Source organism: Oncorhynchus clarkii, chromosome 29 (assembly GCF_045791955.1).
Source record: "Oncorhynchus clarkii lewisi isolate Uvic-CL-2024 chromosome 29, UVic_Ocla_1.0, whole genome shotgun sequence".
Classification (NCBI taxonomy): Eukaryota; Metazoa; Chordata; class Actinopteri; order Salmoniformes; family Salmonidae; genus Oncorhynchus; species Oncorhynchus clarkii.
The window spans coordinates 4,836,191-4,895,043 of NC_092175.1; the positions used below are offsets into that span (position 1 = coordinate 4,836,191).

At 43.8% G+C, this 58,853-nt stretch overlaps 1 protein-coding gene across 2 annotated transcripts; it reads left to right on the plus strand.

The window, feature by feature from the left end:
- The first annotated feature begins 470 nt into the window (after positions 1–470).
- LOC139387980 (zinc finger FYVE domain-containing protein 16-like) lies at positions 471–45,126 on the plus strand. 2 transcript variants are annotated; one of them, XM_071134431.1, is made up of 16 exons: positions 471–641; positions 10,779–10,894; positions 11,116–13,232; positions 16,507–16,603; positions 28,598–28,774; positions 29,423–29,562; positions 29,879–30,233; positions 30,517–30,672; positions 35,294–35,518; positions 36,684–36,766; positions 37,298–37,402; positions 39,792–39,942; positions 40,487–40,730; positions 40,832–40,937; positions 41,150–41,326; positions 41,576–45,126. In XM_071134431.1, the coding sequence occupies exons 2-16, from the start codon at positions 10,825–10,827 to the stop codon at positions 41,732–41,734; spliced, it is 4,362 nt and encodes a 1,453-aa protein (XP_070990532.1). In that variant the 5' UTR covers positions 471–641; positions 10,779–10,824; the 3' UTR covers positions 41,735–45,126. The 2 variants fall into 2 exon arrangements, with proteins under 2 accessions (XP_070990532.1, XP_070990533.1); XM_071134432.1 differs by having other exon boundaries at positions 29,459–29,562.
- Positions 45,127–58,853: the final 13,727 nt, after the last annotated feature.

Below are 58,853 nucleotides of genomic sequence, written 5' to 3' on the forward strand. Positions count from 1 at the left end.
GTGGCTTATGGTAGAGAAATGAACATTAAATTATCTTGCAACAGCTCTGGTGGATATTCCTGCCGTCAGCATTCCAATTGCACGCTCCCTCAACTTGAGACATCTGTGGCATTGTGTTGTGTGACAAAACTGCACATTTTAGAGTGGCCTTTTGTCCCAAGCACAAAGTGCACCTGTGTAATGACCATGCTGTTTAATCAGCTTCTTGATATGCCACACCTGCCAGGTTGATGGATTATCTTGGCAAAGGACAAATGTACACTAACAGGGATGTAAACAAATATGTGCACAACATTTGAGACAAATAAGCTTTTTGTGTTTACGGGACATTTCTGGGATATTTTATTTCAGCTCATGAAATCACTTTATATTTTTGCTGGGTGTATATTGATCAAATAAGTTATTACATTTTTTGTTGACCAAATTCAACACTCTCATTGACCTCCATGCAAAAACTCTTCACTTCGTGGGCAGATTTTGGGCGGAGTAAAACCTCTCGCCTCTTCCTCTCTGGCTTTAACAACTTCAGTGGAATAACAAAAGGACAAAGAGGATACGATCTAGATTCTAGACAAACCTTCTTTATAACCAGAAGAATCGTTAAACAGTTGGAAGGGCGAAGACAGAATTATGAATCTTCCGGTAATGACAAAGAAAATTGTTTGTTGACCTGTGAATAATCATTGGCTAGCTAGCTAAACGTAGCAAGCTAACTTAGCTAGCTATTAGCTAAAATAATGTCATCTGGCTGCTCTCCACGTTTTATGATATTCACGGATGATGCAGAATGTGATGACTTGTTAGTACTTCTCGAGAACCCAAGGCGATATATCCATCGTACAGCCGGTCCCATTACCGCTTAGTATTGAATGGGCTAACTTGATAACAGACAAGCCGTTGGTGTATCTGGTGATATGTGTCAGCTAATAATGGTAATGTCAGCAGCCAGGAATTCGTCGAACAGTCTATGCTTACTAGCTCATTTGTGACGATTAGCCTTCTGTAACTAGTGGTTAGGACTAGCTAGCTAACGTTAGCACTAGCTAGCTAACGTTAGCTCGTTACTGTTAGTTAGCTAACGTTAGCCAACGTTAATTAGCTACTAGCTAGACTGCTAGCTAGCTAGTAAACAACTGGAAGTTTAATTATTTGAGGTATTTTCATGAAGAAAAAACATGTTTTAGGCTTAGTTAAAGAGAAACACGTAAATTCTGGTCTTTATTTTGACGGTTCGTTGCAAAAGTGATATATTTTGGTATTTTAGTAGTAGTAAATCGAACTCTTTTTGGCCCTAGCGGTTCAACTCTTAACATTGACTCTAACAAGGGAGGGGTTCGATTGTTGGTGCTTTCAAGAAAACTGGGAACTCGGAAGAAAAAAAACACATGTAAAATCAGGTCGGAAAGTCTGATGTTTTAGAAAGAGTCCCAGTTTCCGACTTGGAATTCCGAGTCAGGTGACCGTGAAAAAAGGATTATTCTCAATTCGTGATCGTTTTTTTCCGAGTTCCCAGTGGTCTTGAACGCAGCATCTGGAATCTCGTTTCGGTCTTTGAGTGTCAGAAAGATACTTCACATAACACTATCTGAGGCGTTAAATAAGCTTGTTGATACACCAACAGCTTGTCTGTTATTTGACGTATCTGGTGATGTGTCAGCTAATAATGGTAATGTCAGCAGCCAGGAATTCGTCAACCCTGTTGCCCAAAGCTAACGTTCGTTATGTGAAGCTAGCCAGAATAAGGATAAGGCACAATAGTGGCGTTTGCGGTTTGCCTTCAAAATAAAAGTACCCATTTGAAAGTGATGCTGAAGGTTACAAATGGTGGAATCATGCCATATTTAGACTAGATCATGTTGGTTTTTGTTGTTTTTTTACCCCCTTTTCTCCCCAATTTCGTGGTATCCAATTGTTAGTAGCTACTATCTTGTCTCATCACTACAACTCCCGTACGGACTCGGGAGAGACGAAGGTTGAAAGTCATGCGTCCTCCGATACACAACCCAACCAAGCCGCACTACTTCTTAACACAGCGCGCATCCAACCCGGAAGCCAGCCGCACCAATGTGTCGGAGGAAACACCGTGCACCTGGCAACCTTGGTTAGCGTGCACTGCGCCCGGCCCGCCACAGGAGTCACTGGTGCGTGATGAGACAAGGCTATCCCTTCCGACCAAGCCCTCCCTAACCCGGACGACACTAGGCCAATTGTGCGTCACCCCACGGAGTCTCTGGTGGCGCTGCAGTACAGCGCCCTTAACCACTGCGCCACCCGGGAGGCCCTTAGACTAGATAATGTTAAACAAGGTTGGAATGTGAAGCAATGAAATGGGGTATCAGTCCACTCGGTGACACCCACAGAACACAACTGTGAAGAGTTTACGCCAATATTAGCGTTGTAGTTCTTACCGCGGGACTGTGAAATCACCTCCCCAGTCAGCCTATTGTGTGTATTGACATTCATATTGCACTGCACATCTTTACCTCAAGATTGGGGATCAATACCCAATATATTTTTGCCCAACGTCCTCCTCAGAGTTATCAGACTCCAAAACATCCACACAGTATTGTTTTTCCTCGTGAATAGTGTTCAATACACATAAGTTGGCAAATGTGGCTCAATTCAGTTGTTTCAGAGTCCCGCAATAAGAGCTACGATGCTAATGTTCTCTTGGTGTCATTGAATAGACTGATATGTCATTGATCCACAATTCATAGGTAAGGCTGTACAGTGAAATAAGTATGCCCCCAATGCAATTCTAAAGTATAATACATCCAGTGTGATTAATAACAGATTTTTGTCATTTACAAATTATTGTATTTTGTTGATTTTTATATAACATTCCAACCTCGTTTAGCATTATCTATTCAATTATGGCGTACTTCTACTATTTGTATTCATTTGCATCACTGTCAATTACACTTTTATTTTGAAGGCTAACCACAAAGTCCACTATTATGCTAATCCTTATTGTGGCCTGCTTCACATAGATGGGTTCGACCCCCGACATTAATCAAATACGAATTGTCTTATAAATTAGGGTTATTTTAGATGATGACACCTAGCTATATAGTTAGCTAGGTAACTATAGCTACTGAAACAGATTATGTCGTTTTGCTGTGTTTTTGGGGAAGAACATTGTTTGCATCCATCAGCTAGCTAGCTTTTTTTATGACCAGCACTGTAGATGCGCGAGACAACTTTACCAGCATCATAGCATACGTATGGATGAATCGTTATGACATGGAATATGAGCGATAGTCTAATCATTGTGTAATAACTACGTAAAAATGTTATATACGCGTTAAATTATTATGTGAACTACAGTCATATTCAGGCCCTGATTGGTCAGCAAGCTTATTTGACGTGTATATTTTTTGACATGCAAAGACCCAAACGGCGTTCCATAGTTGGCCAATGACCACCTGAAAATAACACTATCTGACGCGTTAAATAAGCTTGTTGACCAATGACAATAATTTTATTACGTAGTTATTACACATTGGTTACACTTTAACTCGTATTTCATGTCACAGCGACTAACGATACCTATGCTTCAAATCATATTTTATTTGTCACATGCGCCGAATACAACAGGTGTAGTAGACCTTACCGTGAAACGCTTACTTACAAACCCTTAACCAACAATGCAGTTCAAGAAATAGAGTTAAGGAAATATTTAGAAAATAAAGTAAAACATTATAAAAAATAAACACAATAAATAACAATAACGAGGCTATATACACGGGGTACCAGTACCGAGTCAATGTTCGGGGGTACAAGGTCATTTGTGCATGTGTGAAGTGACTGCATAGATCATAGACAGCGCATGGCTGCAGTGAGAAAACAAATGGGGGGTGGTGGTGTCAATGTAAATAGTCTGGTTGGCCATTTCATTATTTATTCAGCAGTATTATGACTTGGGGGTAGAAGCTGCCGTGCGGTAGCAGAGAGCACAGTCTATGACTTGGGTGACTGGAGTCTTTGATATATTATTGGGCCTTCCTCTGACACCGCCTAGTATATAAGTCCTGGATGGCAGGAAGCTTGGCCCCAGTGATGTACTGTGTCGTTCGCACTACCCTCTGTAGTGCCTTACGGATAAGATGCAGAGCAGTTGCCATACCAGGCGGTGATGCAAACGGTCAGGATGCTCTCGATGGTGCAGCTGTAGAACTTTTTGAGGATCTGGGGACCCATGCCAAATCTTTTCAGTCTCCTGAGGGGGAAAAGGTTTTGTTGTGCCCTCTTCACAACTTTCTTATTGTGTTTGGACCATGATAGTTCATTAGTGATGTTGACACATATGAACTTGAATCTCTCAACTCGCTCTACTACAGCCCTGGTTTGCTGTTAATGGGGGACTGTTCGACCTGTCTTTTCCTGTAGTCCACAATCAGCTCCTTTGTCTTGCTCACATTGAGGGAGAGGTTGTTGTTGTTCTGGCACCACACTGCCAGGTCTCTGATCTCCCTATAGGCTGTCTCGTCATTTTCAGTGATCAGGCCTACAATTGTTGTGTTGTAAGCAAACTTAATGATGGTGTTGGAGTTGTGTTTGGCCACGCAGTCGTGGGTAAACAGGGTATACAGGACGGGACTGAGCACGCAACCCTGAGGAGCCCCTGTGTTGAGGTTCAGCGTGGAAGATGTGTTGTTGCCTACCCTTACCACCTGGGGGCAACCCTTCAGGAAGTCCAGGATCCAGTTGCAGAGGGAGGTGTTTAGACCCGGGGTCCTTAGCTTAGTGATGAGCTTTGTGGGCAGTATGGTGTTGAACGCTGAGCTGTAGTCAATGAACAGCATTCTCACATAGGTGGTCCTTTTGTCCAGGTGGGAAAGGGCAGTGTGGAGTGCGATTAAGATTGCGTCATCTGTTGGGGCGGTATGCGAATTGCAGTGGGTCTAGGGTTTCTGGGATAATGATGTTGATGTGCGCCATGTCCAGCCTTTCAAAGCACTTCATGGCTACTCATGTGAGTGCTACGGCGCGGTAATCATTTAGGCAGGTTACTTTGGCTTCCTTGGGCACAGGGACTATGATGGTCTGCTTGAAACATGTTGGTATTACAGACTTGGTCAGGGAGAAGTTGAAAATGTCAGCGTGATCACACAGTCGCCCGGAACAGCTGTTGCTCTCATGCATGCATGCATTTAGCTCGTCTGCTAGGCTCGCGTCACTGGGCAGCTCGCGGCTGGGTTTCCCTTTGTCGTCCGTGATAGTTTGCAAGCCCTGCCACATCCGGCGAGTGTCAGAGCCGGTGTAGTAGGATTCAATCTTAATCCTGTATGGGTGCTTTGCCTGTTTGATGGTTTGTCTGAGGGCATAGCGGGATTTCTTATATGCGTCCGGATTAGTGTCCCGCTCCTTGAAACCGGCAGTTCTAGCCTTTAGCTTGAAGTAGATGTTGCCTGTAATCCATGGCTTCTGGTTGGGAAATGTACGTACGGTCACTGTGGGGACGATGTCGTCGATGCACTTATTGATGAAGCTGGCGATTGAGGTGGTATACTCCTCAATGCCATTGGATGAATCCCTGAACATATTCCAGTCTGTGCTAGCAAAAGTCCTGTAGCATCCGCATCAACTGACCACTTTCGTATTGAGCGAGTCACTGGTATTTCCTGCTTTCATTTTTACTTGTCAGCAGGAATTATTTCCCAAATGGGGTGCGAGGGAGAGCTTTGTATGCGTCTCAGTATGTGGAGTAAAGGTGGTCTAGATGTTTTAAAAAAAATCTCCCCTGGTTGCACGTGGCATGCTTATAGAAATGAAGTAAAACGGGTTTTGTTTGCCTGCATTAACGTCCCCGGCCACAAGGAGCGCCGCTTCTGGATGAGCATTTTCTTGTTTGCTTGCAGCTCGTTGAGTGGGGTCTAGGTGCCAGCTCGTTGAGTGGGGTCTAGGTGCCAGCTCGTTGAGTGGGGTCTTAGTGCCAGCATCGGTTTGTGGTGGTAAATAGATGGCTACGAATAATCTAGATGAGAACTCTCTTGGTAGATCGTGTTATCTACAGCTTATCATGAGGTACTCTACCTCAGGCGAGCAATACCTCAAGACTTCTTTAATATTAGACATTGTGCACCAGCTGTTATTGACAAATAGACAGTCGGAGCTTTAGAAAGAGGCCCGAGTTCCCAACTTGGAATTCTGAGTTGGAAGATATTTCAACAAAAAAAATTCCAGTCGGAGTTAGTTTTCTTTTGTCAAGAGTGCACAGTTGTCTTGAAGTCGGAGATTTCCTAGTTTCCAGGTGTTTTTAACATGGAATTGGGCACATTCAAAGTGCTGTGCTTTTACCTAAAGAAAAGAAACATGTCGGCTTTGAGAATTATAGCTAGCTATATCATCGTAACGAGAAATAGATGACTTTGGTGGTCACGTCAACTTGTTGTATTATTTTTCTAGCTGCTATGATTGATTGCGAAGTCTGCGAAAACAGTTGGCTTGTAGCTCAATGGTTGTGAGTTGGGGCTGCCACATGGGGCAGATCTACAGCACCATTCAAAAGTTTAGACACACCTACTCATTCCAGGGTTTTTAATTGTTTTTGTAGAATAATAGTGAAGACATCAAAACTATGAAATAACATATGTAAAATGTTGTAAACAAATCAAAATATATTTGAGATTCTTCATAGTAGCCACCTTTGCCTTGATGATGGCTTTGCACACTCTTGGCATTCTCTCAACCAGAATCATGAGTCACCTGGAATGCATTTCATATAACAGGTGTACTTTGTTTAAAGTTAATTTGTGGAATTTCTTTCATATTCCCTGTTATGGCAAGAACAGCTCAAACAAGCAAAAAGAAACAACATAATTACTTTAAGACATGAAGGTCAGTCAATCTGGAAAATGTCAAGAACTTTGAACGTTTCTTCAAGTGCAGTCACAAAAACCATCAAGCGCTATGACGAAACTGGCTCTCAGAAGGACCGCCACAGGAAAGGAAGACCCAGAGTTACATCTGCTGCACAGGATAAGTTCATTAGAGTTACCATCCTCAGAAATTGCAGCCAAAATAAATGCTTCAGAGTTCAAGTAACAGACACATCTCAACATCAATTAAAATAAAATAATTGTTAAACCTTTATTTAACTAGGTAAGTCAGTTAACTGTTCAGAGGGGACTGCGTGAATCAGGCCTTCATGGTGGTTGGACTATCATTTTGTTTTTCAACAGGTCAATGACCCAAAACACACCTCCAGGCTGTGTAAGGGCTATTTGACCAAGAAGGAGAGTGATGGACTGCTGCATCAGATGACCTGGCCACCACAGTCAACCTAATTGAGATGGTTTGGGATGAGTTGGAACACAGAATGAAGGAAAAGCAGCCAACAAGTGCTCAGCGTATGTGGGAAGTCCTTCAAGACAGTTGGAAAAGCATTACAGGTGAAGCTGGTTGAGGGAATGCCAAGAGTGTGGAAAGCTGTCATCAAGGCAAAGGGTGGCTATTTTGAAGAATATCAAATATATTTTTATTTAACACTGTTTTTGGTTACAAAAGTATTACATGTTATTTCATAGTTCTGATGTCTTAGTAAAAATAAAGAAACCATTGAATGAGTAGGTTTGCCAAAAATGTGACTGGTAACTATATTATTTTCCCAAATCCTTTTATTTAGAATAGAGTGGGGCAAAAAAGTATTTAGTCAGCCACCAATTGTGCAAGTTCTCCCACTTGAAAAGATGAGAGGCCTGTAATTTTCATCATAGGTACACTTCAACCATGACAGACAAAATGAGAAAAATATCCAGAAAATCACATTGTAGGATTTTTAATGAATTGGTGACCCCCTTCACCTTGACAGGCCTGCTCAATGTAATTGAGAAACACAATGTGTGCGCCATTGTAGGATCCAAGTAATGGACTATGTCCTCCCACATCATCTTCTGAAATAGCTGCGCACATGGAGATGTTTCCCCCCACCTTGTCCAGGCATTTGGACGGTCGCCCATTGGCCGATGAGGTTCTGCCCACAGCGCCAGGTTTTGGCCTGCTTCATCAACAAAGATCTGCTTATGATGTCACACAGCATCATCAAGCACCATATAAAAAAAATATATTTTGGTTAGTTATTTTTACAGTCTAGTTCCAAAATGATATTGTGAAGTAGCATGTGCATCAAGTAGTAACAGTAATACAGTATATAGTGCTACACCTGAACATAGCCTGCCCGCAGTTTTCACCTGGTCGTTGTTTCTCTCAAGGCACCAGGTAAATGTGTTTTAGATACCTGGTGGCTCTTCGAAAGGCAGGCAATTGTTGTTAGGCTGATGGTCGCCACATTGGCAAAGGTGTTGTCATTCTCCTCAATGGCCTGCTTTATTTTTCACAACTGTATGTCATTCCTGGCCCTCACCATTTTCACCACTGCCCTCTCCTGCTGGTCGGTCAGCACACTGCCATGGCTACCCCCATGGGGCGGCAGGGTAGCCTAGTGGTTAGAGTGTTGGACTAGTAACCAGAAGGTTGCAAGTTCAAACCCCCGAGCTGACAAGGTACAAATCCGGCCCCTGTTCCTAGGCCGTCATTGAAAATAAGAATTTGTTCTTAACTGACTTGCCTAGTTAAATAAAGGTTAAAGCAAAAAAATTTTTAAATGGGGTCTAATGTAAATTCTGAGGGTAGAACAGAGTATACTGTCAATAGATCATACAGTACGAATACTGTAACATGTTTTGTGAATTTACATGCATTACAAAATATGCCATGGTAAAGCATAATGCATATCCTGCAGACTAACCTTTTTTTTGGGGGGGGGGGCAAAAAAATGTTTTAGTGATCAAATTGCTCTTTTCAGATTGCAGTGAACTAATCTGGCAGGTCCTGCGAACGACGATGGCCCAAAATTCATTAGACACAACAGTTCCCTGCTTCCTTCTCTCTGATGTCCACCTCTTTGACAGGGCTCATGCACACCTCTTTGATAAGGCACATGCCCACCTCTCTGACGGGCACCTTGTCCACGAGCTCTTTGATTTCTTCCTTGCTGTCTATCCTGCTCCATGTTGAAAGAAATTGTGTTCACAATTTTTATATGGTGACCAATTGTGGTAACCATTTTCTGAAATCAATTAGCAATAACCAGTGGTCATTATGTATCACACATGTCATTTAGATGTTTATATGTTACAAATACACTATTCATGTAGTTCTCTAAATCCATATATAGTGGACAAACCAGTTTAAAAGATATGGTTTACCAAACGGTTAAGTGATTAACCATTAAGCGCAGTTGAATTAAGTGATGGTCAAATATATTTTAAACAATTGAGAAGAGAATCAAATAAGTATTGCGAGCCTTGTACTGTGAAAGGCAATTACTTTATATGAAAGTTATTTCTAGATGAAACACGGATTAGGTTTGGTGAAAAAGCTACTGTGTGATTTTGGGTGTTGTACTTTGTTGTGAAAAAACTGCCTTTTTGATGATCTGTTTTGAGTTTTGTACTAAGTTGTGAAATTGTACCACATACTTGGGAAAATAGTACTTGGGAAAATAGTACTTTGGTGCTACTTGGGGGATTTGAATTTACACCTCAAGTGGCAGTAGATAGATGTCAGGAACTCGGCGCCTCACCACTGTGATCTAACTGTTCAGAAGTGTATATGTTTGCGATGCACATAATTGTATTTTCAGAGTGTGCCAGTTGATTTCTGGTAAGTATGCTTTAGTGAGAAAGTGTCGGGATCAGGTACAACTACGTTTACCCACACCAAATGAATATGCATGAGCAATTCTCCCCACCCACAACTTCTCACCTGGATGTATTTATTTAGTTAATTTGAAGGAAATTGGGTTTGAGATTTACCCTTTAATCCTAATTGAACAAATACATAGCTAATGTTATCCATTCCACTTCTAGTTATAGCCTAGTGCTAGCTAACTAGTATTAGACTTAACATTGCCTTGATGAGGAAATATTAGTCAGCATGGATGCTAGCTAATAGCTGATCATACGTCAACCTGGTCTCATAGACAAGATGTAACATATTAAAGTTAAATCCAGGACACTGGATTTAATGGTTACATAAGACAGCTGGTTAAAGGTAGTGGTTGGTCCGGGTGAGTACAACAGGAACGTCTTGCAAGTTCGAATCTCTTCACCGACAACTTTTGCATTTTAGCTAATTAGCAACTACTTAGCATGTTGGCTAACCCTTCCCCTAACCTTAACCCTTTAGCCTAACTCCTAACCCTACCTGCTAGCCCAACTAGTCAAATTTGTCACGACCGGCATAAGTTAGGTCCATAGCTAGATGACCAGATTTATTTTATTGTTTTATTAGCCCAGCTGCTAATACTGGCTCCTGGCAAGCTAGCTACCTAGCTGGGCCTGTTGTGTAGTCTTTAACCAATGCAAGGTGAGTTCAGGTCAGACAGGTGGAGTCTCACAATATAAATTGTGATGCCAGTTGACATGTCATAATAAAGTCATTACACTGAAACTGGAGAAATTCTCTCTTGTAGATATTTTGATTAGATTACCCCACAGACATTGAGAGCAGGGGTCAGAGTCTGAAGTACACAATCAGCTGGAGAACGTTTGAGGTGCTCTGCTGACTGTTTGGTCAACAATTGATATGTTATTAATTTTTCAACTTGTCTGGGGACTGTGGATGAAAGCTTAGCTTCTTCATAGCCAAGAACTACAGCATTTTAACACTGATGTGGAAACTGAAATTTCGATCAAAATGCATTCATCCTGTCCTGTCCATAAGACCAATAGATAAAGATAACAGATGATAATACTTCCCGTTTCTCTTCTCCGGGAGGTGAAGGCGTGAGTGGAGCCGGTCTCCCACGGACAGCCCAGCATGGACAGCTTCTTTAAGGCTGCTGTGTGCGACCTGGACAAGCTGCTGGATGATTTTGAGCTCAATACAGGTTAGACCCGGGTTACTACTGTCTGAAAAAAATGTATTCGGTAGCATGTTTTTCATTTCTGTATGTTGAGGGAAGGTCGGAGGGGTGTAGTGTTACGTGAAAATAAATATGTATATTTTTTTAAATGTGAAACTTGTGGTGTAATTTATTTGACAACTTGTCGCTCACTTGTTTTGCTAACAACAGAACTGATTAACGGATACTTTTCCCTTCTCCACAAGATGAGCATGAGTGCAGATCAGTCTCCCTGTCGCCTCCCTCATATCCCGGCCACTCTCTGGGCGCCCAGGGTTTCCTTCCGGAACCCTCCAAAGTTCCAGTTCCACACTCTCTCCCTGACCTCAACTCCCTGCACTACGGCTCTGCTTCCAGCTCCCCCGACCATCCTAGCCCCAGTTCTGTGGAGTGTGAGACCAAGGCCCGGCCCCTCACTGGGGTGGACCTGCTCTCCTCTGTAGACGGCCGGGGGTCAGCTAAGAGTTCTGCACCGCCCTGCCCAGACCGGGCCCTGAAGCCTGTGTGTGATCTGGTCAGTGATACAGGCTCAGCCCACCTCCTCCAGGCCAACAGCCACACCGCCTTCAGTAAGCTGGATGTGGCAGAGAGCCGGCTGGAGGAGGAGCTTCTGGTGGACTTCACCAGCCCCGTGGTGGCTTTGCCTAGGGAAGCCTCAGCAGGCCTGGGTCTGGGTCCCGGACAAGGGAGTACTGAGGGGAGGGAGGCTCTTGGCGGGGGAGGGGAGGTGCTGCTGGGGCTGGACTCTGGTGGTTATGCTGCCTCTCTCAGTCTGCTCGATGTGATTTTGCCAGCTGCTGTGGAGAGAGCCTGTGAGCCCACAAATCCCCCCTCGCTGAGAAACTCTGAGTCTGGAGAGACGGAGGGAGAGGAGGCGGGCATAGAGGTGTCACTTATCAACTGTCAACTGGAGAACTCACCTGACCACCAGGACCAGCCTGTAGTCCTGCCCGTTGCCATGGACACCAAGACAGAGGACACTCCCACGTGTGATATCGCCACAGATGTCAGGGATGAGAGCGAGGGGTACTCTGAGCTGGCTGAAGCAGAGAGTTCTGGGAGCTGCACTGGACAGGAACCTAACTCTGAGGACTGCAGTGGCTTTGTGTCTGAGAGCCCCTCAGCCCTGTCCTGCCTGCCCATGGCCGTGTCCATGTGCAGGGCCCTGGTGGCCTCCAAGAACCCTGAGGAGGCCATGGGAGGAAGGTTAGAGGTGGTTGAGGCTGTCCCAACTGAGAACTTAGAGGCAGAGTCCCTGTCTGCATCTGAGGTGCAGGGGGAAGTCAGTCTCCCAGAGAACCCTGGGACTGTGGAGGACTGTACCAGCCCTGATTCTGCCCCTGAAGACCTCTCTGTCCAGTCCCCTAATACAGAGAGCCCAGAGATGACAACTATGCCTTTCCACCTGGCTGTCTCAGCTCCTCCCGTCTCCCAGGTCAGCTTCTCTCAAGTGGAGGTCCAGCCGGCCCCCATGTCTCCAGAGCGACCTGCGTCCCCTCCCTCAGAGCCCAGCCTAAGCCCGGTGGACCCCCCTGAGTTTGGCTTTGAGTACCTGCCGGAGAGTGACCAGGCTGGGCTGCTGGTGACGGATGAGGAGCTGGATGCTTTCCTCCGTGGGGAGGCTCAAGGTGTAGAGGACCAGGGAGTCCCTCACTGCGAGAGGCCCGGGGAGAACCTCCAGGACGAGGGCTTCTCCGAGCTCAATGGGGACCTGGAGGAGCGGCTGGTGGAGGAGGAGCTGCAGAGCTACAGCCGGAGCCGAGGGGAGGGGTTGGCCTACCCGGATAGCGACAGGACATCGTCAGCGTCTGCAGAGGGGAGTGTGAGCTTAGCCCCCTCCATGCCCTCCCAGGACCCCAGTAGTCCCAGTAACCTCCCACCACCCTACTTTGGAGGGGCCCGACCCAAACAGCTGCACTGTCAAGCAACCAGGGCACCTCCAGCAGTAGGGGAGGACCAGGGGCCCAGTAGCCCCACAGATAGCACTGACGCTGGGGAGGAGGTGGACCAGAGCCCCTCTCCTCCCAGCCCCAATCTTGCTCAGGACCCCTCTAAACTGGGTGTGCCCTGCCCAGGGTACTCCCCAACAGAGCCCTACGTGAGCAGTGTGGGGTACAACGAGCTGTCGGAGCCCCCACCCTACCCTGGTGAGCCTGCTGAGGAGGAGTCTGGGTCCTCAGAGGGGAGGGAGGTGGAGGATGAGAATGGGCTGGGGTGCAAGCAACCCCCCTGGGTGCCAGATTCGGAGGCTCCCAACTGTATGAACTGCTGCCAGAAGTTCACTTTCACCAGGAGGAGGCACCACTGCCGGGCCTGTGGGAAGGTACGTAGCTAGGTCTGTCCTTGAAGGGACTTTCTTTTACCCTAATTCCTAGGGTCATAGTTTGCCCTATTGATAACATTTTTGGTGTTTTGACTATACTTTTTTATATTAGGTGCAAGTAAATATAAATAACTTTTACCTTGCAACACATAATAAAGAGCTCTAACTAAACTTAAATGAGTGACAGTCACAAAGACCTTGAATATGAATGAAAACGGAAGAAATGCAATCATATTGTGGCAATAACTTGCCAGCATAATTGCATATTCTGGGGACATTACCTGACTGTTACCCACTCAGTGAACTTCAATAAAGCAGCCTTACTGCGGTTTCCAATGCAGCACATTTCTGTATTCACTTAATCAGAGGATTCAATTGTGGATTACAATGTGGAGCTGTGACCTAGCTGTGTTTCAGCTCATCCACTGACTCTCATTTGACTTCGACCTATCGGTCTCCTTGTAGAGGACACTCCTTCTGTTCATATCTCCTGTTTACAAAGCAACAGAGAGCCCCCGCTCACACACAGTACCAGCCAAAACTTTGGACTCACCTGCTCATTCAAGGGTTTTTCTTCGTTTTTTTACTATTTTCTACATTGTAGAATAATAGTGAAGACATCAAAACTATTAAATAACACATATGGAATAATGTTGTATCCAAAAAAGTGTTAAATTAAAATATATTTTATATTTGAGATTCTTCAAAGTAGCCACCCTTTGCCTTGATGACAGCTTTGCACACTTTGGCATTCTCTCAACTATTTTCCAACTGCCGTGTCTTTGTGAGACGCATATTTGGTGAACGGATGATTTCCGGATGTGTGGTTCCCACCGTGAAGCATGGAGGAGGAGGCGTGGTGGTGCTTTGTTGGTGACACTGTCAGTGATTTATTTAGAATTCAAGGCACACTTAACCAACATGGCTACCACAGCATTCTGCAGCGATACGCCATCCCATCTGGTTTGCGCTTAGTGGGACTGTCATTTGTTTTTAAACAGGACAATGACCCAACACACCTCCAGGCTGTGTAAGGGCTACTTTCCCAATAAGGAGAGTGATGGAGTGCTGCATCAGATGACCTGGCCTCCACAATCACCCGACCTCAATCCAATTGAGATGGTTTGGGATGAGTTGGACTGCAGAGTGAAAGAAAAGCAGCCATCAAGTGCTGAGCATATGTGGGAACTCCTTCAAGACCGTTGGAAAAGCATTCCAGGAGAAGCTGGTTGAGAGAATGCCAAAAGTATGCAAAGCTGTCAAAGGGTGGCTACTTTGAAGAATCTAAAATATATTTAGATTTTTGGTTACCACATGATTACACATGTGTTATTTCATAGTTTTGGTGTCTTCTGTTGTTCTACAATGTAGAAAATAGTAATAATAAAGGAAAACCCTTGAATGAGTACGTGTCCAACCTTTTGACTGGTACTGTATGTCATACTTGATCACGTAGTATGGCATGATATAGCCTATATGGTATACCCTCCCCCGCTGCTCTATATATATATATATATAACGAGGGCTATGAGTCAGCGATTCAGGTTCCAGCTCCTCTATAGATCTCCAACTCTCTGAAGTATGAGCCCGGGGCTAAAGCCAGAGCTAAGACCTTAACAGCCCAGTGATTAAAGCAGCATTACGCAAGAGTCCCAGGGGCTTTGACTCTATAGGCTTCTTACTGGAGCCCAACGGGATACAGAAGAGTAGTGTAATGTACATTACAACCTGCTTTTATTTCTACACAAGTAATTGCAGCAGCGCAATTTCCCCTGTAATTTACTTATTTTCTTTATGGGTCAGACACTTAACAAGGGATGAGTAACTCCTTCACTTTTTCCACATTTTGTAACGTTGTAACGTTAGACTTAATCTAAAATTGAATTAATTGTTTTTTCCCCTCATCAATCTACACACAATACCCCATAATGACAAAGTAAAAACAGTAATATAAATTTAAAAAACAACCTAAAATATCACATTTCCGTAACTATTCAGACTCTTTACTCAGTACTTTACTCAGTACTCAGTAGTTGAAGTACCTTTGGCAGCGATTACAGTCTCTAGTCTTCTTGGGTATGATGCTACAAGCTTATTACACCTGTATTTGGGGAGTTTCTCACATTTGTTCTCTGCAGATCCTCTCAAGCTCTCAGGTTGGATGAGAAGCGTCCCTGAACAGCTATTTTTCAGGTCTTTCCAGAGATGTTCGATCGGATTTAATTCCGGGCTCTGGCTGGGCCACTCAAGGACATTAAGAGACTTGTCCCAAGGCCACTCCTGAGTTGTCTTGGCTGTGTGGTTAGGTCGCTGTCCTGTGGGGTGAAGGTTCACCTTCCAAGTCTGAGGACCTGAGCGCTCTGGAGCAGATTTTCATCAAGAGTCTCTCTGTACTTTGCTCTCTTCATCTTTCCCTTGATCCTGACTAGTCTCCTAGTCCCTGCAGCTGTGTGAATTTTCTAGAGGAGTGGCTTCCTTCTGGCCACTACCATAAAGACCTGATTGGTGGAGAGCTGCAGAGATTGTTGTCCTTTTGGAAGGTTCTCCCATCTCCAGAGAGGAACTCTAGAGCTCTGTCAGAGTGACCATCGGGTTCTTGGATACCTCCCTGACCAAGGCCCTTCTCTCCCGATTGCTCAGTTTGGCCAGGCGGCCAGGTATAGGAAGAGTCTTGGTGGTTCCAAATTTCTTCCATTTAAGAATGATGGAGACCACTGTGTTCTTGGGGACCTTCAATGCTGCAGAAATGTTTTGGTACCCTTCCCCAGATTTGTTCCTCGACACAATCCTGTCTCGAACTCTATGGACAATTCCTTCGACCTCATGGCTTGGTTTTTGCTCTGACATGCACTGTCAACTATGGGACCTTTTATATAGACAGGTTGGTGCCTTTCCAAATCATGTCCAATCAATTGAATTTAACACAGGTGGAGTCCAATCATGTTGTAGAAACATTTCAAGGGGGGGCAATGGAAACAGAATGCACCCGAGTTCAATTTCGAGTTTCATAGCAAAAGGTCTGAATACTTATGTAAGTAAGGTGTTTATTTTGTATTTTTCATATCTTTCGAAAAAATTACCTGTTTTTGCTATGTGGTAATGTGTGTAGATTGATGAGGACAAAAATATATATTTTTTAGAATAAGGCTGTAACTTAACCAAATGTGCAAAAAGGGAAGGGGTCTTGAATAGTTTCCCGAATGCACAACGTATGGTGTAGAGTGCTGTGTTGTATAGTGTTTTATCTCTTGCCTGACGGTTGTCCTCTCACCAGGTGTACTGTGCCATGTGCTGCAACAGGAAATGCAAGCTGAAGTACCTGGACAAGGAGGCCCGGGTGTGTGTCATCTGCTTCGAGACCATACACAGAAGTAAGACCCGGGGGGGGGGGTGTGTGTGTGTGTGTGTGTGTGTGTGTGTGTGTGTCAGTCAGAGTTTCTGATAAAAACAATTTATGTCTGTATAGGAGGATGGTGGTAGTGATGGTACTTTCCCTGCCTCTGTGTCAATTCCAAGCTGCACCAATCTCTTCATGTACAATTTATAATATTGTCACCCATCAGACTATTGTCAATTTAATCTGGTCTTTAGGCTAACTATTCTGAACAAAAATATAAACGCAACATGCAATAATTCAAAAGATTTTACTTAGTTACAGTAATTGAAATAAATTCGTTAGGTACTAATCTATGGATTTCACATGACTGGGCGAGGGCGCAGCAATGGGTGGGCCTGGGAGGGCATAATCCCAACCACTTGGGAGACTGGCCCACCCACTGTGGAGCAAGGCCCAGGCAATCAGAATTTAGTTTTTCCCAACAAAGGGGCTTTATTACAGACAAATACTCCTCAGTTTCATCAGCTGTCCGAGTGGCTGGTATCAGACAATCGCGCAGGGGAAGAAGGCGGATGTGGAGGTCCAGGGCTGGCGTGGTTGCACGTGGTCTGCGATTGTGAGGCCATTTGGACGTACTGCCAAATTCTCTAAAACGTTGGAGCCGGCTTATGGTAGAGAAATTAACATTCAATTCTCTGGCAACAGCTCTGGTGGAAATTCCTGCAGTCAGCATGCCAATTGCACACTCCCTCAACTTGAGACATCTGTGGCGTTGTGTTATGTATGAAACTAGTTTCGATATAGTTTAGGTGTGGTTTCGATGGGCTGCGATGGCTGACTAGCAGTGAATGAGGGGCACAAGAAAAATAAAAACCTGTTTGTGATATTAAGATTCTAACTTCTACGAGTGTTTTCTTCCAAGATATCATACACCGATGTCACAGACGTATGAGTACGTTATCTGCTATTTTACAAGACCACCATCAGATGTGTGTAGCTCAGCTGACTGCTCTGTATGGCTCTGAACCACCATTGTCTGACTCCTCCCAGAAGAACATGAAAGGAGCCTTTGATGTCTGAAGAACACACTAGAGTATTCACAGCCTGGTGTTTGTCGCTGTTGAGTAGTTGGTAGGCCTCAGCCTAACTCAGCCCTGGGGCATATGGAACTCTATGGTGAATGATTCAAGGAAAGTATCCCAGTTTATGTTCACTCTGAACTTTATGGTCACTTAGAAGGAATGTCAGACAAGGTCTCTCAACTACTTCAACTTGGAGTGCTTACTGAACCAAAGTGATATGCATTCCAAGAACAACTCTGAAGAAGAAGCAAAACGGACGGTGTTTTACAAGAGTTGTTATTTATGTGCCCTCCCCAAAAAAATCGCTACTGATAAAATTTCAGGTCTGCTGAGCGCAAATTTGAATGTTGTGAAAATTCTGTGCAACTTCCTGGTCGCGTTTACTGTGAACACTGAGGCTGTACCCGCTTTTTAAGTTAGTTTTAAGTGGCCAAGTAGGCTACTGTGGCTATTTGATCTAGAGGTCGACCGATTATGATATTTCAACCCCGATACCGATTTATTGGAGGACCCAAAAAGTCCGATACCGATTTTCTTTTTTAACATTTATTTATTTGTAATAATGACAATTACAACAATACTGAATGAACAATGAACACTTTTATTTTAACTTAATATAATACATCAATCAATTTAGCCTCAAATTAATAATGAAACATGTTCAATTTGGTTTAAATAATGCAAAAACAAAGTGTTGGAGAAGAAAGTGTGCCATGTAAAAAAGCTAACGTTTAAGTTCCTTGCTCAGAACATGAGAACATATGAAAGCTGGTGGTTCCTTTTAACATGAGTCTTCAATATTTCCAGGTAAGAAGTTTTAGGTTGTAGTTATTATAGGAACTATTTCTCTCTCTATACGATTTGTATTTCATATACCTTTGACTATTGGATGTTCTTATAGGCACTATAGTATTGCCAGTGTAACAATATAGCTTCCATTTCTCTCCTCGCCCATACCTGGGCTCGAACCAGGAACACATCGACAACAGCCACCCTTGAAGCATCGTTACCCATCTCTCCACAAAAGCCGCGGGCCCTTGCAGAGCAAGGGGAACAACTACTTCAAGGTCTCAGAGCGAGTGACATTTGAAACGCTATTCGTGCGCCCCGCTAACTAGCTAGCCATTTCACATCGGTTACACCAGCCTAATCTCGGGAGTTGATAGGCTTGAAGTCATAAACAGCTCAATGCTTGAAGCAGATCGAAGAGCTGCTGGCAAACGCACAAAAGTGCTGTTTGAATGAATGCTTACGAGCCTGCTGCTGCCTACCACCGCTCAGTCAGACTGCTCTATCAAATATCAAATCATAGACTTAATTATAACATAATAACACACACAAATGCGAAACTTAGGTCATTAATATGGTCAAATCAGGAAACTATCATTTCGAAAACAAAACTCTTATTTCAGTGAAATACGGAACCATTCCGTATTTTATCTAATGGGTGGCATCCTTAAGTCTAAATATTGCTGTTACATTGCACAACCTTCAATGTTATGTCATAATTATGTACAATTCTGTTATTAATTACGGTCTTTGTTCGGAATAAATGGTCTTCACACAGTTCGCAACGAGCCAGGTGGCCCAAACTGCTGCATATACCCTGCACGGAACGCAAGACAAGTGACACAATTTCCCTAGTTAAAATAAATTAATTGAGGTTTCAAAATATATACTTGTGTATTGATTTTAAAGAAAGGCATTGATTTTTATGGTTAGGTACACATTGGTGCAACGAAAGTGCTTTTTTCGCGAATGCGCTTGTTAAATCATCACCTGTTTGGCGAAGTAGGCTGTGATTCTATGAGAAATCATTGATTATTTGCAACGCAGGACAAGCTAGATAAACTAGTAATATTATCAACCTTGTGTTGTTAACTAGTGATTATGTTAAGATTGATTGTTTTTTTATAAGATAAGTTTAACGCTAGCTAGCACCTTACCTTGGCTCCTTGCTGCACTCACATAACAGGTAGTCAGCCTGCCACGCAGGCTCCTCGTGGAGTGCAATGTAATTGGCCACAATCGGTGTCCAAAAATGCCGATTACAGATTTGTTATGAAAACTTAAAATCGTCACTAATTAATCAGCCACTCCGATTAAACGGTCAACCTCTAATTTGATCATAATGTAGTCCTGCCAGAGTGGCCTACCATCAAAAACAAAGGAGAAAATGCCTCCCATAACATTTTAACATGGAAATAGCTGTTCTATCATTCAGCCTACAGTAGCAGCCAATGTGTGGTGTTCAATGTAGGCCTACATTCCATGAGACCTTTGGAAAAAACATGTCGAGCTTGACATTAACCTGTTTATCCACTTCACCTTCAGACAATGAGGTGACTGAAAATGTTGTTTGATGCAAGAAACCAAATAAAATGCATTATTATTCTCAGACCACAGAGAATCGGACAAATGATGCTACCCTCTGGCTATTAACTACTTAATTTATTTAAGCCCGTCTCAGAACACAACACTTCCCACTTTATGGCAAAGCTCTTTACCTGACTGCTTTTGAAAGATGTCTAGAAATGTACACATTTTGCGCTTTTGTAAAAGCAACCACTCCTCTATTGCTGACTACAAATAATCTATAACTGGACTAATAACTCACTAACTAGCCAAGGATATGAACAAAATGCACACTTGGCTGCATGCAGCTCTCGCTTCGATCTCAAAACAAGCTAATCTACTCACGACCGCTCATGCTGTAAACAGTCCAAATCAAAGTAAATGGTACAGATCCATATATGGCAATGGTCTATTTGCATACAGTACCAGTCAAAAGTTTTGGCGCCACCTACTCATTCAAGAGATTTTCTTTATTTTTACTCATTTATACATTGTAGAATAACAGGAAAGATGTCAAAACACACCAAAAAAGTGTTAAACAAATCAGAATATATTTTAGATTCTTCAAAGTAGCCACCCTTTGCCTTGATTTTATTTAACGATTTTATTTAACTAGGCAGGTCAGTTAAGAACAAATTCATATTTTACAATGAAGGCCTGAGAACAGTGGGTTAAATGCCTTGTTCAGGGGCAGAACGACTGATTTTTACCTTGTCAGCTCGGGGATTCGATACACCAACCTTTCGGTTACTGGCCGAACACTTATAACCACTAGACTACCTGCCGCCCCTTGATGACAGCTTTGCAGAGAATGCAAAGAGTGTGTAAAGCTGTCATCAAGGCAAAGGGTGGCTACTTCGAAGAATCTCAAATATAAAATCTATTTTGATTTAACACTTTTTTTGGTTACTACATGATTCCATATATTATTTAATAGTGATGGTGGCAGATGAATGGCACGACAATGAGCCTCAGGATCTCATCACAGAATCTCTCTAGTTGTCCGTAGCTTATGCCTTCCCATACTATATCCGCCACCATGCGGCACTGTGTAAATAACGTTGACTTCAGTAAACTGCTCGCCTCCACGTTGCCATACACGTGGTCTGCGGTTGTGCGGCCGGTTGGACGTACTGGCAAATTCTCAAATTCTCTAAAACTACATTGACATGAAATTATCTGGCAACACCTCTGGTGGACATTTCTGCAGTCAGGATGCCAATTACACGCTGCCTCAACTTGAGACATCTGTGGCATTGTGTTTTAGCGTGGCCTTTTGTTGTCCCTGGCTCAAGGTGCATCTGTGTAATGATCGTGTTTTTAATCAGATTCTTGATATGCCACACCTGTCAGGTGGAATGATTATCTTTAGCAAAGGAGAAATACCCACTTCTGCCTACAACAAAATCTTTGCGTAGTTAGATTTGGATACCAAGTCTTGCGTAGTTTGTTTTTGTTTGGGTACGTTGCATTGAAAGTGGCTAATATTGCATTGATTCGATCACAATTGCCACAGTAAAGGGAAACGTTGATAGTGTTAACTAACAGGGAAAACGGTATAAAGCTGAGTGAAGTTCAATCTCGTGCTTCTCTCCTTGGGCAGATATTTTTTCTGACAGTCCTAGGGGAGCTTCCTCGGCAGTCTCGGGGCTTCTGCGCACCGCTCAGCTTAGAAGGAACATTGGTTGCTGTACTCTAGGAAGCATCCCAATGGACCCTGGTCAAAAGTAGTGCACTATAGAGAATGGAGTGCCATTTGGGACAGAGCCTTTAGACTATCTAGAGCAGCACATGACTGATGAATAGCACTTTGTTAACTGGTAGTTGTGCTTGTTTGTGGCTTGGTCACAGTGTAGGCTAATGAGTGGCATAAGGTTGTCTGAAAATGTCACTAGGTGTCAAATACTTGTTTCCTCAATTCCTCTCAAAGCTCTCATTGGAGGAGAGGATCCAAGGTCCCTCCCTCAGACTTAATCTAATTGACCTTCCAAGGATGGAGGAAGCAAGGACTTGACAACTAGTGAAGTTTTTAGACGGTCTAGGGGGGGGTCTGTAAATTAGCCAATTTATCCTTGAGATCTATCTCATGTTAGAGTTGAGTGCTTTCTTTCACAGCCTGTGTGAACGTGTCTCCTTTGTTTCAGTGTGTGTGTGGGACTGTGTAAAAGCGTAAGGCCAGTTTGTGTTTCACCGGTCTCTATGCGGGGTGCGGGGGCTTTTCCCCATGCTCCTGTCATATTTCACCAGGCACGGACACAGATGGGGGTCTACCTGTGCCCGAGCACCTGCTCCTTTGCCCTCCCAGTTGCCAACTGCACTTTTGGATGGTGATATATAATTTGTATTTTTTGTTGTATCCAGTTTTTGTCATTGTTCATTGTTGTTCTAAACCCACTGCCCCCAAGTCATCGTCACGTCGTCAAGTTTGTCAACCCCCCACACCTCTCGTGGGCCCGGTTGTGCCTTTCCTGTACAGAGATTGAGGGTGCCCGGGATTCAAACATGCATGGCTTGAAATGCGGTCAGTGGTTGAGTGTCTGTAGCAAGCTACCTAGTTTAAATGTCAACAGTACTGCCACAGCAGCACAACACTTGATTGACATCAATATTTAGTCTGGTTGGCTGATAGCCTACGCACAGCAGCACTTCATTATTTATTTCCTTATAGAATCATAGCCGCGGAAAGGGTGCTAGAGGTGCTGCAGCACCCCTGGTAAAATGAAATACATTTGCTGAAGTTATTGAACAGGCAGCAGTAATTCTATAATTCAGAATAGCCTACTACAACATAAGTAGGCCTATAATCTTGCCACAGAGGATCAATAGCTTCTTTAAAACAAATGCCTAGCTGTGTATTGTGTGCAGCCCAATAACAAGGCCTACAGTGGGGAACGTGCGGCAAATCTGTCAGTGAACAGCATGGAGGCAATATTTCAAATACAATCACGGTAACGCACCAGTTGGAGAGCAAATGGCTCCCGCTGAAAAGAAGACTAATCAGTCTGCAGTAGGCTACTAAAACATTTAATCAACTTCCAAATAGGCCCATTGAGCGAACATTGTTTTACAAGAGAAAGGAAGGTTTATGGCACAAGTGCAACGACGGCCATCGCCAGCGAGTGAGCTCCTCATCACAGGGTGAGGCAGTGAAATTGGAAAGCTTTTTTTAGGAATATAATTTCCTCCTCATATTGTGAAGTATGTGTGTCACTGGGGGTGCCCTTTTTTCATTTGGAGCACCTGCCACCTGAAAGGTCTGTGCAAAGCCCTTCTGCTCTCCTGAACAACGACGTTGGCCTTCCACTGAGCTGCACATAGAAACACAATGACTAGAACATCCATTTTGAAAATAATGCTTTCTTATTTACCCGCCGATGGTGGTGTTGCTAGGAGGCCAGGGTATCCTGTCTCGCGTAGTGCCACTCTAGCCGACTAATCAGTCATTTCTGTTGCTTTACAATGTTATTGGTGAGTGGTGAAAAATCAGGTGGAAAAGAGAAGCGTTTCTGTTCTATGTATTCAATTTCTATGGTTCTGCTTCCCTGGTCAGGTGAATTACTTTCTCCTCCCCAGAAACAGAGCTGAGGTTAGAGTTAGGACAATATGACTGGTGCAGAGAAAGGGGCGGAGATGGAGGTATGTAGTTATGGCTGGAAGGAGTCAGGATGTTAGTGTGTGTTCTTGACTGTGTGTGTGTGGGACGGGAGCCACCTGACGCAGTGAGCATGTGATGCATGCGCACACACACTGCACATTGACTCTGGCACGGGCACACATGTCCAGGGACAGGCTATTTCCGTCCCCTTGGCAAAGAAAGAAAAGGGGCCATCCACTTTGATTGGGACTGAGGGCAGGAGCAGGGTGATGCGATGCTCCATCCTTCCCTCCCCCTCCATTACTCTCCTCATTGCGCTCATCAGTATTGGGAGCAGTCAGTCTGTGAGGCTCACAGTACACCTCCCCTGCCTGCCTGGAGTCTGCAGATAACAGCCCAGCTGGGAGAACAGCGCTCGCTTTAGTCAAGCTAGCATAGGCTAGCACCTACTGTAATATGGCTAATATACTTTGCTTCAGTTAGGCTAATACAGCCCATTTACATTCAGCCAACAAGGGCTAACGTCGGTAAGGCTAAGTAGGTTAGCGTGACCAAGGGGACCTACAGAGCTCCGAGTTTGGAGGAGTGAAAGCAAGGTAAGATGGGACGCCCTATGAATTTTTAAAAGAGAAGAACAAGAAGCCTGGTGCTTCTAGCTCACACGGGTTTATCTGTTATGATATGATTCTGTGTACATGTTGTTGTGGTGCGCAACGTGCACACACACACTGGATTCATTTCAGTTTATTTCTCTGATATATATGGGCTTGTTGAGTGCTCCTAGAGGACACAGACTGCTGCGCTTTTTATGCCATGTCATTGTCTCCTCTCAGAAAGATCAAGGTGAAACTCTTAAACTCTCTCCTCAGTCTCTCTCTCTTTTGTTGTGCTATTGATCTGTTGTTGTGAGTAGTGCTCTTAACCCATGCTAATAGCCTAACTAGTGTCTGCGCTTGTGTGGCTTCATTCACATGTGTGTGTGTGTGTGCCAGTGTGTGTGTGTGCCAGTATGTGCCAGTGTGTGTGTATGTGTCGTGCGGGTAGTCTGACGGACTGTGTTAGCTCGGGCCTGTCCAACCAGGCCACTAAAGATGATATGATGTTTAATCAATATAATGAAGGCCAGAGCCCAGTCAGCACTTCTCACATACTCTCACTCACACACACACACACAGCAGCTAGCGGACGAAGCACAGCATCGGGTGTCCAGTTAGGTTAGGGGTGTCAAACTAATTTTGCCCCTTGGGCCACATTTGGTCTCCAGTGATGTCCGCAGGGCTGCATTGGAAATGTGTTATATTTCAATGCTGTCAAATTTTACAAAAGAGAGTCCTCTATCCATTGTTTTGGGAATTTTCGATACTCCCTGAGTGCTTAGCTTTAACGGGATACTTCGGGATTTTGGCAATGAGGCCCTTTCATCTCCTTCCCCAGAGTCAGAAGAAATCGCGGATACTATTTTTATGAGACTGTGTCCCGTATGAAGTAAGTTAGAGGGTTTCGCAAAGCCAATGCTAACTAGGGCAATGACTGGAAGTATATGTGTATCTGCTAGCATGCCTGGCCTGATCTGAGTTAGGCCACCACTCGCTTTCCTGGAATCAACTCCCCCACTCTCTCTCTCCATCCATATCGCACTCTCTCATTCTCTCACTCTTGTTCTCTCCCATCACTTCCTCATTCACCCTTGCCTGATGTACAATAACAGAGCCAAACTTAACCATAGTGTGCTGACTGTTTTAATTTCACATGGTCTTTTCCAGCACAGTTCCAGTAACTATGGTGGATGCAGAACCAGGGCAGTACAACGTGGTTTTTCTGTGGTGTGAGAAGGATAGCTCACATCTTAAATGTGATGCAGGGCTTCCATCTGTCCACGTTAGATTGCTGTCTAGATATAGGAGTGTCTGTTAAACGTGAGGCTTGGCCAAGAGAGGTGGTGGAACAGTTGTTTTGATTACTTGGCTCCGACCTTTGAACCAAATTGGCTCCAACCTTTGAGCTACTGGTATGGTAGGCATACCTACATTATTTTTTGTTTTTACATATAAAAAAAAAATATTAAAAAAATTCTCCCCAATTTCGTGGTATCCAATTGGTAGTTAGTCTTGTCCCATCGCTGCAACTCCCGTACGGACTCAGGATAGCCGAAGGTCGAGAGCCATGCGTCCTCCGAAACAACCCAGCCAAGCCACACTGCTTCTTGACACAATGCCCGCTTAACCCGGAAGCCAGCCGCGCCAATGTGTCGGAGGACACACCGTGCACCTGGCGACTGTGTCAGCGTGCATTGCGCCCGGCCCGCCACAGGAGTCACTAGTGCGCGATGGGACCAGGACATCACTGCCGACCAAACCCTCCCCTAACCCGGACAACGCTGGGCTAATTGTGTGCCACCAAGTGCAGAGAGTGCTACCATTTCTGTCAAGCCATCTACACATACAGTTTGACGTATAGGTTAGATAAATCCAACGTATGCACCACACAGAACGCACTGCAACTGCCTCTCCAACGCAACGCAGCGTTCCATTGGAAAGGAATGTGCTTCTGGTGTACCAAAATTCAATGACGCTGTTGTTTCATTTACATTATGCTGTGGCTATATTTGGATACCGTGTAGGCTAGCCTGTGTTTTTACCAGCAATCTAATTTTTATTGTTGATTTTATTTATTTATTTATCATAACATCCCTATGAATAGCCTATGTTAACAAAGAAGGCCTAGATTGTACAGTGCCTTAAGTATTCCTTACCCGTTGACTTTTTCCACATTTTGTTATGTTACTCCCTTATTCTAATTGATTAAATAAAACAACATCCTCAGCAATCTACACACAATACCCCATAATGAAAAAGCGTTAACTGTTTTTTTTGCCATTTTTAGCAAATGTATGAGAAGTTAATTTTTTTTATTTACATAAGTATTCAGACCTTTTGCTATAACACTCAAAATTGAGCTCAGGTGCATCCTGTTTCCATTGATCATCCTTGAGATGTTTCTGCAACTTGACTGAGTCCACCTGTGTTAAATTCAATTGATTGGACATGATTTGTAAAGGCACACACCTGTCTATATAAGGTCCCACAGTTGACAGTGTATGTCAGAGCAAAAACCAAGCCATGAGGGCGAAGGAATTGTCCGTAGATCTCAGAGACAAGATTGTGTCGGCACAGATCTGGGGAAGGGTACCAAAAAATGTCTGCAGCATTTGAATGTCCCCAAGAACACAATGGTCTCCATCATTCTTAAATGGAAGAAGTTTGGAACCACCAAGACTTTTCCTAGAGCTGGCCACATTGGCCAATCTGAGCAACTGGGGAGAAGGGCCTTGGTCAGGGAGGTGACCAAGAACCTGATGGTCACTCTGACAGCGCTCCAGAGTTCCTCTGGGTAGATGGGAGAAACCTTCCAGAAGGACAACCATCTCTGCAGCACTCCACCAATCAGGTCTTTATGGTAGAGTGGCCAGACGGAAGCAAGTCCTCAGTAAAAGGCATATGACAGCCTGCTTGGAGTTTGCCAAAAGACACCTAAAGACTCTCAGACCATGAGAAACAAGATTATCTGGTCTGATGAAACCAAGATTGAACTCTTTGGCCTGAATGCCAAGCGTCATGTCTGGAGGAAATCTGGAACCATCCCTAAGGTGGAGCATGGTGGTGGCAGCATCATGCTGTGGGGATGTTTTTCAGCGGCAGGGACTGGGAGACTAGTCTGGATCGAGGCAAAGATGAACGGAGCAAAGTACACAGAGATCCTTGATTTAAAAACCTGCTCAGGATCTCCGACTGGGGTGAAGGTTCACCTTCCAACAGGACAACGACTCTAAGCACACAGCCAAGACAACGCAGGAGTGGCTTCGGGACAAGTCTCTGAATGTCCTTGAGTGGCCCATCCAGAGCCTGTACTTGAACCCGACCAAACATCTCTGGAGAGACCTGAAAATAGCTGTGCAGCAACACTTCCCATCCAACCTGACAGAGCTTGAGAGGATCTGTAAGAGAAGAATGGGAGGAGCTCCTCAAATACACGTGTGCCAAGTTTGTAGCATCATACCCAAGAAGACTGGAGGCAGTAATCACTGCGAAAGGTGCTTCAACAAAATACTGAGTGAAGGGTCTGAATATTTATGTTAATGTGAAATATAGATGAGCAAACATTTCTAAAAACCCTTTTTTTGCTTTGTCATTTGGGTATTGTGTGTTGATTGATGAGGATAACAACAATTAAATCAATTTTAGAATAAGGCTGTAACCTAACAAAATGTGGAAAAAGTCAAGGGGTCTGAATACTTTCCGAAGGCACTGTTCCCTAAAAGTGGTTTGTTCATTTGAACCAGTTCTATTTTTGCCTCGGTTCTTCAGGCTGTTCCAAGCCCCAACGACACAACTACACATTTTAAAACGAGACCTTGTGAGATTATCAATGACTTTATATTGCTTTAGAGTCATTTTTATGAGAATGAATGTAAAAGTAAATATTAAATGTTATGTAGAATACACCTTCGAAAGGCATATGATTCTCTCCTATGGTTTTAAATGCTTTATTATAAACTGGGTGGTTCGAGCCCTGAATGCTGATTGGCTGAAAGTCATGGTATATCAGACCGTATACCACAGGTATGACAACATGTATTTTTACTGCTCTAATTAATTACTTTGGTAACCAGTTTATAATAGCAATAAGGCACCTCGGGAGTTTGTGGTGTATTGCCAATATACCACGGCTAAGCGCTGTATCTGGGCACTCTAGGTTGTGATGTGCTTAAGAACAGCCCTTAGCCGTGGTATATTGGCCATATACCACAACCCCTCGGGGCCTTAATGCTTAAAAATGACACTTTAAAGACAGTCCAGGTTACCCGGGAAAAAAAGTGATTTTAATTCTAAGAGTGGAACATTTGTAAAATACCCATGTTTGTATGCCAACTCTCCTCCTCACTCACTCTTTACCTGCCTCACCTCTCCCTCTATCTCTCTCTCGCCTCCCCCTCTAGCCCAGGCTCTGGAGCGTATGATGAGTCCGACAGGTCCGAGCCCAAACCCCAACGTCCCGTCAGAGTACTGCAGCACAATCCCCCCCCTGCAACAGGCCCGGGCTGCAGGCACCCTCAACTCCCCTCCGCCCACCGTCATGGTGCCCGTCTCCGTGCTCAAAACCCCCTGCAGCGACGGTACTTATGCACCCCTTGAACTAGTGTCAAGGGTTGCTGTTGTATAATGGTGTTCCCAAAAGTGATCAACATCTTCTTGCTCTCCATTGGATAGCTTAGCCAGCCACAGTTTGGCTATAATGAAAAATTTCAATTTTTATCATTTCCATTTTTACCAGATTTCCTGTTTTATTTTCCCTTGTTTCTCATTTGTATTCAGTGTTTCCCCTAGCATTTTGCCATGGCTTACACTGTGTTATGCTATCTGTGACTCAAACATTATAACAAAATCCATGGGGGCCCCATGCCATGACATTTAGAGAATTTTAGATTCTCCCAGACTGTCTATATTTCGGTGATTGTTAGTTCGACATTATCTTATTTTAAAAATATATATCTCCATTATCTTTTCGACATACTTTATATTTGGTTTAATTTAACACTGACAACGTTTAACCATCCCTTAAAATTATTTCCCCCAAAAATCGTATCATATATATATATATATATATATATATATATATATTTTTTTTTTTTTTATCGTAGTTTTGGTGAGTGGAGCCAATGTTAGGGAAACACTGGTATAAATTTAGCGCTCTAAACAACACTTTAAATAGGGAAATGGGGAAAATGACAGAAGTCCCTGTCCCTGTGTGGTGGATGTGTCAGGTTGTCCTCGTGAGCAGAAGCGTGTGTGGTTTGCAGATGGCATCTTGCCCAACGGAGAGGTGGCCGACACCACCAGGCTATCTGTGACTGGCAGGAGGAGTTCCCAGGAGTCCAGCCCTGTCACACCAGACCCCCCTACGGTAAGAGGAGGAGCTCTATATAGACACACCCACGTAAAAGAGGCACCTGTTTCTTTCAAGGGTTTTTCTTTATTTGTACTATTTCCTACATTGTAGAATAATAGTGAAGACATCAAAACTATTAAATACCACATATGGTATCATGTAGAAACCAAGAAAACGTGTTAAACAAATAATGAAAAACCCTGGAATGAGTAGGTGTGTCTAAACTGTTGATTGGTACTGTACACACACACCCATTGTAAATCCCTAGACGCACACGTTTATTTATTTTCTCTTTCATCCCATCCATTTCTCATCCCTCCGTCACTTCCAGGCTGGCAGCAGAGTATCCCTGGGCTTTGCAGCGGTGTCTGAGGGTGGTATGTTGGCCCCTGAGGTCCCAGCAAAGTTGGAGGTTGTGCGCCCCCCAGTGTCAGGGCCCTGGGACTACAGCCTGCTGTGTGGGCTAGGGAGCTGCGTAGAGAGGAGCCCCAGTCTGCTGCCAGAGGATGACGAGGGCCTGCCACCTCTACTCATCACCACCGGAGAAGAGGAGGAGGGAGGAGATCTATTGGTGGAGGAGCGACCTGCCCCCTGCCAGATCCTGCTCCTATTGGAGGAGGGAGGCCCACGACCTTTAACTTTTGTCCTCAACGCCAACCTGCTGGTCAATGTCAAACTAGTCAGCTGTGAGTAGAACATCCATCTCTACCCTCTTGTAAAGTGGCTTCCTCACCTCTCCCTTCCTTTGTCTGCACTGATCTGAAAAGATGGGACTGTTGAAAGCAATATGGTGGATTCCTACTGGGTACATTCCCTGTCCACTTTCTTCAAATCAGTTCAGGTGATGGGAAGGTGAAAAAGAGAGGGTGTTACCTTGGAGTTTTGAGATCGAACGCAAACCTCCTTATTCCTAGTCCCAGTCCCAAACTAATGTGTTTCCTCATGTTGTGTCTCTCTACTCTCCTGTAGACTGCAGTAGGAAGTGCTGGTGTCTGGGCTCCAGTGGTCTACAGACAGTAGGGCAGAGGGAGGTAGTGTTCATCCTGGAGTGTCTGTCTGAGGAGAGATCTCTGCCCAAAGACCTGTTCACGCTGTACCTCTCCATCTACCAGGACGCACAAAGGGGTAGATGCGCGTGCACACACACACACACACACACACAGCCTGTTCCTCTCCATCTACCAGGACGCACAGAGGGGTAGATGCGCGTGCACACACACACACACAGCCTGTTCCTCTCCATCTACCAGGACGCACAGAGGGGTAGATGCGCGCGCACACACACACACACACACAGCCTGTTCCTCTCCATCTACCAGGACTCACAGAGGTAGACGGAAACACACACAGACACACAGCCTGTTCCTCTCCATCTACCAGGACTCACAGAGGTAGACGGAAACACACACAGACACACAGCCTGTTCCTCTCCATCTACCAGGACTCACAGAGGTAGACGGAAACACACACAGACACACAGCCTGTTCCTCTCCATCTACCAGGACTCACAGAGGTAGACGGAAACACACACAGACACACAGCCTGTTCCTCTCCATCTACCAGGACTCACAGAGGTAGACGGAAACACACACAGACACACAGCCTGTTCCTCTCCATCTACCAGGACTCACCGAGGTAGACGGAAACACACACAGACAGACCTGCACACATTTTGCATACCATTCACACAATTTTAGGTCCATGTACACTGGTACGAAAGACGACCCTGTGGTTTCTGACTCAGCCGTCTGAAATTGGAGCTGAGCCAATCTGAGGACTTGGCTGAGGAGAAGAATTCTCTGCTCCGACCAGCCCCCAATTGATTTTGATGTGATATGAAAGTAGAGGGCTTGTATGTTTCTAGAACTGTACCGCAATTGAGAATCGATTCACGTTTAGATGGAGTATTTGGCTGTTTTGGTTTCCAGAGCAAATGCACCTTTCTAACAGAACATGTAAGGTCCTTGGACTATAAGGAGTAACGTTAGGCTCCATTAGTCCATTATTGGGTTACATTACCCCTACATTTTATGTGAAAGTGTCATTGAGGCCACTAGCAATATCCTTTAGGATCAAACATGAGACTTCTGTGTTGGCTACATTGTTTGTAATTACTTAAGACTCTAGGGGCTCTATTTTAACAAACCTAACGAAATGGTCAATCCAAGCGCAGGCGGTAGCGCTATAGGTTCAGGGGTGTGTCAGAAATATTTTGGATATTTTCACTATCACAATTAGCGCCGCACTTGTTGACGTTGGTGTGAAAGGGCTGGGTTTTGATGAATCAACAAGTTGCGGGTGTGTCGAGGCTTAGCCCCTCACTGGCCAATCAGAACGTGCTCCATGGTCAAATAATATGGTTGCTTCAAGTTGTGTATTTACAATATTTTATGTAGTGCCTTGGAATCAACTCCAATTCCAATGTTAGTATGTTATAGTTTGCATAAAGGGCTTACAGAAATGAAATAACAAAATGTAGAACTATCCTTGCTAAATAGGTTAACTTGAACCCATCTGCAGTCCACATTGTTCTAAGTAAATGTGTGGCTTCAATAGCATTCACACTGATATAGGGGTCTGGCCTACTGTACATTACATTCACACTGATATAGGGGCCTGGCCTACTGTACATTACATTCACACTGATATAGGGGCTAGGCCTACTGTACATTACATTCACACTGATATAGGGGCTAGGCCTACTGTACATTACATTCACACTGATATAGGGGCTAGGCCTACTGTACATTACATTCACACTGATATAGGGGCTAGGCCTACTGTACATTACATTCACACTGATATAGGGGCTATGCCTACTGTACATTACATTCACACTGATATAGGGGCTAGGCCTACTGTACATTACATTCACACTGATATAGGGGCCTGGCCTACTGTACATTACATTCACACTGATATAGGGGCTAGGCCTACTGTACATTACATTATAGCTGAGCATGGACATGCCAAACATTGTCAATAAGCAATATTAAATTCAATATTGATAAGGCCTTAAAAGAGAACAAATAATTTGATTCAAATTCTAAACAAAACGAAACAACTTGTTTTAAATAGGCTATGACACACTAACAGGCACCATAATTTCTCCACGTGGGCATACAATATTAAAACCAAGCAAGCAAACTCTCTATGGAGAGTTTTACACACATCCACACTTTTCACAGTAGCTGGACAAAATTCAATATAAAGAGGGGGAGAATGTCCACTCACCGTTATACTGCTCCCAAATAGGCCTATATTTTATTAACATAAATCGTAACCATTTTACAGATCATATTCTCACATCTCCAGAAGTTGCAGTGCAAGTTGTCCTAATAATACCAGGAAGCTGAATCATTCTAATACATGTGGTTGTAACAAAATGAAAACGAAAAACAAGCAATAATTGTAATTTTTTGCGACAACAATAAATACATGTCCAATGTAACGTCGTAAAATCACCAGGATAAGAGAGACAATCGTTGCTGTTGATCCAGCCTTCGTTGTAGTTGGCCTAAGCGAGGGCTTGGGTTTTGATGAAACGGACAACAAATACAGGTTAAAGAGAACTTCTAAATACGAGGTTCTCATCGCTCGTTTCATGATGGGCATGGACACAGCCTAGAGGTTCTCATCGCTCGTTTCATGATGGGCATGGACACAGCCTAGAGGTTCTCATCGCTCGTTTCATGATGGGCATGGACACAGCCTAGAGGTTCTCATCGCTCGTTTCATGATGGGCATGGACACAGCCTAGAGGTTCTCATCGCTCGTTTCATGATGGGCATGGACACAGCCTAGAGGTTCTCATCGCTCGTTTCATGATGGGCATGGACACAGCCTAGAGGTTCTCATCGCTCGTTTCATGATGGGCATGGACACAGCCTAGAGGTTCTCATCGCTCGTTTCATGATGGGCATGGACACAGCCTAGAGGTTCTCATCGCTCGTTTCATGATGGGCATGGACACAGCCTAGAGGTTCTCATCGCTCGTTTCATGATGGGCATGGACACAGCCTAGAGGTTCTCATCGCTCGTTTCATGATGGGCATGGACACAGCCTAGAGGTTCTCATCGCTCGTTTCATGATGGGCATGGACACAGCCTAGAGGTTCTTATCGCTCGTTTCATGATGGGCATGGACACAGCCTAGAGGTTCTCATCGCTCGTTTCATGATGGGCATGGACACAGCCTAGAGGTTCTCATCGCTCGTTTCATGATGGGCATGGATACAGCCTAGAGGTTCTCATCGCTCGTTTCATGATGGGCATGGACACAGCCTAGAGGTTCTTATCGCTCGTTTCATGATGGGCATGGACACAGCCTAGAGGTTCTCATCGCTCGTTTCATGATGGGCATGGACACAGCCTAGAGGTTCTCATCGCTCGTTTCATGATGGGCATGGACACAGCCTAGAGGTTCTCATCGCTCGTTTCATGATGGGCATGGACACAGCCTAGAGGTTCTCATCGCTCGTTTCATGATGGGCATGGACACAGCCTAGAGGTTCTCATCGCTCGTTTCATGATGGGCATGGACACAGCCTAGAGGTTCTCATCGCTCGTTTCATGATGGGCATGGACACAGCCTAGAGGTTCTTATCGCTCGTTTCATGATGGGCATGGACACAGCCTAGAGGTTCTCATCGCTCGTTTCATGATGGGCATGGACACAGCCTAGATCATGGACGTTATTTTATGCAGGTCCAGAACGGGACCTATAATAATGATAGTAATAAAATAATGTGGGCCTGCCTACAATGCATAGATAAAAAGGGAATGTCAGCTCGCTATTTTACTCCTCTCAAACTTGATATTTTAATAAATTTCCAATTGGATTCAGGAGCCAAAACCATTTATCGACAGTCTTGACTACTTCGGGATTGCATTGGCAGACAAAAGAAAAAGTCTTCGTTGAGAGGAGGCTATCCTTGGTTTTTAAGAAAATCAAACGCAATGGGAAGTTTTTGGTCTGTTTCTAAATACAACATATACAGGCACCATTACGCAACTCTTGTTCCATGCGCATATGGGCAGTGTGCGTCATGGCTGGATAGGCTGCGTTCCGTTTGTCAAAGTTCATGCCATAACCAACTGTGTTACCTCTAAAACCAACTTTTGGTGGGTCTTAAATATCCTTATCAGCGGTGCCTGAAATTTGATCTCGTTTTTAAGGACATGCCTAAAATATTTCCACCCCGCACATCTGAGCGCAAGCGAGTAGATAAAAGACGGGTGAATTGTCGAACCTGGCGTTAGGGCTGGAAAATGCCAGTGCGCTAGTTTTTACATGATGAAATTGCTAACTAGCGTGCGTTTGACACGATCACCGCCTTAACGCCAGCCAAAGATAGAGCCCTAGGTTTCAGGAAATCGCAGTTACCGGTTCCTCAAAAATACAAAATGCTCCAGTTTCCTAATGTTGGGAGTTGACTGACCCCCTTAGGTCCTACCCCCTACCCAACCTAAGGCCTACCCAACCATCAAAATCCTAGGGGGAGCCCTGATTTGTACATTTAAACATATTTCTAGTAATCTACTGAATAGCAACCAGTTTAGTACCCATAAGTCTATAGCCTACCATTTCTACTGAGGCGGTCTTCTGCCAACATCATTAGGCACAAAAAAAGGTGCATTTGCCTATGATTTGAGCAGTGTGGGTGTTGCATAGCGTGCTGCCACCGCGCTGAAGTGGTACTCTGCACTCTGCACACACTGACCTCTGTCTCTCCCCCTCCCTTAGGGAAGTTTGTGGAGGAGCTGGGCAACGTGGCGTTCACAGGTAGTTTCCTGGGTAGTAAGGAGCACGGCGGGGTGCTGTTCTTCTCCCCTACCTTTCAGGCCCTGGAGGGCCTCTGTCTGCCTCCACAGCCCTTCCTCTGTGGCCTGCTCATCCAGAGGCTGGAGGTGCCCTGGGCCAAGGTCTTCCCCCTTAGACTGCTTCTACGGCTGGGAGCAGAACACAGTGGTGAGCCCCCAACAGTTACTAGCCTTGTCTAGGTTCAGTGGTAATAAATGCATGTATAAATAGTTTCATAAACATTACATATGGATTTGCATTCATATCTGCATCAGAAGTACCAATGCAAAATTACAAGACTTTTCTATTTTTCGAGTTATTACATAAATCCAGTTAGAGTGTCAAAGTCAAGCCAGCCTATTCCCTATAATGTAAACTCTAACAGAAATAATTTAAAATGTAAAACTTCAAATTATTTTTGCCAATTTGCAAACAAATTCTCTATGAATTTATTGTTACAAATAAGCTTGCATGTTTGCTAGCCAACTAGCCTGGTAACATTAACCCTACCAACAGGCTAATGTTACGTTAGCACTGCATGAGTCAGCTAGTTGCTATCAACACCAAACTTACAGCTACTTTAAAGTAAACCAAAGTTTTGGAAATACATAGTGCCATCTAACCAGGTATCAAATAATGTTACCGGTATTCGCAGTTATCTAAAGTAGAGAGAGCGGAGACTTACTGATTGACGGCTGAGTTAGCTACCAAAGAAGAGCCAATGAGAGAGGCGCTTCAGAGGGAGAGTCTGTTTCACTAGCCAAGGGAGAGTCAGCTAATCCAATTGTGATACATTGAGGTAAATCCAAAGTAGATCAATTCCAGAGTCAATAATCCAGACGCGGGCGTTTGGGCACAGGAGACGAGGGGAAAAGTGAACAATAAGATAGCGATCGGGGGAAGGCTCCAGGCAGATGGAAATGATCACAACAGGACAGTCAGCTACTGTAGCACCCTAGTACTAAGCTCAGGTTGAAAAACTCTGGTAGCCCACTTCACAGATATCATGCGGCCCCCACGTGTGGGGAATCTACAATTAAGTTACTAAGCCTTTGACCACATTGTTACTTTGAGTAAAAACGTACACTTCCTACTCTTTTATATCAGTTTTTCTGATAGACGTTTCAAACTTTTGAACTTGGCCAAGACCTAGATATGTGCTTTAGCCTGTAGACTATTGAGATCACCTCTTACTTTGACTCTACTTTACAAACGTGGCCATAGTTTACAGTAATGACCTGATGAAATAATAATGAAATGATTGCAACAAGTGTTTAGACTGATGTTGAGCCTGATTCTAGTGACCTTTGACCCTATGTGGGTTGTGTTGCAGTGTACCCCAGTACGCTGGTCAGCGTCCGCTTCAGAGAGACTGTGTTCAGAGAGACCGGACACACCATCATGAACCTGCTGGCTGTAAGTACACACACACAAATTATTTTATTGTACACTTCAGAGCATCTTTTCTTCTTTTTGCAATTTGATCCAAACGTTGAATATAACAATTCACATCAAACCGAAGCTACGCAGTAAAAGTAGGTCTCCAGCCCTGATTTAAAGCCAAGTTAAGAGAAATCTCCCTGATCCTCTGTGATGATCACTGAGCCAGCATATGCTGTGCAGTGCTCCTGAGTTCAGGTGAGGGCCAGCCGACAGAGGACCGGGATGACACACACAGAGCTAGATCAGGACTCCTGTGGGAGAGACACCGCAGTAGTTTGGTTCCCTGCCAACTTTTCACTGCTGGGAGAGAGGAGCCTGTGAGGGCTGGTCTAACTGGGTTATCATACCCTGTCTGTTACAGCTCTGAAACATCTTAAGATACTGTGTGTGTTAGTCTTTTCAAAAATGATTGTCTATGACGCATGTCATATGTCTGAGAGAATGTAGTAGGTCACATGCTATTAATGCCCTCAAGTAAGTTCTGTGTTGCGTTTTTGTTTCCAGGACCTGAGGAACTACCAGTACAGTCTGCCTGCCGTGGAGGGCCTGAGGATCCACATGGAGATGGGCCACAGCTACATAGACATTCCCAAGAGTAGCTTTACTGAGGTAAGACACAGCATTACAGGACTTGAGTTTGTTGGTATGTCTATTTTGTTTCTATCTGGTTTGAAGGACAAGTTAAAGTTTCAACTTTATTGTCCCAGAGGGTACATCAAGTCACAGGGCTGACAGCCATCAATACAAATATACAGTTCCTTCAGAAAGTATTCCCCTTGATTTATTCCACATGTTGATGTTACTGCCTGAATTCAAAATGGGTTAAATGCATGTCTTTTTCTCACCCATCTACACACAATTCCTCATAATGACAAAATTCAAACCTATTTTTAAAAATGTTTGCACATTTTTGGAAAATGAAATACTGAAATATCTAATTTGCATAAGCATCTACACCCCTGAGTCAATACTTTGTAGAAGCACCTTTGGCAGCGATTACAGCTGCCAAGTCTCTAAGAGCTTTCCACACCTGGATTGTGCAACATTTGCCAATTTATTATTTTCAAAATTCTTCAAGCGTTGTCAAATTGTTTGTTGATCATTGCTAGACAACCATTTTCAGGTGTTGCCATAGATTTTCAAGCAGATGTAAGTCAAAACCATAACATGATGCAGCCACCACTATGCGTGAAGATATAGAGTGTGGTACTCAGTAATGTGTTTTATTGGATTTACCCCCACATAACACTTTGTACTCAGGACACATTTTTTACAGTTTTACTTTAGTACCTTGTTGCAAACAGGATGCATGTTTTGGAATATGTTTTTATTCTGTACAGGCTTTCTTTTCACTCTGTCATTTAGGTTAGTATTGTGGAGTAACTACAATGTTGTTGATACATCCTCAGTTTTCTCCTATCACAGCCATTCAACTCTGTAACTGTTTTAAAGTCACCGTTGGCCTCGTGTTGAAATCCCTGAGTGGTTTCCTTCCTCTCCAGCAACTGAGTTGCCTGGATACCTGTATCTTTGTAGTGACTGAGTGTATTGATACACCATCCAAAGTTTAATAGCTTCACCATGCTCAAAGGGATATTCAATGTCCGATTGTTTTTATTTTTACCAATCTAGCAATAGGTGCCGTTCTTTACGAGGCATTTAAAACCCTCCCTGGTCTTTGTGGTTGAATCTGTTTTTAAAATGTACTGCTTGACTGAGGGACCTTACAGATAATTGTATGTGTGGGTACAGAGAAGAGGTTGCGCACAGCGTGAGTCCATGCAGTTTATTATGTGACTTGTTACTCAAATTGTTACTCCTGAACTTATTTAGGCTTGCCACAACAAAAGGGTTGAATATTTATTGACTTTTCTAATTAATTATAGAAAAATATACATCGTAGAAACATAATTCCACTTTGACATTATTGTATGTAGGTCAGTGACAAAAAATCTCAATGTAATCCACTTTAAATTCAGGCTGTAACAACAAAATGTAGAACAAGTCGATGGGTGTGAATACTTTCTCAAGGCCTATGATTGATGACAGAAGCAGCAGCACAAGTATAGCAAGCCAAAGTGTGTGCATTCTTAGTTCAATCTCGTCAACAACATGTCAACAATGTGCTGACGAAAACATCAACATATCCCCTTAATCATCAACAACATATTACCATCGCCATCCTCAACGTCATCATCCCTAGCCTACCACCCCCTCTTCCCTGTATTCTCTTCCCTGTATTCAAAAGGGCAATGGCCATTGGGGTGAAGGAGTGTTAAGACCTGTTAATCTTAACAGTTGGTTAATCTAAACCGGGAAACCTGGAACTCATGGTGTAGAGGGTGGGCACAGTCAGACAGGATGGATTCTGCCTGCCTTCACCACTTGTCTGCTGAACTCCTGAGATCCTACTGCCCACTTTCACTACTCTAGTTAGTGCATTTTTTTTTGTTGCTTTTACACCAAGGTTGCAGTACCAGCAAATCAAAGAAAACGTTAAGACCGACTATGTACAACTTGACAACCTGGACAAGTCAGGAAACTCAGGAAACGGAGTTGAGACCAAAAAGGCATTGTTGGCCCTTCTTTCACAACATGTCAGTGTTACTAAAAGTTCAGTTTATTATCAGTCATTGTGCCAAGATACTTGTAGTTGTCTACAGTGTCTACCACCTGGCCCTTGACGATAGTGTTCTAGGGGTAGGGGTTTGACGCCTGAAATCCATACACCACATATCTTTGGTTTTTGTCATATTAATTTGTAAGAATTCACTGTCACACCAATATTAGCAAAATCATTAACAACAGGGTCATGGGCACTTTCATCAGCATGCAGGAGACTGACTATTAGTCGTCCGCAAACATCAGGACCAGTAGCATTAGAGCTAATTAGCATGATTATGCTAAGGCTTGGCTATGCTAATATGCTAAGCCAGGTGTTCGAAAGAGCTGGAGATATGTGTTTCGATGCATGTATAACTTTTTGTGTGTTTTCTAGATGCTGAAGGTGGTGAACGCATCTAACGAGCATGTGATCAGTGTGGGCGCTGGCTTCAGCTCGGAGGCCGATTCCCACCTGGTCTGTTTCCAGAATGACGAGGGCAACTACCAGAGCCAGGCCAACAGCCAGCCTGGAAAGACACGCACAGGTCAGTACTAGAGGTCAGAGGACTGTTTTTTGTTTTCAAAGAACAGGGTCGTATTTTTTTTAAATGTATTAGCCTTTATTTAACTAGGCAAGTCAGTTAAGAACAAATTTACAATTATTTACAATGACGGCCTACCCCGGCCAAACCCGGAATACGCTGGGCCAATTGTGCACTGCCCTACGGGACTACCAATCACGGCCGGATGTGATACAGCCTGGATTCAATCCAGGGACTGTGGTGACTCATCTTGTACTGAGATGCAGTACATTAGACCGCTGCGCCACTCGCGAGCCCGAATTCAAGAGGGCACAAAATGTTTAGTTGTGGACAAGTTCAGGTAGTTCCTTCCTGTTTTAGTCCATTTTCTTCATTTTAGTGTATAATGAATATGACTCTGATAAGAAGCAGGTGTGACCTTAGATCATGACCTTAGATCCTATAGGTCACAGGCCAGTGACTCGAGCCAGTGCCTCCATGTAACCTGAATAGAACTGAACTGTTTATATACCTGCAGTGTTACTCAGTCTGTGACCTTATTGTCTAGTTACGGGGGCCAGCTTCGTGGTATTCAACGGTGCTCTGAAGGCTTCGTCGGGCTTCATCGCCAAGTCGAGCATCGTGGAGGACGGTCTGATGGTGCAGATCCCCCCAGAGACCATGGAGGCCCTGCGCGCCGCCCTGAGGTTGCAGACGGACTTCCACATCCCCTGTGGCAAGGCCGACGGAGGGGAGCTCCGGGACAACATCACCGTGCGCTGGGTCGACTGGAGTGCTCCCGTCAACGCTGGGTAAGGGTAATACACACATGCGCGCACGTGCATTTACACACACACACACTGGGGATTTTCTCCCAGGTGCATGATTGGTTAATTAGTTTGTGTCCTTACAGTGTGACCAGTGGTGTGGACGGGAAGCCTCTGGAGGGGGTCCACAGTGTGAGGATTCAGCAGGACACAGAGTTTGAGTCGGACGGACGCACCATCAGGTGTACTGAGGTAGGAAACACACAGTTCATACGATACACTACTTTTATTGCCCATTTGCATGGACATTCATTTTCTGGGGTCAACAGTGTATTACAATAACAATTGACCTACATGTGAAGTCCGAGCTCTGTTCACCTTCTCTCACCATCACAACTCTCTGAAACAATTCAGTCTCACTTACACTGGTCTGTCTATCTGACTCTGCCTGTCCCTCCCTCCAGGTGTTCTACGTGTTGAAGAATCCAGACGTGATCCTGTCTGCGGTGCTGCCGTCCTGCAGTGTGTTCCAGAGGGAGATGGCTGTGGCCAGCTGTAGTGCTCTGACCCCTCACCTCTCTGTCCTGTCAGCCAGCGGCATCAACTCCCTCGCCCTCCGAGTCTCCACACAAACAGACATGGTAAATAACATACTATAAAGTGTCAAGCAATACACTATGAAAGGGACTGGGTATTGCCCCTCTTCTTACCAGGCACTTGCGGACAAATGTGTGTATGAAAATATCTATAATTTAGATTTTATTGATGGCTGTATTAATAAAATATTGTACTAGTCGGTGTTACTGTTCCATCTCTGAAACATAGTGACTGTATGCCCGTTGAACAGTACAGTCATACTATAACTCTGTCTGCGTTTGTGTGCGTCCCAGGTGGAGTACCAGGCGGGTTCGGGAGGCAGGCTCCTACCCCAGCGCTATATGAACGAGCTGGACAATGCTCTGATCCCCGTCATCCACGGAGGCTTGGCCAGCGTACCACAGACAGCCATGGACATGGAGTTTATCTTCTACATCACACACACCATTTAACACACACACGCACACAGTCTCACACATGGAAACACACACACTTTTAAACACACACAGTACGTGCAAATACGAACACGCACATAAACACGCAAGTTCAGTTGCACACACACAAACTTTTAGACACACGCAGCCTGTATGTCTTTGCACAGAGAAAAACTCTAGAGCTCAGAGGACAAGCTGGCAGGACCTGAGGACACAAACAGCCATTATGACATGGCTTGTGACCGGGCTGAGGACACATGCACAGCCAATCAGGCGTAGCCAACGACTGAACTAAAGACACGCCGCCAATGGCAGGACATTCCCACATAACCTCTCACTGGAGGCCAGAGGTGTAGGCCTTTGTCCCTGGATGGACAGTGGGGAAACTGGAACACGGACGTGACTTTCTGCCTAAGAAAAGTCACCAACGCTGCTTTAACACACAAGGCCAAACACTAAACACATAACAACGACCAAAAAAAACAACCCAAACTATCCTGACACTGACTATTCTCATCTCTTCCTGTTCTGCCTTCTTGGCTCCTTGCTGGTATCGGTCTGTCAGCCAGTCAAGGAGCACCTTGATGATTGTTTCCAACAAGCAAAGATGTATTCACTGTATGTTTAGAATGACCACATGGTAAGAAATTATGAATTATAATGATGTTACTTGATTGACAGCTGTACACCACACTTGAGAAGAGCAGCACGAGACTCTGTCGGCGTGAAAGGTTAATCGTCATTTGAGGATGTGAATGCTATTTTAGAATGAGGAAATAGCCTATGTGGCAATCCTGAAGCAGCTTCTCGTAAGCCTGCCATTCTAGAATGACGTTTCAAACTTCCTCGCTCTTCAACGGAGTGTGCAGCCGCGTCCTCCATGTGGCAGACCAGTGGTATCTTGATGTTATGTGGGAAGTTCCCTGACACAACTCACTGTCCCGTCTTGTCCAAATGTATAGAAAGTATATACAAGTTGTATTGAGATTTTTTTTTAAGCTTTAAAGTACTATTTTTGGAAACAGTTCCTTAAATGGAATCAAAGTTTATATTTTTTCGATAGGATGTTGGCTAGCTGAGTCACTTTCGCAGGTGTAGTACCGATAAATTCAGAGGAGCACAGAGAAAAATATGTGAAGAGTTCCCTTTAGTCCCCTTGATGTCAACTGAAATGTAACATACCAGTGGGATTAGTCCACCAAGTCGAACCAAATACTGCTGCAAAACATGAACATTTGCACACAAAAAATATCAATAAAAAGGCATTGATTCACTTTCCTATTTGGAAAGACGAGACTCTCACGAACACGATGGTGTTCTCCATTTTGATCTACGTCCCCCGCAAGCGTCTTGGGACTTGCCTGAAGTCGGTACAGACGAATTGCCAACTTCTGTCTGTAGCGTCCGAACAGTTTGGGCTACACACTAAAATGACCCCTATGTGTAAAGGTGAGACTCACGACCACGCACATGTCAGTTGTTTTCCTCTAGTACGCCCACAGGCCTCACAAGACTTGTCTGAATGTACCTGGTACCAGTCAACAAAATCATATTCAGACCCCTTGACTTCTTTCACATTTAGTTAGGTTACAGCCTTATTCTGAAATTGATTCAATAAAAATTGTTCCTCATCAATCTACACAACACCTCATAATGACAAAACGAAAACAGGTTTTTAGAAATGACATAACTTACATAAGTATTCAGACCCTTTACTATGAGGCTCGAAATTGAGCTCAGGTGCATCCTGTTTCTATTGATCATCCTTGAGATGTTTCTACAACTTGATTGGAGTCCACCTGTGGTCAATTCAATTGATTGGACATGATTTTGGAAAGGCACACACCTGTCTATATAAGGTCCCACAGTTGACAGTGCATGTCAGAGCAAAAACCAAGCCATGAGGTCGAAGGAATTATCCGTAGAGTTCCGGGACAGGATTGTGTTGAGGCACAGATCTGGGGAAGGGTACCAAAACATTTATGCAGCATTGAAGTTCCCCAAGAACACACAGTGGCCTCCATCATTCTTAAATGGAAGAAGTTTGGAACCACCAAGACTTTTCCTTCCTAGAGCTGGCTGCCTCGCCAAACTGGCCTGAATGCCAAGGGTCACGTCTGGAGGAAACCTGGCACCATCCCTACGTTGAAGCATGGTGGTGGCAGCATCATGCTGTGGGGATGTTTTTTAGCGGCGGGGACTGTGAGACTAGTCCGGATCGAGGGAAAGATGAACGGAGCAAAGTACTTAAAGATTCTTGATGAAAACCTGCTCCAGAGTGTTCAGGACCTCCGACTGGGACGAAGGTTCACCTTCCAACAGGACAATGACCCTAAGCACATAGCCAAGACAACACAGGAGTGGCTTTGGGACAAGTCTCTGAATGTCCTTGAGTGGCCCAGCCAGAGCCCGGACTTGAACCCGATCTAACATCTCTGGAGAGACCTGAAAATAGCTGTGCAGCAACGCTCCCCATCCATCCTGAGAGCTTGAGAGGATCTGTACACCTCCCCCACACACACATTGTGTCACCTCAATGCTTCCATATATGGTAGTGTTATATGTTCTAGTTCCCATGTCCTGTCCAGCAGTAACAGGATGTGCTGCATAAATAAATGACTGATTTAAAGGTGGCTGCTGTATCCTCACTAGCACATTGCTTAGCTTACCTGATAGTTTCTGTCCGCAGTGATTCTACATTTTCTATTGTGAGGACTGTGCCCTGTCTTGTTGAAATGTCAGTCACTTACAGAATCGTATGTACAGTATTTAGGCCCCAGACCTGGGGAGAAATGGGTAGTTTGTCTAAGAGAGTGACGTTGCCATTAATCACCAGGTTACGGTCATGTTTCATCTTCTTGTGGTTTGGGTTAGGTGATATGTGGTTACGGGTAACTGCTGCCGTGACTCGTGTATGTGCTATAAGCTGACTGTGAATCGGGACTAGTCAACATATTTTGATTTTATATTAAACAACTGAGATCTTTAAGTTCTTGTTAGGAGTTCCAACTTAGCTAAAGTAAATGCTCCATTGATGTGAACATCCACATGAGAGATGGAGAGCGTGAGAATAGTTTTCAAGAAATGTACATAAATGATAGATTTTCTGTCATTTGTATCAGGAGTACATTTGTTTTCGAGGTAAAAAATGTATTCTTCTCACTATTAGTGATTTAAGAGAACTTTACAATTAGTACACTTTCCAATTCAAATAATAATAATCCAATTCAAATTATATTTTTGCTTTAAAAAAAAAGGTTAATGTATTGTTTTATGTAATTCACCCGTATTTATTCATTAACACCAGCTTTATTTGGTAAACCTGGTATCTGGGTCTCATTGAGCTCTTCAAACAATATTCATTTATAAATATTTCACCTTTACTAAATAAAATCATAGCTTTATGTAAATTGCTTTTGTTTTTCTGATTTAGTTTTATTGACTGCTGGATTGTCTTTTCCCCTGCTGCCTGTTTGGCTGTTTCTTTCTACTTCATTCACCCACCAATCAAGTTCGCCGTGCAGTAGGCTACAGCCATCAGAGATGGTAGTAATGTTGTTAGTACTACATCATCCTCATACATCTATGAAGTTCTGATAATACTTATGACAGGGGTTCCCAACCTTTTTTTGACCCATGACCCCATTTTGATATAATAAAATTGCGACAGCACCATGTAAAAAACAATAAGAAGAAAACAATGTAATCAAACAGCCATTTTTTCATATTTTTATTTGTGTCCCTGACAGTCTGTTACAAGTCAGTCTGACAGTACATTCAAAGTATTTCAATTTGAAGGAAGTATGGTTTGAAGTGACTAAAATTGCCCATTTTCAAATCAGGCGACCCTTAGTTTAGAAAACGCTGACTTATGAGTTCATAATGTAAGTGTAGTTGAAACATTTTTATAATTTATTTTTAAATGTATATGTATTCGCCAAATCTGATTGGATCATAGATGAAGACTATTGTTAGTTTGTGTAGACCCTCCCTAGTGGCACTAGTGATTAAAAATAGAAAGTGAAGTGTTCTCCAGTGCAAGGGTGCAGTACAGGCAGTAAGTAAACATTTCACGGTAATTGTATTCGCTGCATGTTGGGTGCACATGAGAATTCTGCTGAAACCGAACAGACCTGTCATATTTTGTAGGACTTTTTATTTGCTTTTGTTGCAATGAGTTTACCCCCAGTATTTGATTTAGGTTCTGTCAAGTTTCTTCTGTCCCTCATGGAGATATGATTTCTCTGGTGGTGTAACTGTGTGCGACCACACTGGCTTTTTTCCATTCTACAGTCAGTGGACAAGGTAGGCTTGTCCACTCAACTTAAAGACCTAGTGTTATGGAGTTATTTCCGTGCCAAAATAAATTTAATTTGAATTCTGTAATTTTTTTGATGTGTTTTAGGATATTGAATTAGATGTTTTTTCCTTCCACAAAATTGAATCATTGAATTCATAAATGTAACTTTCATGATTTGAAACGGAATTTAATGAATACTGCATTGTTTTAAAATTCAATTGAAATATAATTGCATATTCAATATTTATACAGTGTACAAAACATTAGGAACACCTTCCTAATATTGAGTTGCACCCCCTTTTGCCCTCATAACAGCCCCAATTCGTCAGGGCATGGACTCTACAAGGTCTCGAAAGCATTCCACAGGGATATGCTGGCACTAGTTGACTTCAATGTTTCTCGCAGTTGTGTCAAATTGACTGGATGTCCTTTGGGTGGTGAATCATTCTTGATACACACGGGAAACTGTTGAGCGTGAAAAACCCAGCAGCGTTGCAGTTCTGTTCAAAGGCACTTCAATCTGTTGTCTTGCGCATTCACCCTCTGAATGGCCACATACACAATCCATGTCTCAATTGCTACAAAAAATCCTTATTTAACCTGTCTCTTCCGCTTCACCTTCAGATTGAAGTGGATTTAACAAGTGACATCAATAAGGGATCATAGCTTTCATCTGGTCAGTCTATGTCATGAGAATAGCAGGTCTACCTAATGTTTTATACACTACGTTTCAATATATTAGATATTGCGTTCATTTTATGTGTAGGTCCATGTCAAAACGAAGAGTGGAAAACAGCTAGTTTTCATTTCTGAATTTGAAAATCAGAAATGCACTTTCGTTTATTGTGTCAATTGGACATGGAAATAACAGAAAATTGTTAAAACATTTTACAAAAACTCATTTTTGTTTTGTTCATACCTGGAAGGACACGCCCCCTCATAGCATATTCACCTGCTTTAGGGGGTACGTTAACAGACTAGATTGGCAGCTCAAAGAAGGGATTAGACTGTGAGTGTGACCGGAAGAGAAAAATAGAACAAACTCAACTGAATAAAGTTGGCGTGCACTATCTGACTAGCTAGTACTACCTGGTTACTGGCTGTAGTCATGCGAGCTAGTGGAAGTATATTAACCCCTCAAACTGCTCCAAGATGAAGCTGCCTGGCCAGAGCTGCAGAAAAGTCCGATTTCTACATTTCACCCACTGGTTTTCTGGTGGACCCTCTGCCCGGCGCTTTAGGCACTGTGATGAGTTCTGTGCCCACTCACACAGGCCTGGCACCCCAGGAGGCTCTGGCATCAGGTGGAGAGTGTGGGCTCCTGGATTATTTCTGAAAACATATTCACAAGCGTGTTGATCAGCACTATGCCCTATTAGAAAATGTCTATTAACATTTGTTTCATTGGTTTTAATACTTGAATCAACTAAAGATGCATACATTCATGTTCTCCCACATATATTACTGCAATGCCCTACTCAGTGGTCTCCCCTCACATCATCAACTGACTCCAACATGTACAAAAAGCTGGTTCTCATCAACACCCACCTGTTACCCCATCATCCCTGTACTCTGTGATTTACACTGACTCCCCATGAAAATGAGGCTTGACATTAAAAGTTCTCAAATTCAACACCTGCCCACCTGTCAGAGCTCAGGGTATTTCTTCAATATTCTAAACCTCCCATTGTTAGATCAATGACATCACACATTCTATCCACTAAAAGCTTTTCAACCATACGATTCCTACTTCCACCCACCCCTCCAACCTTTCTAGACCAACCAGATTGTAGACCAACTACACTATAGACCTTAGAGACCAATTACATTATTGATCCAGACAAATGTTTTCTTTTCAAAATCCTCCGGAATTTAAACCTTGGTCTAAAAATAAATTACAAATATTATTCTCACACATCCTGAGCAGCAAAGAATTAGGGTCAACGTCTGTATTGAACTCCAAACTTGAATCATTAAAGACTTTCTGGATTAAAACCTGACTGAAAGCTTTGTTCATTCACTTAGTTAACTCACTATTAAAACCATGTGGATTGTTGCAGTTAAGTATGACTTCACAAGAACGTCAGAGGATCTGTATCATCTGGGATGTAACTTATATTGGTTCATTTGTAATTGTTTTGGCACATATTACTCATTCATACCACTTATTTAAAAGGCAAAGGATTTCCAAATCTGCTGGCCCAAGTTGCGAGCAAGAAGATAATTTCTGAAGAGCTACTGCCAGAATCTTTGGAAGCAGCAGACCTCTACCATTAGTACCTGGGAGCCTCAACCATTCCACAGGAAGTTTAACACCCTGTAATCAGACCTGGCAGCTTTGCTTGACAGTACAGTCAATATGTTCCATTATAGGCCATATCAAGGTGAATTGTCACAGCACAGTGATACACTAAATGGCCAAAAATATGTGGACACCTGCTCGTCGAACATCTCATTCCAAAATCATGGGCATTAATATGAGGTTGGTCCCACCCTTTGCTGCTATAACAGCCTCCACTCTTCTGGGAAGGCTTTCCACTAGATGTTGGAACATTGCTGCAGGGACTTGCTTCCATTCAGCCATGGGTATTTGTGAGCTAGGGCACTGGTGTTGGGGCGATTAGGCCTGGCTCCCAGTCGTTCCAATTCATCCCAAAGGTGTTCGATGGGGTTGAGGTCACGGCTCTGTGCAGGCCAGTCAAGTTCTTCCACACCGATCTTGACAAACCATTTCTGTATGGACCTCGCTTTGTGCACGGGGGCATTGTCCTGCTGAAACAGGAAAGGACCTTCCCCAAACTGTTGCCACAAAACTGGAAGCACAAAATCGTCTAGAATGCTGTAACGTTAAGATTTCCCTTCACTGGAACTAAGGGGCCTAGCCCGAACAATGGAAAACAACCCCAGATCATTATTCCTCCTCCACCAAACTTTACAGTTGTCACCGGGGGCAGGAAGCATTTTCCTGGCATCTGCCAAACCCAGATTTGTCTGTCGGACTACCAGATGGTGAAGCATGATTCATCACTCCAGACGCATTTCCACTGCTCCAGAGTCCAATGGCAGTGAGCTTTACATGACTCCAGCCAACCTTTGGCATTGCGCATGGTAATCTTAGGATTGTGTGCGGCTGCTCAACATGGAAACCCATTTCATGAAGCTCACGACGAACAGTTCTTGTGCTGACGTTGCTTCCAGAGGTCGTTTTGGAACTGGAAAGCAAGTGTTGCAGCCGAGGAAAGATTTTTATGTGCTTTTCGCTTCAGCACTCGGCAGTCCCGTTCTGTGAGCTTGTGTGGCCTACCACTTCGATACTGAGCCGTTGTTGCTCCTAGACGTTTCCACTTCACAATAAGAGCACTTACAGTTGACCGAGGCAGCTTTAGCAGGGCAGAAATTTGACAAACTGACTTGCTGGAAAGGTGACATCCTATTATGGTGCCACGTTGAATGTCACTGAGCTCTTCAATACGGGCCCTTCTACTGCCAATGTTTGTCTATGGAGACTGCATGGCGGTGTTCATCAATGAATTGGCGAGGGCACTTGAACAGTCTGCAGCACCCGGCCTCACCCTACTGGAAGTCAATTGATCTGGTGCTTCTGTCCCTAACCAAGGAGGACCTTACCTACTGTTTCCCTCTACGTTCTGCCTTTGAGCAAGGCAGTTAACCCCCAACAGCAACTGCTCCCCGGGCGCCTTAAGGCAGCCCCCCGCACCTCTCTGATTCAGAGGGGTTGGGTTAAATGTGGAAGACACATTTCGGTTGAATGCATTCAGTTGTGCAGCTGACTACCCTTACAAAAAAAAATTGCACTTTTGATACTGCAATAACCGTGCAGTAACTGCAGTCGACTATGGTATTTTGGAGGCAGTAATTGCAGAATAACTGCATTTATATGGCACTGTAACTGCAGTTACATTGCAAAAGTACTGCAGTAAAAAAAAAATGTTATTATTGACGAAGGATTTGTAGCGTACTGCAGTTATACTGCAACCTAACTGCAGTTGTACTGCAGTTATACTGCACTCTGACTGTAATCTTTTTTCGTAAGGGTAGATCCCCTTTCCTTTCCCTTTACTATGCCCACAAGCCGTTAGAAACAACTGGACAAGGCCAGGCACTAAATTAGACTGGGGGCTAAAGAAAACTTACAACATTATTGCCTGATGATCTTCTGAACTCCCAATACCTTTCTAATAGATTTCAGTCACATCAAACCAAACTGTCTTCAAAATGAAATACTGTCATAAATACAGCCAGACGTGTTTCGGAGGAGGCATGATTCACAACCACCGCCTCTCCCAAGTCCATACGGGAGTTGCAGCGATGGGACAAGACTGTACCTATCATTTAGATATCACGAAACGGACAAGAGGCCTGTTGATTACATAACTTTTTGTTTTACATGGTGTGGTCATAAAAAAAATGGGGTTGCTGGCCAAATTTTTGGGGGAATACTGTTATTGCATCAAATGGTGGTTTTATGCAACATAATCATTTTTGGGGACCTACACTAATCTGTGTGTGTGGACAGAAAGTGGGCCTCAGAGATTTAACGCTGACAGTAGATTTACGATGGATTGGTGATAAAACAACATTCCGTTCCATGATTAGTGTCTGTGTGCCTGTCTGTTGGTAACAGGGAGAACCAATTCCCAGTTTCTTTAAAGAAGGGATTTACAATTCTAGGTTGCATTAGTATTTTTGTACAAGCAAGCAGTTAATGAACTAGAGACAGATATTTGGCGCCATATAAATCTTGATGTCTGCTGCATGAGAGCAAAATGTGCCTTAGTATAAATTCTCTCATCTGTGATTTGTCATGAACATCCAGGAGGATGGACTTTGCTATACAATTCTGTGGTTTAATCCTGCTGGTTGGGCTCTCAATTAATCATCTACGGGAGGCTCGTTGACAAGCTCCATTACTGCAGTAATTAAATAATAAAGTTGACTTGTTTTGAAGAAATGTAAATGTCTCTTCTTTTGATTAAAATAACTCCACGACCAACTTCTGGGTTAGGTTGATCACATAATTAAAAAATAATAATTAAATACGGGACAAGGCAACGATTTTGCGGGACATATGCGGGGCAGTGCACGTAATTTAAAAAAAAATGTGGGCATGTTAATGGATCACGTTCTAAAGGCGACAAAGTTCTGCTGTATGAAGCCTTGGTGAAACACCTTAAATTGTGGAATAGCGTAATATATGATGCAATCCTCTAGTGATCCAGCAGATGGTAGTGAGTACCTCAGTTACCATGTGAGGTTAGTGTGTGAGACGGCAGAAGATGACGTAATGGCTCCCTGCGTGGAGGCCAGCCACGTCCAGTGACATAATAAACAACAGGAAAGGATCAAAACAGCGCTTGACTTGGGATGAAAGAGGTGCAGGAGCTGTCTTTTTTCAAGTTGGTCCATGTTCACAGAAATTCCCAAATGACATTATGCTATAGAGACCTCTGGTTATTCACTGTGAAGGGTTCATACACATTTTGACAGATGGAATTCCATGACTTCTCCATTACTTTTAACCAAATGTCCATTACCAATAATTGGTGGCGTTTCTATGTAGCCTACATGAAAAAGTCAACATACAGTAAATGTTGTATTGACACTAGAAGGCTGCTGGTCTCTGATTCCATGTAGGCCTACTATCTCCCCCCTACAAAGTAGAATAACTACACTGTATAAAACACATGTGGTCAACTCCCCATCTGGAGAGATACTGGGTGTGCAGACCCTGAAACCCACCGAGTCTGCTACCCTGGTGCGGCAGGGTAGCCTAGTGGTTAGAGCGTTGGACTAGTAACTGAAAGGTTGCAAGTTCAAATCCCTGAGCTGACTAGATACAAATTTGTCGTTCTGCCCCTGAACAGGCAGTTAACCCACTGTTCCTAGGCTGTCATTGAAAATAAGAATTTGTTCTTAACTGACTTGCCTAGTTAAATAAATTAAATCAACAATGCAAACAAATAGTTTTATGTCTTTAGACAATTATTCACTCATTCAATGAATCACGGATAAAATGGATCAGGTAGGTCACTTTAAAGCAAGGTAGCTAACTAAGACATGTTTATCTATAACCTTATGAGGCTAAAATAGTCATGATTCAGAAGATATCTATGCACAGCATGGAAGTTATTTGTCAATTAGGCTATTCCTCTAACATTTATAAATGTTTGTTGTCGGAATTACATGTCTAGCCTACTGTTTTATAGAGGGAAATCCCAGCTTTCAAATAATGGTGTCAGATTTATTTCTCAACAGTCAACGACATTAATGCTTATGGCTAAATAGTTAGCTTGTAGCATGGCTAGTTATGTTTTGAATTGGCTGTATAGTTAGTCTATTATTATTTTATAGGCTTCCAGCTGCAGAAATGTCCCTCTCTCCTCGGGCAACAGCCCACTCATACTGGAACACAATCAGATGATACACAGCACACACACAGAGACGCGCTGAAGGCCTAATTCTGATCATGGCTGATATGTCGTTTTTTAAGTGATTGATAATATATTTAAAAAGGAAAACACAATATTAAAATTCCATGACTTTTCCAGGATTTTCATGACTGTAACCCTCATTAGACACTTTGGACCAGCGTATCCTGTGTATTCCGGCTGGCCCATTCTCAATCTGCGCATTCTCAAACTCTAACAGTCTACTGCATAAACGGATTCACAGACTAGCAGCAAATAAACTTGAACAAAGCGGAATCAGGATATGAATGCCCACTCTCCATTGCTATTCAATGCAGATCCTTCCTTCATTACACTTTGATCAACATTTTTGCAGGGGTGTAGACAGTAATTCGTTAATAATTATGTATTTTTGTTGTTGTTTTTTGATCCTGTTTGACCCTGTGTCTACCCAGGCCCACCCATGCCTTCACCCCTGCCTTCACCCCTGCCTTTTGTGTTGAATCTGGGCTTGTGATATCCCACTTTGTTTTATAGAGGAGCCTGTATGCAGGTTTACCTGCCTCTCCACTAATTAGCCATATATATACAGTGGGGCAAAAAAGTATTTAGTCAGCCACCAATTGTGCAAGTTCTCCCACTTAAAAAGATGAGAGAGACCTGTAATTTTCATCATAGGTCCACTTCAAATATGACAGACAAACTGAGAAAAAAAATCCAGAAAATGACATTGTAGGATTTTTAATGAATTTATTTGCAAATTATGGTGGAAAATAAGTATTTGGTCACCTACAAACAAGCAAGATTTCTGGCTCTCACAGACCTGTAACTTCTTATTTAAGAGGCTCTTCTGTCCTCTACTCGTTACCTGTATTAATGGCGCCTGTTTGAACTTGTTAATAGTATAAAAGACAAGCAAGATCTCACCCCGTGGGGTCAAAATGATCACAAGAACGGTGAGCAAAAATCCCAGAACCACACGGGGAGACCTAGTGAATGACCTGCAGAGAGCTGGGACCAAAGTAACAAAGCCTACCATCAGTAACACACTACGCCGCCAGGGACTCAAATCCTGCAGTGCCAGACGTGTCCCCCTGCTTAAGCCAGTACATGTCCAGGCCTGTCTGAAGTTTGCTAGAGAGCATTTGGATGATCCAGAAGAAGATTGGGAGAATGTCATATGGTCAGATGAAACCAAAATATAACTTTTTGGTAAAAACTCAACTCGTCGTGTTTGGAGGACAAAGAATGCTGAGTTGCATCCAAAGAACACCATACCTACTGTGAAGCATGGGGGTGGAAACATCATGCTTTGGGGCTGTTTTTCTGCAAAGGGACCAGGACGACTGATCTGTGTAAAGGAAAGAATGAATGGGGCCATGTATCGTGAGATTTTGAGTGAAAGCCTCCTTCCATCAGCAAGGGCATTGAAGATGAAACGTGGCTGGGTCTTTCAGCATGACAATGATCCCAAACACACCGCCCGGGCAACGAAGGAGTGGCTTCGTAAGAAGCATTTCAAGGTCCTGGAGTGACCTAGCCTGTCTCCACATCTCAACCCCATAGTAAATCTTTGGAGGGATTTGAAAGTCCGTGTTGCCCAGCAACAGCCCCAAAACATCACTGCTCTAGAGGAGATCTGCATGGAGGAATGGGCCAAAATACCAGCAACTGTGTGTGAAAACCTTGTGAAGACTTACAGAAAAAGTTTGACCTCTGTCATTGCCAACAAAGGGTATATAACAAAGTATTGAGATAAACTTGTTATTGACCAAATACTTATTTTCTACTTTTTTTCCTGGCATCACACTATACCCATTTAGAAACAGAGACAATGAATTGATAAAAGCGTTATTGACAGCAATATATTGGAGATCGTTATTTTAAAACTTTCAAAAAGAAAAATCACTCATTAATTTCCGTTATGGCGGTCCTGGGAAACACAAGTGGTGCACGTTTCGTTGTTTTCCTTAGTACTACACAGCTGTTTCAAATAATCAAAGCTTGATGATGAGTTCGACGTGCATTTCTGTGCACACAACATCAAATTCGTTCTGATGGATGCTGCATGTTCCTTGAATAGCGCAAAAGATTTTTGGGGTACACTGCTTTTTGACTTCTAGCCTCCCAAGGATTAAAATATTTGAGGAGGAACAGGAAAACATGCAGCCGGAGAGAACCGTTCTCAGGCTGAAAAGCCTATCAGCCACAAGGTGGTCCTCCAGGAAACAGGCCACAGAAGCGGTAATACAGAGCCTGTCCGCGATCCTGAGCACCATCACCATACAACACCAAAAACGGCACCTGAAACCAATGGCCTGCTCTGAAAAATTAGCACATTTGAGTTTTAAATGATTTAAAGAAGTTTAAAGAAGACGAACACCCTTTCTAACTACCTTCAAAATAATTTGAGAGATGCCGTGGATCTAACTGATTTTAATTGACATCTGGCTGAGATCTGACGGATGCCCCTATGACAAGATGGAGAACAGTGCAAAATCGATGGCCCAACAAAACAATGCAACAACTGAGTTTGCAGAGGAGAGGGCGCGCAAGAGGGAAAGGTTTCATGACGAGGGAGCAGAGGACGAGCCAATTCAGGAAAGCAGAAGGCAGGAAACCAGCCGCTGCAGTTACCTGGCCAGCCACTAGAGCACGATAAGCCAAGTGAAGCCCCCTGGCCAAGCCCTCCACAAACTAGGACGACGCTGGGCCTATTGTGCGCTGGCCTATGAGACTCCTGGTCACGGCTGGTTGTGACACAGCCTGGGATCAAACCCGGGTCTGTAGTGACGCCTCAAGCACCGCGATGCAGTGCCCTAGACCGTTGTGCCACTCAGGAGGCCCCAAGACCAACAATTACAAACATCAACAAAAAATAAAAACAGAAATAACTTATTTACATAAGCATTCAGACCCTTTGCTATAAGACTCGAATTTGAGCTCAGGTGTGTGCTGTTTCCATTGATCATCCTTTAGCTGCTTCGACAACTTGATTGGAGCCCCCCTGTGGTAAATTCAATTGATTGGACATGATTTGGAAAGGCACACACCTGTCTATACAAGGTCCCACAGTTTAGTCGAAGGAATTGTCTACAGCGCTCTGAGACAGGATTGTGTCAAGGCACAGATCTGGGGAGGTGATATTCCTCTTCTGGTGTACTAATACTTTTCACTGTGCATCTACACACCAGTCTGTATCCTTTTAACTGTGAGTAATGCGCTAATTGAGCCTATCAATTATTCAACGATCACTCCAAAGCTCTTGTCGTCTCGTCTGGGATTGTCAATACTGTGTGGTTTGGATGTGTATTGGAAATGTGTTAGTAGTATTACCTTGGTGCCTAGGTTAAAGTTGATGTACATACTTCATGTGTTTATGGGGCAGTTTGAGAATCGATTTACCGACTTTAGAGATATGGCAGAGTATTCTCTGTGCTCAACCGAAAGCGCCCTGGTGCAGAAAATAATATGATTGAGCTTGCATATTTCTACTCATATTTCTACTAATTTCCAACGATAGGCACCGAGCATATCCAAATCTGACCATTCTACATAGAATCTACAAAACCATTTACATCAGCCATGCCAGTGCCGAGCGAAATTCCAGCCTCCTGAAGCTCATCAAGAGCTACTTGCGTGCATTCATGAATGACTCATGACTATCCAAACTCACTTTGCTTTGTATTGAGCGGGACATAGACGTTGACAAAGTGGTTGGCAGGTTTGCCAACATGAAGGAGAAGAGGATAACGTTTTAAAACGGGACCTTGATTTGTACATACAGTTGAAGTCGGAAGTTTACATACACTTAGGTTGGAATCATTAAAATTTGTTTTTTAACCACTCCACTTCTTGTTAACAAACTATAATTTTGGCAAGTCGGTTAGGATATCTACTTCGTGCATGACATGAATTTTTCCAACAATTGTTTACAGACAGATTATTTCACTTATAATTCACGGTATCACAATTCCAGTGGGTCAGAAGTTTACATACACTAAGTTGACTGTGCCTTTAAACAGCTTGGAAAAGTCCAGAAAATGATATCGTGGCTTTAAAAGCTTCTGATAGGCTAATTGACATAATTTGAGTCAATTGGAGGTCTACCTGTGGATGTACTTCAAGGCCTACCTTCAAACTCGGTGCTCTTTGCTTGACATCATGGGAAAATCCAAATAAATCAGCCCCCAAAAATTGTTCATCCTCGGGAGCAATTTTGAAACGACTGAAGGTACCACTTTCATCTGTACAAACAATAGTATGCAAGTATAAACATCATGGGACCACGCAGCCATCATAACGCTCAGGAAGGAGATGCTTTCTGTCTCCTAGAGATTAACGTACTTTGGTGCGAAAAGTGCAAATCAATCCCAGAACAACAGCAAAGGACCTTGTGAAGATGCTGGAAGAAACAGGTACAAAAGTATCTATATCCACAGTAAAACGAGTCCTATATCGACATAACCTGAAAGGCCGCTCAGCAAGGAAGAAGCCACTGCTCAAAACCGCCATAAAAAAGCCAGACTATGGTTTGCAACTGCACATGGGGACAAAGATCGTACTTTTTGGAGAAATGTCTTCTGGTCTGAGGAAACAAAAATAGAACTGTTTGGCCATTATGACCATCGTTATGTTTGGAGGAAAAAGGGGGAGGCTTGCAAGCCGAAGAACACCATCCCAAACGTGAAGCGCGGGGTTGGTAGCATCATGTTGTGGGGGGTGCTTTGCTGCAGGAGAGACTGGTGCACTTCACAAAATAGATGGCATCATGAGGAGGAAAATGATGTGGTTATATTGAAGAAACATCTCCAGACATTAGTCAAGAAGTTAAAGCTTGGTCGCAAACGGGTCTTCCAAATGGAAAATGACCCCAAGCATACTTCCAAAGTTGTGGCAAAATGGCTTAAGGACAACAAAGTCAAGGTATTGGAGTGGCCATCACAAAGCTCTGACCTCAATCCCATTGAAAATTTGTGGGCAGAACTGAAAAACCGTGTGCAAGCAAGGAGGCCTACATACCTGACTCAGTTACACCAGCTCTGTCAGGAGGAATGGGCCAAAATGCACCCCTTATTGTGGTATGCTTGTGGAAGGCTACCTGAAACGTTTGACCCAAGTTAAGCAATTCAAAGGCAATGCTACCAAACAGTTATTGAGTGTATGTAAACGTCTGACCCACTGGGAATGTGATGAAAGAAAGAAAAACTGAAATAAATCATTCCCTCTACTATCAATCCATCAATCAGTATTTATAAAGCCCTTCTTACATCAGCTGATATCTCAAAGTGCTGTACAGAAACCCAGCCTAAAACCCCAAACAGCAAGCAATGCAGGTGTAGAAGCACGGTGGCTAGGAAAAACTCCCTAGAAAGGCCAGAACCTAGGAAGAAACCTAGAGAGGAACCAGGCTATGAGGGTTGGCCAGTCCTCTTCTGGCTGTGCCAGGTGGAGATTATAACAGAATATGGCCAAAATGTTCATAGATGACCAGCAGGGTCAAATAATAATGATCACAGTGGTTGTCGAGGGTGCAACAGGTCAGCGCCTAAGGAGTAAATGTCAGTTGGCTTTTCATAGCTGATCATTTAGAGTATCTATACCTCTCCTGCTGTCTCTAGAGAGTTGAAAACAGCAGGTCTGGGACAGGTAGCACGTCCGGTGAACAGGTCAGGATTCCATAGCCGCAGGCAGAACAGTTGAAACTGGAGCAGCAGCACAGCCAGGTGAACTGGGGACAGCAAGGAGTCATAAGGCCAGGTAGTCCTAGGTCTCAGGTCCTCTGAGAGAGAGAGAGAGAGAGAGAGAGAGATAAATACAATTAGAGAGAGCATACTTAAATTCACACAGGACACCGGATAAGCCAGGAGAAATACTCCAGATATAACAGACTGGCCCTACACATAAACTACTGCAGCATTATTACTGGAGGCTGAGACCGGAGGGGTCAGGAGACACTGTGGCCCTGTCCGACGATACCCCCGGACAGGGCCAAACAGGCAGGATATAACCCCACCCACTTTGCCAAAGCACAGCCCCCACACCACTAGAGGGATATCTTCAACCACCAACTTACCATCCTGAGACAATGCCAAGAATAGCCCACGAAGATCTCCGCCACGGATCAACCCAAAGGGGAGGCGCCAACCTGGACAGGAAGATCACGTCAGTGACTCAACCCACTCAAGTGATATACCCCTCATAGGGACGGCATGGAAGAGCACCAGTAAGCCAGTGACTCAGCCCCTGTAATAGGGTTAGAGGCAGAGAATCCCAGTGGAGAGAGGGGAACTGGCCAGGCAGAGACTATTATTCTGACATTTGACATTCTTAAAATAAAGTGGTGATCCTAACTGACCTAAGACAGGGACTTTTTACTAGGATTAAACGTCAGGAATTGTGAAAAGCT

Bases quoted from the DNA above. Each gene is read 5' to 3' on its own strand.
- LOC139387980 (XM_071134431.1), top strand. From the start codon at position 10,825: ATGGACAGCTTCTTTAAGGCTGCTGTGTGCGACCTGGACAAGCTGCTG. The intron at 36,767-37,297 runs GTAAGTACACAC...TTTTGTTTCCAG, and splicing joins CCATCATGAACCTGCTGGCT to GACCTGAGGAACTACCAGTA. The intron at 39,943-40,486 runs GTCAGTACTAGA...CTTATTGTCTAG, and splicing joins GCCTGGAAAGACACGCACAG to TTACGGGGGCCAGCTTCGTG.